The sequence below is a fragment of the Sipha flava genome, unplaced genomic scaffold (assembly GCF_003268045.1).
Source record: "Sipha flava isolate LNK unplaced genomic scaffold, YSA_version1 272_pilon_pilon, whole genome shotgun sequence".
Taxonomy (NCBI): Eukaryota; Metazoa; Arthropoda; class Insecta; order Hemiptera; family Aphididae; genus Sipha; species Sipha flava.
In genome coordinates, this window is record NW_020272937.1 from 435,419 (window position 1) to 507,507 (window position 72,089).

At 27.5% G+C, this 72,089-nt stretch overlaps 4 protein-coding genes and 2 long non-coding RNA genes across 7 annotated transcripts in view; 4 read left to right on the plus strand and 2 right to left on the minus strand.

Annotated features, from left to right (window-relative positions):
• The first annotated feature begins 9,604 nt into the window (after nt 1–9,604).
• Nucleotides 9,605–24,256, plus strand: LOC112685302 (pyruvate kinase-like). Its single transcript, XM_025557142.1, has 10 exons — nt 9,605–9,661; nt 9,764–9,893; nt 9,967–10,199; nt 11,019–11,202; nt 11,279–11,488; nt 14,968–15,152; nt 16,214–16,456; nt 18,408–18,630; nt 21,215–21,403; nt 24,111–24,256. Exons 1-10 carry the CDS (start codon nt 9,605–9,607, stop codon nt 24,254–24,256), a joined length of 1,800 nt encoding a protein of 599 aa, XP_025412927.1.
• A 4,981-nt stretch (nt 24,257–29,237) lies between these two features.
• On the minus strand, nt 29,238–35,394 carry LOC112685280 (protein zer-1 homolog). Of its 2 annotated transcripts, XM_025557122.1 has the most exons (11): nt 35,281–35,394; nt 34,254–35,209; nt 34,060–34,187; nt 32,991–33,142; nt 32,730–32,932; nt 32,494–32,671; nt 30,906–31,061; nt 30,677–30,838; nt 30,468–30,617; nt 30,150–30,402; nt 29,238–29,448 (listed from the first exon to the last, which is right to left on the minus strand). In XM_025557122.1, the coding sequence occupies exons 2-11, from the start codon at nt 35,015–35,017 to the stop codon at nt 29,261–29,263; spliced, it is 2,334 nt and encodes a 777-aa protein (XP_025412907.1). In that variant the 5' UTR covers nt 35,018–35,209; nt 35,281–35,394; the 3' UTR covers nt 29,238–29,260. The 2 variants fall into 2 exon arrangements, with proteins under 2 accessions (XP_025412907.1, XP_025412906.1); XM_025557121.1 differs by having other exon boundaries at nt 34,254–35,394.
• A 3,184-nt stretch (nt 35,395–38,578) lies between these two features.
• Nucleotides 38,579–42,134, minus strand: LOC112685303. The gene is made up of 6 exons (XM_025557143.1): nt 42,092–42,134; nt 41,018–41,140; nt 40,259–40,390; nt 40,044–40,178; nt 39,829–39,962; nt 38,579–39,085 (listed from the first exon to the last, which is right to left on the minus strand). Exons 1-5 carry the CDS (start codon nt 42,132–42,134, stop codon nt 39,916–39,918), a joined length of 480 nt encoding a protein of 159 aa, XP_025412928.1. The 3' UTR covers nt 38,579–39,085; nt 39,829–39,915.
• A 7,621-nt stretch (nt 42,135–49,755) lies between these two features.
• On the plus strand, nt 49,756–50,441 carry LOC112685292. Its single transcript, XR_003148779.1, has 3 exons — nt 49,756–49,935; nt 50,019–50,219; nt 50,305–50,441. It is a non-coding gene; the product is annotated as an uncharacterized LOC112685292 (long non-coding RNA).
• A 97-nt stretch (nt 50,442–50,538) lies between these two features.
• LOC112685291 lies at nt 50,539–55,262 on the plus strand. Its single transcript, XR_003148778.1, has 4 exons — nt 50,539–50,656; nt 51,838–51,886; nt 51,960–52,049; nt 55,058–55,262. It is a non-coding gene; the product is annotated as an uncharacterized LOC112685291 (long non-coding RNA).
• A 6,412-nt stretch (nt 55,263–61,674) lies between these two features.
• LOC112685284 (hexokinase type 2-like) overlaps nt 61,675–72,089 on the plus strand; it is a 10,996-nt gene continuing 581 nt past the window's right edge. Inside the window, 9 exon segments of the mRNA XM_025557126.1 lie at nt 61,675–61,895; nt 64,679–64,841; nt 64,916–65,058; nt 65,131–65,349; nt 66,433–66,532; nt 66,881–67,070; nt 67,156–67,216; nt 67,218–67,312; nt 67,431–67,704. Of these exon segments, the coding sequence (XP_025412911.1) occupies nt 61,815–61,895; nt 64,679–64,841; nt 64,916–65,058; nt 65,131–65,349; nt 66,433–66,532; nt 66,881–67,070; nt 67,156–67,216; nt 67,218–67,312; nt 67,431–67,704 (1,326 nt within the window). The 5' untranslated portion in view covers nt 61,675–61,814.

The following is a 72,089-nucleotide window of genomic DNA, read 5'->3' on the forward strand; positions in this document are numbered from 1 at the left end:
ATTAAGAAATCCAATGATATTAGAACTTACAAGTGTAAATTATAATACGTTATATTGAGATTTTTTGAAACGAATATTGATTTTAAATCGATTTTATCGGATAAATGTAAATGTAAAAAGAGAATTTGGTTTTTGGCATACAAATAATTTTTAATTGTACCACAATTGTCGTCTACTACGTATTTTTTATTTTATTATTAATGTGCTCTACAGGGCAACGGTATTCCAGGTAGGAAAATTCAAGTGCATTCCTTTTGATTGTACCTTATACGTGTATTATGATATAAACATGCCCGGTTCAAGGGGTAGACGACATAGGCCCACGTCTAGAGCGGAATTTAACAGTTTTATACTGTAGATAATTAAAATTAAAAAAAAAATTATAATTTCTTATACCTACTCACATCAAATTATGTGTAGTAAAAGATAAAACTGATATATTTTTTTTTTTTTTTTAATTTAAATGATTAGTGATTTACTTGTTTACAAATTTATTGATTTAATGAATTGTTAACTTTACATAAATAAATATTATGAACTCAGAATTTAATCTATTTTAGTATTACTTATTTAAAAAAATAATATTTGATTTAGAATTTACATGTAAGAGGCGTCAAAATTTGCCTAGGTGTAATGTTACATTTGAACCGGACCTAGATATGTTTTCATCTTAATCGATGGACTCAATTATTAACCAAAGAAACATCATATTTATCCTACTACATAAAACTACCAATGAATATTAACCCCTTAATTCAAAAAATGTTCACAAGTCTTATTCCTGACCAGCCTCCACGCAGACGAAAAAGAAACTGGAATCGCGACCTATTACTCTGATAAAATAAATATAGAACTATAGAATCACCTTATTCTACACCTAGATTTATAGATTAGTAATTAATCTAGAGAATCTTATATATGGTATTACTAATGGGTGACTTCCCCTATCAAGTGACTCATATTATGTTCATATTATATATTATTTTTATCACAATGACTTATTGTACAAATTATGTGTATAGATTGTATTTTTCATCTTAAACTAAGTCTGGAATATTTATTCAAAACGTAACAATAAAAGAGAAAAAAAACGTCATATATAATTTTAATCCGATACCAAACCGTAAATTAAACGGAATGAAGTTGATATGATTGTTCTTACATAATACGTACTCGAATCATAATTATTATTAGTTAATAAGCATATATGTTAAATCAGTTGAAAAATTAAATTATTATAAATTAAATTTCACTGTAATATATTTAATTAGAAAAGACTGTTGAAATTTTTCGTTTTATACTAAATTCTGTTTTTTTTGTGTGATGTATCTTCACTAGAGTAAATAAGGTTATTCTGTAAATAAATGTACATATAATTTATGATGTAAGTACTACATAATTTAAAATTCGATATCTCATTAAGTTTTATCAAAATTATATTGTCTACTAATAGAGTCACGGTCAACTAACACCTTATACATTTAACATTTAGCTTAATAAATATTTTCAGCGTAATATCAAAACTACTACTTTCATTACAATGAAATTACTTATTATTTTATTTAAACAGAATATCTCCCATTTATTAATAAACAAGTATAGATATATAAAGTAAAATTATTTAAATAGGTATTAATATTAAATAAATAATAATTAAATAAATGTTAAACATTTTAAATAAATTAAAATAAGTAAAAAGTTTCATATTTTATTTTGAAAAAACATATAAACTTTATTTTCTAGTAGTATTTTTCAGTATTAATAATTATTGTGTTCAGGTGAATTTTTTTTTTATAATTAATTAACCTATTCATTTATATAATCATATAATGATCACATAATGTGTTGTATTTCTGTATGTAATTATTTTCCATTTTCCCACAAAACAATAGCAATTTTATAATGTATTTTTAAATGCCATGGCTTTGAATCAATTGAATTCTCAATTATCTGTGCAATAGAAAGTCAAGGATGAAAGAGAAATAATTACAAAAATGCACAAATAATTTGATATTAGATTCCATATCTAATTTTTTTTTTTTTTTTAATCTACCACCTGTAAGCAAGCTTGTGATGATGGTAGAGAGTTACAAAATCTAGTAATTAATACATTAATTGATAAAATATAAATAAATAAACAAATACATGAATTATAATATACATAAACGATAAACACTAGTCTAAATGAGTTTCTAACCAGTTGTAAATTAATTTTTTGAGATTCATTTACAACTGGTTAGAATATCTAATGTTTGAACCATTCAACTGTTAGTGGTCTTATAAAAAGTACATTACATTTTGTATGAAAATACAAGTACAATATCATCCATTAAAAATTATTTAAAATGCAAATAGAAGAAAATTGTTTTAAATCAAACTCAAATACAAATACTCACAACATGCATTGAAGTGTAAAAGCGCATATATCTTTATACTTGAATAATTACATTTGTTGTGTAATCTGATTACAGTTGCACATTTATACCGGAATTTAATTTTACATACATAATACTCAGAAATTCTGAAACTTTTGTTTGACCATTAATTGGCAAAAAAATATCGTTGTCGAAGTCAAATAATAATGGTCATGAACCGCAGCTATATTATAATTTCACGGCCTATTTTTTGTCACCACCAATATAGCGATCGAACACAAACACACTCGTACTTATAGGTGTATTACATTTTTTGCTTTTGTGAACTATTAAATTAAATATTTCTAAAAAAAGTGCCACGCCCATACAATTTTGTCTTTTGTCGTACAAGTTGCTGTTAAAACAAAACGTAATTTTTTGTACAAATATATTAAATATATCATAATGTGAGTTATATAATCTAAGTGGTTCGCCATAAATAAGAAATTTCTTTTAACTATTTGGTATACAATTATAGCGTACGTTGTTTGATGTATGCTTTTGATATAACTATAGGCCCTTACAGCCAATCGTAATTTCTTAGATTAATACATCAGCTCCAACAGCCGGTTTTGTATGGTAACGTGTATTTGTTAGGTTCTAATCGCCGACGTAGTTTTCCAATTATTGTTTTCTATCTATTGTTATCCATCCAAGTGATGTGTTTTTTCTGTACGTTAATGTATTCATACAGGAAAATATTTCTACTTGAATAGCTGCAGCTGCTACGACCTGCTACGATTCGGTTGTTATGACTGTACACTGTCATCTTGTGAGTGAAAAAACCGATACGCGTAGATAAATGTTGGCGGGTGGAGCCAAGCAGCTGGTTATGCCACTCCCACTGAATTGCCCATGACTTCATATCTTTACCGTTTATTTAAGATTCCAAGCTCGGGCCTCTTCTAACCGACTCTCAGCGACAAAATATTTATGTCGATCAACAGTTTTGTAGGTACATATAAGATATAATTACTAACATTTAATTAAGCTGTATATATTTATATGTGTAGGTTTATTGTTATTTATTAAATTAGACTTGGGAACTCTAATATTTTATGATAAAGTTCGACATCACCGTAATACCGCTGTACATTTTAAAACAAGAAACCCCAAAAATGTATGATAATAGAGAAAAAAAAATTTCACTAAAATAACAGCAAATAAAATATATTAGTTGAATAATTTTTCACTCTCTTAAAATAAATCTTTTTCCACACGGAACTAAGATAGGTTTAAAAACAATTATATTACGATGTATACGTTGATATTGGAAAATACTATTTCAACTATATTGATAATGTTTTTATAACGTTTTGTTATTAAACATTTCTAAGTTTTATCGATTTTTTTTACACATTATTTTATGTAATTATAATAATAAGAATATTTATAATAATTATTCAATATCCAATAATACATTTAATAGCGACCAACTTGCCAACTAATACCAATTTATACATATGCGTACATGATATACACATGCCGACGACCTATTTTCTTCCAAAAATGAGTTACCGTTTTCTTTTACTGTAACACGGTCGTGTCGCACGAATATTGCGATTTCACCCATTACATTCCTTTGCCTTGATATCGCCATTCGTTCGATTATCAATCGGGACGCCCGATAGATTAATCGAACCAATTTTCAAAGTCGGCGATGAGCCCCGAAGCACTCACGGACGGTGCGACGACACTGCTTGTCTGCTTTTAACCGTCTTCGTGGCCTTTTAATTTTGTGTTTACAATTTCTGTCATTTGATGTTTTATTTTAAAATATTTTTGTTAAAGCTACATATTAACATTTGATTGTGTTACATAATTATAATTATTTCTTCTTTTATTATTCATATTTATTATTATTATTAATATCAATATTAAATTGACTTTTATTATTTTTTTTTTACTATTTAATATTTTATTAGTATTTATTAAAATTATAATTGTGTGTATACGTCTGTGCTACATGACACCTGCCTACTTAGCTCCACTTCTATTTTCCTCCAATTATTATATTATTGATTATTCATTTTTCTTCACTACCGGTCACCATAATATATATACTTCTTTACTATTCAGTTTCAAATAAAATACTATTTTTGAACTAATAATTTATAAACATACACGAGGAGTACCTAGTTGTATATAATTTTCATAAAAAAAAACAATTATTATTTATTATTATTATTATTATTATTATTATTATTATATTTGATTTTTATAAATTAAATTAACATTGTATATATATATTATATTTTTATAAACAAAAAATAATTTATAAAAGACAACACATTATTCTAATAATTATTATTAAAAAAGTTGATAAATTTAATATTTTAATACAATAAGTAAACGTTTTATTTATTATTCTTTTATAATTAAAAAATGATAACAAATTATTTTAATAACTACATTTTTTTATAGTTATATGCCACTTTTTTGATAAATGCATACCTGTAAAATAAAATATACATTCATTATTTTTTAGTAATATGTATGTATAGTTTAAATTTAATTTCAATAGTTACCTAGTTATATCTTTTTTTTTAAATGCATCAACTGTCTCATTGCTCTCGATTGCTTTACATCTTTTATTTTCTCTCGATAGTCTTTCGACAATTTTGGAGTATAAAAATATGTTTGGAGAAAAATGGACAGCGGACTAAAATTATATTTATTTGTAGAGCAAAAAGGAGTTTTAATTTTTTTTTTTGTTTGAAAGAAAATGATCCCGCCCCACTTGCACTGAACGTCTAAATAAGGGTTCTATTGACACGGATCATTAATAGTAAAAAATAAAAATTATTCAGGCATATAAAATATATTTGTAGAATTAAAATATTTTTAATTATTAAATTGAACTATTTGTAAGCGATTTGTATTTTTTAATTTTTTTTTATTTTACTTTAGTTGTCTCCTTCTGTTAAAATTAGAAAATATTATGCAAATTCATAAACTCAATGTTTAAAATATTAAATTTATAACTATTAACTTATTAAATGCGTTCGAATAATAGACTTAAACGATTACAATATTTAATTATATCAAAATACATAATATACATAATTTCATCAAAAGAGGTACATTTTCTAAGAAGACTGCCTCAACAACACTTTTATAATATACTCCAATCAAAGTGATTGAGTTGTCATTTGTAGAAGATTTTATTTTTTTTTTTCTTACGTATTTTACATGTTTATATACTAAACTTCTTTTGATAAAATATTTACAGAAAACATCTCAACAAATATTAGTAGTTAATATTGTATAATATCGTAAACGGCCTTAAAGTTGTTTCTGTGTATATAATATACTTATAATAGCACTTTATTAATTAATAAATAATATTTATGTAATATTTTGTATGAAAATTAAATTTTTATTTTCATTTTTTTTATATTCATTAAAATATACACATGTATCAAATATGTAATAATTACAAATGCCACGCCCGCGGTCATTCACATGCATTGATTTTTTGTTTTAGATAAAAGAATAAATATTTATACAACAGATTCGTCACAAAAATTATTCGTTTTAATTATTAACACTTATGGAAGAAAATAATGTTGACATTTATTTAATTAGCGGCTAAATATGGCTCCATATTATTGGAATATTCGAATAATATTGTTTGCAGTCCCGGATTAAGGGCCGATACCGCCCTGGATCAATAAATACTATTATAAAATATACCTAATATAATAATTAATCAACTTACACTAAAAAGTATAACTATATGTTTAATGTCATAAAATGGTTTTCCAAAGAATTTTTTTAAACTAATGAAAAATAGTTACAAAATACAGTTATAATATTAATAAATTGGTTCATAAATATACAGATAATAATTAAAGTGATTTTTAATAATAACGTCAGTTAAAAAAAAACTAATATTATTTATTTTTATTTAAATAATTTTTTTTTATGGATTCAATAGTTACAAGTTTTTATATTAGGTAGTTCTTCTCAATTAATTTCCTTAACCAAATCAGATTATAAGCATAAAATTGATAAATTAGAAATTTTTTCTTGTATTAATGACGATCTTAAATACTTTTTTACATGTTTTAAAACAGAAAACGATCTCTTGCTACTTGCATTTGAAGAAAGTTAAGTGCAAATAATTCCTAAAATGATTTCAATATTAGGAAACAATATCTCTAAAGACGATGTTTTCAATGTTCTCAGTAGTAATATAAAAGTATTTTATTTCTAACGGAAAATATGAAAAATATTGAACGATAGGTTTGAACTGTACCAACTCTTCCACAAAAAAAAATAAATATTAATTTTTTTTCATTTCAATTTTATTTTATGCGATGCTTTGAATTATAGTAGCATAGTTAAATAAAGTTCCTAAATTATATAAATTGCTAGTAACATAATTTTATATTTTAATCGACTTTGTTATGACGCAATACTACAATTGTCGTACGTCATTAATTAAAACTCATTTATTCGTTTAATGCGATTCAAAAATACAATCAAAGTAATTTATTCATACTAGGTAGGATTCGACAGACATTGAAGGCCCCACGGTGCATTTCAAAATGAATATTTTTTCAGGACATACGTGAATTAAGTGACTGAATAATTAGTTACATTCCGACGAATCTCGTTCTACTCTATAATCATTACATCGGCATTGGAATTTTGCATATGCATAACCTTGCGGGTTAATGTGACAATAATATGATGAATAACTGAATATTAAAATACAAAAAACAATATACAAAATATTTTTGAACAACACTTTTATATAATATTATAAATGTATATTTATTTTTAAAACATTCTAATATTTCAGTTTAATTTTCAAATCACAATTATTAATTATTAATCTTTATTTTTTTATAACACAAATTAATCAATTTTATGTGATTTTACAATTTATTATTGATCTGTTGTTTTTGTATCTTTTCTTTATAATATATGAAAAGTAAAATAAATGTTATCATTTATTTTAATTATATTTTATTTGAATGCATAGGAAAAATAGCAATATTTCCATTCATATTAAAGTCTATTTTTAAGTAGTCCAGCGTATTGACCTATCGAACAGCAAGCAATTATAAATCCTTATCGGATGTATTTATGTAGTTTTGTCTAGGATATTCTGTCGTACATTTATACGTGTTTCAGCATCATTCTGAATTCTCTGTATGGTTTGATTTCATTTATTACTCGATTTTGTATGTTTTTTTTTCTGTTTCATAAAATACTGATACATAAAATATCGCACTATTCTAAACTTAGATATTTTGTGTCCGATTTTGGCGATGACATTTCTTCGTTCGACGCGAGTATTTTTTTTATTTTTTTTTTTGTAAATTATGCGAGTGTAAAGTTAATAGTGACAAAACATTTAATGAATAATAATTACTTGAATATTATTTTTATTTCCAGATAATTTTTAACAGTTACTATATCTTCGTTCAATTTTAGTTTATTACAAATTGTAAATTCATGTTAATTCATAAATGGTTTATATTTATTTAATAAATAGAAGTTTTTTTTTTTTTTATTTGTGAACAGAATATATTTTTGTTTTTGTTGTTTTTCATATCTTTATAGTATACTTATTATTAGGGATGGGCCGATAACACTTTTTACCGATACCCAAATACGTATCGATACCCGATACGTGAATATATAAAAATAGATTTTCATAAAATTTGATTTTTTAAATAAATAAAGTACCTAATGTTGTGAAATATTTACGGCCTTAAGTTACAGTCGAATCGCAAACGGGAACAATATATATATATATATATATATATATATATCTTTTGAGTTATTTACTATGATTATTATTTGTTTTTTTTAATGATTTTTTAAATAGTCAAAATATTCAAACTCTACAATCTTTTAACCTAATCTTTCTTAAATGGGTCAATTATTTTCAACGTTTGGTTTTTTACGAGTAAGTAACCGAAAAATGTATCAAGTTTACGATTTTGAAATATTTTACTTTTTTTATTACTCTTCAATGATCATACTATTATTAAGTCGGTAATATCGCAAATCAACTAGTAGTAAATACAACAAGATTGTGTTTGTACCGTTTTTATTCCAATTGGCAATTTTCGTCTATATGACTGTATCAAAAGGAATAGTCGAACTAGATGACAAAATCACAATATTTAGAATCGCAGGTGTATATAATAATGTGTATAAGGTGTACCTCTGTATATAATAATATAATTGCATGAGATTATAAGAACTGGACAGATCTTGAAGCATAAAGAAATTAAGACAGTCTTTAAAGTTATCAAATGTTTGTTTTACAAAACTCGTTTTACCAAACAACTTTAACTCTGCCTATAACTCGTTAATTTTTATATTATAAGTGTTAGAAACTATGTATATATTATAGACGTTTTATAGAAATTTTAAATGTTTATATCATATTGCCACGGCCTTAGAATTTATGCCACAAAAGAAATATTAATATGCTATTATATTTAGCTGTATATGTGTAGCAAATGAACATAATATTAATTACGAGTTTGCTATGTACCTCAGAACAGCCTGCAATTAACCAATAGGTTAGGTTAGGGCAGTTGTCCCCATTCACTCCTGCCAAGATACGCTTATGTATATATATAGGTAACATTGAGTTATTGAGTCGTTGAATTGTGGCACACTGATTGAACTCTTTCAGTTCACCTAAAAAAGTTGACTCTTCGAATCAACTCACTCACGAACTACTCATCCCTAATAAATAGTATCATTAAACCATTTCAAAAAAACACATTGAAAATACATTTTATAACAAAATTTTAGATGTTTAGTATATTATTTTTTATAACTATGTTCTAAAAATTAATAATACATAGCAAATCTCTTAAAGTCGAGTCTATATGCCGAATGAATCTATATGGTAATTAAATATTATCATTATTTTCTACTAGCCTTATGTACTTTGACGGTACGTTAAATCTCTAATCACTGGTTTGCTTTTTGCAAAACTTTCAATGTTCATTTTTTTATCTATTGTCAATTAATTACGCAATATTATTTTTACAATTTAAATCCATACATTTCTTAGGCAACGTTTATTAAACAAGTATTTTGATTATTATTATTTTTTTTTCAATCGAAGTGGATTTCAACTGTCGAGAACTGAATATAAAAAATCATTAGTTTAATTAAACGGTTTTGTCGAAGTAAATAATTAAGACATAATGAACTCCTCGTTAAGGTCTACAAAAAATGAAGAGCCGTGTATCGTATATCCATGGGTAAGCATACAGGGCTTTTGTAGTGTATAGTTTATGTAAATTCGATTTCATATAAATTAGATATATATAAATAAAATAATGAGTTTGAAAAATCGTGCTTAGGATGTTTGTGACGAGGATGAAATGAATGCCAAAGCGAATTTTCAAAACAATTATCTCGATCACATGAGCAACTTGAAGCTTAAATCGAAAACGCCGTCAAACACGTTGACTACCATAGCTTGTGGCGTCCGTACGTACAAATATTAAACCAGACCTATCAGCTAAAAGCGTTTACCGATTACTATTATTATTATTATTTGCAGTACCCAACGTGACCAAAGAGTTGATAGAAGAGTACTGTGAAAATGGTGTGTCCATGGTTGTGTTCAGTTTTGAGGGTTTGTCACGGGAACAGTGTCTAAAATTCGTTAACGAAATTCGTCAAGGAGTTTTTAACTTCAGTTTAAAGAAGAACGACCGGATACCGTACTCCATGGCACTGGTACTTGATCTCGAAGGATCTCGCATCAAAACTGGGTCTATTTCTACTTCGGAAGTAAGTGTTCTTGTTAAGAAAACCCGAATAACAATGAATAACCGTGATAACGACATCTAGACTCGTATATAGACGAATATAACGTATACTTTGATATACCTCACTTGTTATTGGAATGTAAAAATTAAAACGAGTATAACTTCAACGTAATAAAATATAGTTAACCTGTGTAAGACTAACACAGACTGTGAATAAGCCGGAAATCTGTATAAATCATGATAACTATAATTAATAATAGATATGATATATAAATTCTATAACTCAAAATCAAGACCTCTTTTTCGAGTTCAAAATAATTTTTTAAGATTTTTAAGCTTTGAATGTTAAATTTTTAGAACTCCTCATTCTAATTACAATATTTTAAATTAACTTTTTTCTATTTTACCCGTTTAAAAAATATTTAAACTATTAAATTTGTTTTGCTAAAATATTTCCAATAAAAGCAAAAAAATAAAAATAAATAAAAAAAACTATTAAATTTATAATTTCTTAACAAATTACTAAACAGTATTATAGATTGTTCAGAACTGATTGATCGACTTAAATTAATAATTTAGATAAATTTTCTTATAATAACATAAAAAGTTTTCCTATTCACCAAATATATTGACCAAAATTTTGTTATCCTCTCCAGATAATATTTTAATGTCTATAAAAAATTCTGAAAAGAAGTTAGATTTATTTTCTTGTTCTCTTAATGGTCTTTCTTTATGTATTCATTAATATTTATTTATATTGTTAATATTTTTTTTTATTAAATATGATGTATATATTATACATACATGCACTTTGATTTATACTTTATTAAACAATTCGCAGCCCAACCAAAATATGATAGAGCTTCCAACCAACGGTCATGTTTACGTCACCAACGACATCACGTATAAGAACAAGTGTACGGAAAACCGCATTTACGTGACCAGCAACAGTATTCTCCGGCTAAAAGAACACGACCGGATCTACTTGGACTACGGGAAAATCGAATTGGTCGTCAAAACAGTTGGTAATAATAAATATACACCGTTTGTACACGGTATATATCTACTTCGATCCGACACTAAAACGATTTTCTCCTGTAGACGCGGATGAGGTGTACTGCAATGTATACCGAGGGGAGTTTCTCGGGTCTCGGAGATCAGTGCACATAGCAGGGATCCCAATCGGTACGACGTCGCTCTCCGAAAAGGACGAAGAGAACGTCCGTATTGGTATCGAGCTTAAGGTTGACATCATCCTGATTCCTGGTGTCAGAAACGCAGAGTTCTTCAAACGCGTCAAAAAATTTGTCTGTAAGTGCATCTGTATTATGCCCGTGATGAGTAAAACACAGTGGCGTCATTTACGGAGGAGGGGAGCAACTATGCATTTGCGATAGTCTAGAGTTCAGCTATTCCAAAGTCACATCATCAAAACATAAATACGTCTTTTATATACCAACTGACGTGTTGTAAATCAGAAACATGACACGTGTACTATAAGGGCACTGATGTACAAAATACAAATCATTATATTTTTGGACTGATATGACGTCCCCCCTCCCTCCACGTTCATGGGTACTTTGATAAAATAAGCCATCAAGTCAGAAATTTAATAGGAGTGTTGTATACGCCGACTGCCCTACTCTACAAAAACTGATATCATGCCCCTACTAAAACATAACTTTTTGTCCTCTATTAAGTATTTATAACCTGGTACTAATGGTTGAATAACAAATTATTGTAACGACCCTCAAATTCAAACAATTTTTTTCTATATTTTATAGACATCGTACCATTTAACTGATGTTTTTTTTTTAGTATCATGACTAGAGGTCGGATTTTTATGATTTTACATATTTGTTTCTAGTCTATGCAGTTAAATGAGAGTGAGAAATCTTTACGATTCATGAAACACAGAATTCACAAGAAAAAATTTATTTTGCATAAAAAAGCAAATTTTAGAAGTTAGAGAATATTTAGCATGTTAGAGAAATTTGAGAATATTTTTCTAACATCGGCATATAATGAACATATTTCACATATATCAGCACTTTGATAAATACAATGTTCAATAAATAATTTTTTTTTGGGTTAATAAAAATTAATTTCCATGTATTCCTTATCGATTGCGATAGCACATCGGTTATTTCGTTAGCTGTCACGACTATTCTCGTCGTCTACTAGTCGTCCGTCGCGTCGCGTCGAGTGTTGATATTTGAGTGCTATTATTATAACTGTCTATAACATACAAATATGCCGAAAGCTTCAAGCAGTTTAAAAAGTTTATTTGCTCAATGGATTTCGTCGTACAATAACCAAAAAACGATTTTCACAACAGATGGGGCAACAATTTTTTGTCAAGTTTGTGACAAAAATATTCCTTGCAGCAAAAAATCACAGGTTACACAACATGTACATACTAATGTCCACATAAATGGTTTAAAACGTAAATTAAATACTTCATCAAAATAATTATTTTTATCAGAAACTACTACCAATGAAAAAAACTTAAATGATTTTAACAACGATTTGTGTCTAGCCTTAGTAGCAGCTAATATACCTTGGTATAAAATGCAAGTTTCTCAATTTCATACATTTTTAGAGAAATACACTGGCAAACAAATACCAGATGAAAGTGCGTTACGTAAAAATTATCTCGAGCCGTGCTACTATAATACTTTAACAAAAATTAAAAATTAAATTGGTGAAAATAATATTTGGATTGCTGTAGATGAAACTACAGATACAAATGGTCGTTATGTTGCAAATATACTGGTGGGAATATTAAAATCAAATACTCTAACTTGCCCATTTCTCCTGACATGCAAAGTTTTGGAAAAAACTAATCATTCCACTGTTGCTCGGTTTATCAATGATGGACTAAAATTATTATGGCCGTTGGGTGAAAATGACGAAAAAGTGTTGTTAATGTTATCGGATGCAGCTCCATACATGACAAAAACCGGTGATACACCATAAGTTTTCTACCCAAATTTAATTCACGTTACGTGTGTAGCTCACATGATGAACAGGGTTGCAGAGAAGGTCAGAGAAATGTTTCCAAATGTGAACACATTAATCAGTTATCTAAAAAAATATTTTTAAAAGCGCCATATCATGTCCAGGTGTACAAAGAAATATTGCCCAATGTGCCATTACCTCCAGAACCCGTATTAACTAGGTGGGGAACTTGGCTGGAAGCCGCTGTATTTAATTGCAAACATTTTGAAGGTTTGAAAAATGTTATAGACAAATTAAGTGAAGAAAAGTCGTCAGTCAGTATTGAAAAATGCAAAAACATGTTACACTTACAGTCTGTAAAAAATTATTTAATTTTTATTAAAACTAATTTTCTTCAAATTGTTACAACTATCAAAAGTTTGGAAAAATCAAATACTGCCTTAGTTGATATGATAAATATTATCGAAAACACTTTTACACAACTTGAGCAGATACCAGGAGAAAAAAGGAGAAGTATTAAAGACAAAAATATTGCAACTTCAACAAAAAAAACAAAGGATACACATTTTTGAAAAATATTAGACAAGTTCTTAGTGGAAATAACACAGTACAACTTCCGGAAAATTATTCACCGACTATGGTAGCCGACTTGCAATATTCTCCAGTGACATCGGTTGATGTCGAACGATCCTTCGGCATATACAAGAACATTCTTACAAACCGGCGTACTAAAATGACACCGGAACACATGGAACAATATATAGTTATTAATTGTTATTGTAAAATTAGTTAAATTAAATATATTTAAAACCAAATTAATGAAAAATAAATTTAAATAATAAATAAATAATAACTTAAAATAATAAATAAAATATAATTTTTTTTTTAATATTAAAAGAATATTTTGCATATTTAAAGACATAAAACATCATATATCTGGTATTTTAAAAGAATGTTAAGAGAATATATTACCTATTTTATGTGACATAAAAACATCATATTTTAAGAATTTTAAGAGAATATAAATCCGACCTCTAATCATGACACTTAAAACTAATTTTTAAATATATTTGGTTTTCATTGGTTTTAATTTATATTTTATTTAATAATTACCTAAATCGACCGTTTGATGAAAATCAATTTTGTATCAATAAATCAACCGGTAACTGTTTTTTATAAAATTTACTCTTAATTTTTTTTTATTAGTGTTCGCTTATGACTATTACTAATTAAAAATGTTTAGATATTTGAATACAAGTATTTAAATGTTTCTTAAAAACCATTAAAAGTTACTAAGTTACTAAGTTTAACTAACTGTAGATAATTTTCAATAATTATTGATATTTCATATACACTATTATTTTTTGAACCATTATTATATTTGTCATTATTAAAATGATTCAGTCATTTTGAATACTTAAATAATTTTCAAAATAGTATTTTAAGAAATGTAATTGAATAATGCTCAAATACTCTTAAAAATCATTTCAAATTTTATAGTAAAAATAGGTAGCATTTGCTATGGAATTATATCGTTAAGTATCTTACGTGCACCATATATTAGTATTTTATAGTAGTATATGCTATATAGTATTTTATAATGTTTAAAAATATAGGTTATAATCAAAACAAAAAAACTAATTTTTAAATAAGTTATAAATTTAGTTCTCATTATTATTAAATGTATGCACTTTTTAATTTTAATTATAGCAGTCTTAACAACATTCGCAATATACTAAATAATACTAAATAGCGTAAAAAAAAAATAAGTAATACTATAATGTTAGTTAGTTAATTAAATAGTTTTTTAATTATTAAACTGCCCAAAGGTGATGAACGTGGCACCGACATCGATCTATACGCGAAAATCGACAACTCGGTGGGACTCGAATGCATCGACGAGATAATAAAAAGCGCGGATGGCGTATTCCTGCACCGACCTAATCTATCCATGGAATTAGGGTACCACCGAATATTCTTGGCTCAAAAGATTGTTTTGACCAAGTGCAACATAGTAAGTTTTCCGATCCAGGATTATACAGAAATAGGATATGCTGATGACATGTAAAACATTCGTCTTTATTGGTACGCAATTAATGTCAACACTTAGAGGGGTGGATAAGGTTTTCTGAACTTCGGTAGCTCTAAAAATACAAATCCGGATAAACATTCCTTCGTCACGTAGGTTTAATATAGTAATTCGTTTAACGCAACCGTGGATCGATTAATCGAATGATGTACGCGAATTCTTGACGAGCACATTGTTAACGCGTCGACGTGGAGTTTTATTTTTTCACAAATGTTTTTCAATCATAACACCAAAGCATAACACACATGGTTCGCCACCAGCATGGTAATCACGTTTATTACGATCCGTTATCATTATTATTGCGTTCAACGTATTAAAAGTAACGACAATAGTGATTCCCTTGCAAGTCCATAAAATTTATCAAAAATAAAAATAATAAAAGTAGAAATATGGAATGTACGGCATATTTGTAGTAGTTGTGGGGCGTGGTTTCATCGCCGTCGATTCAGACTTCTTACGGCCATAAAAAAGTGGTTCGTTAGCGGTCGATATCAATCACGAGCGACCAACGTTATGTGGTTGTATTGCGGCCCTTACGTTTGAAAATCCTTAAACGTACGTGGACCGCGATCGGTGCAAATGTCCCGTCCCTCATTGTTGTCGGCACGTCGACCGAACACCACCCGTATGCCGTAACCGACTGGCTTTGGAGCCGTCGGAATGGTCGCGGGAGAGCAAACGACGAGCACCCCTCGTCCGCCGCGGGCAATCTGATCCCGAGTACCAAGTGGCGTATCCAGAATTAATTTAACAGGAATGTTTTAAAACACTAGTACCTGTGTAGGGCAAATTATACTGTAAGTAAGTTTGCAATTTGGTGAAATACCATAAAATACGGTCGATGAGAAGTGTTTTAACACCCATAACCCCCTAAATACATCCCTGCAAGTACCGATACCGGGCCCCTGTCATTTCGTCATCGCACTACCCGCGACCGAGGGCCATGCGCGCAATAATATCACATCGCTCGTGTTCACTCCGTTTAGATGGGCAAGCCGAGCGTGACCTACGGCGGATTCCTGAACTCGATGGAACGGAACGCGATGCCCGCGAGCTCGGACGTCAACGACGTCGTCAACGCCGTACTGGACGGCACTGATTGCATTTACCTGAGCGTGACGAAGCGGTCCGAGCACCAGGTGCATTGCGTGGAGTTCGCGTCGTCCTTGTGTCGACAGGGCGAGGCGGCCATATGGAAGCAACAGCTATTCTCGGAGCTCAACAACAAGGTAAGCACGCGAACGCACGCAGTGGCAGCCAAGAGACCGGTGGTGGCGCCTCCACTCGGGGATTCGTTCGGGGCCAAAACCGGATTAGATGAATTCAACCCACATATTTCAATAGGCGCGATTATCTTTTTTAATCAATATTTAGTACAAACACAACGAAAATCACCGTTTTATATTACATAAGCTAATAACATTTTTTTAAAAGTTGTTAAAATTTAATAATTCCAGCCAGTTTAGATTTTTAATGTTGCTATACATGTGTGTTTGATTTCACCGAATGTATTATCATAATGTCAACCTGCAGAATATAATTAACGCATAAATACACACATAAATTATCCGACACAGCAAAATAAATACCCAATTGTCGCGGCCCACCGAGTTTTACTCGGTAATTCGACGGGCCAGGTTGGCCCTGTTTGGAACCAAGCCATCTCGGTGAAGAGTCGTTCGAAAGCGCGCGGGGTTAAGGACACGGATCGAAATCGATTGACTGACAAGAACGGCAGGCGTACTTGGTGTCGCATTGGTGCGTGTTAAACAGATGGCTTCATCCGCCGCGTTGCAAACCGAAAACGCTATTGAGTGCCGAAACGGAAGATTGTAAACTGCGGCAAAAAAAAATTAAGATTATACAATCTGCAACAAATCTGATAAGATACATTATACAAACTGCAGCAATTTATTATATATATACTATATATATATTTTTTTTTAATGTTATTACTTCCTGCTTGACGTTCAATTAGAGAATCCGATTCATGACTATGATCTAAAACTGATTTTTCTTGTAATAAAGTTTTTTCCTTGTGAAAACCAATTTTGCCTTGCATATTTTTTTTTAGTGCATTCCTATGTTTGATTACCATTTATTTTGGATTCATATTTAAATTTGAATTTAAAATTATTTGACACTGATAATTCCTTGCCATTTTGGCCAAACATTGTTGTAAATTCCATGACGTTGAATGAATACTTAACTTTATTTCTACTAACCTCTAACACTTGTAAGTAGGTAATAACTAGTATTTTCAAAAGTAAAGGAACCGATATTACTAATATATTTCGTTAAAACTTAAAAATATATTTGGATTTACTTTACTACTTTGTACACAATACGCAACATTTTATAATGAATTAAACGATATACGTACATAGGTACACATAGGTAGGTATATATAATGTAGGTACTATAATAAATAGTATATATAGAAGGTATGTATATAAAATAAAATACCTCAGTTTCTATAATGTATCTTATCGATTTTGCCGCAGTTTACCATTAATCGATATGACTTTTAGAAAAAAGTTAATTTTGCCGCAGTTTACATACAGTCGCCGAAACAGAATCGGGTGACGACAACGCGTTTCGCACCTTTAGGGGGAGGGGGACCCAAACGGTTTAACGTGTGATGTTTCCCAATGTTTCCCGATTGGATGAAAATAGGGGCGTCGGAGTAGAGTGGTATTTTAGGGCGTGAAACGCACCCCGAGTGATTCGTACGTAACGGGGTTGTTGGCGAGAATCCATGAGGTCCCCGACGTCTCCACCAATATTTTCACAATATTCTTATCATCTTTTTATTGTGTGTTGTATGATTTTAACTTTTTTTTGATTTTGCCGTAAGCCATTTCTACAATAATTATTAGTCAATATTTATTTTTATTACATTATTAGGTAGATTCCATTTTATTTGTATGCTATTTTTCTTTGACAATTATAGTGCCGTTTAATCAGTCACTTTTTTCAAATAGACTTTTTTGTTAATTATTTGGGTCATCTATGCTATGCTTGCATCCGTAATGACAGTTATACGTTTACGATTTTAAAAACGTTTTTCAAAATCGTTAAAAATATAATTTTATATAATTACATATAATTTACGTAACAATAATGCAACAGTAATAAAATTGATACATTTAAAGCATTCGCAATTAAAAATATGTTCAGTCCAAAACTCCGATCGATCCTGCTCACGCGATCAGCATCGGGTGCGTGGAAGTGTCGCTGAAGTGCAATGCAGCCGCAATCATAGTGATCACCACGTCGGGGCTGTCTGCCAAAATAATCGCACGGTACCGTCCCATGTGTCCCGTGATGGCCATTCTCAGGCACGGAAAGTGCGCTAGAAAGATATCGGTGTGGCGGAACCTCATTGCGTTGCACTACATAGGTAATTGTATTATTGTTAATTGAATCAATTCAAATTGCTGCGCAATTCTCCGCAATCGGCTGCCGCGTGACGTGTGTGGTGTCCAAAAAATACGTGACCACCGCGCGATGTGTTGCAAACGCTAAATCAACTACTTACTACTATTACTACTACTACTACTACTACTAAAGCCACGTTCACACAAATTTAGTACTAGGCCGAGTCACTGAAGCAAGTAACTAAATTTTTATACTCGTTATCCCCGAGTACCTACTAATTTTAGTAGATATTTTAGTCAATCTATTTGAAAACAGTTCTATTTTTTCGGTCGAGTTGAATTTTTTACTCACGCTCGTTCGTCTACTAAACCAGTGTTGTGACACCACTGTCACTGTTATATTTAGTAAAATCGCGGATTCGAAATCAGTGTCATTCTGTTATTATTTTGTGATATACCACTCGATATTTCCTGTGAGATATGATTGAAATATTAAAATACAACTTTTGTAATAATTTTGTAGTTTTATAGGTACACTAGTCTTAGTTAAAAATAAAACTAAAATAAAACAACTTTTAAAATAAATATAATAATGATAAGAATACATTGACTTTGTTGCTCCATTCCTACAAAACTTATCACTAGAATGAACAATGATCAATTTTACTATATTATGTTTAATATAGACACACACTATGCAATTTAGTACTAGGTTTAGCAACTTTAGTGACTCGGCCAAGTACTAATCCCGTGTGGATTCGGCTTAACTAACTAAATAACTACCCGAGTGTGTGAACTGCGTTTGACTAAACAGTAGCTTATAATTCGAAAACTCGTACGGAGACGCTTTAAATTGAAAATAGTTAAAGAAATGTGTAATACAAACTTATACTGTTTACACAGCATTTTTTGACATTTTTAAACGGGTGTTCACCAGTTGCCCCTTAAATTAATTTAATTTTTATAATTTTTATATATTTTTTTATTTTTTATTGCATTAAATATTTAAATTATTATTACTCGGACCGCATTCTCTAATATTACAAGGCACGAAGCATATTTTTTTTAGTATACCACATACCGAGATATCCGTTAACCATTCAAACAATACATTGATTTAAGTACCTATTAAAAACGTTCCAAAAATTAGTGAATTTAACAAAAATGTATAACTAAACAAAACAAAAAATTACAAGGATGCGGAACAGAAATGTAATTAAACCAATTATGTGAAAATTAAAAAAAAACTAATAAGTCTAATTTTTAATGCCCGGTTCGTAAAAAAAAAATACGTTTACCGTTCCAGTTCAAACAAATTTTTACTGTACCTTCCATATTTTGATAAAATTTAAACATTTTGCATAATTGTTCATTGTAAAATATTTAATAAACGTCAAACATGCATAAGTACATTTATTGCTTATCTATACGATAATCGCCGTCCACCGATAATGTAATTTAGCTTTATTTACACAATACGTATGTGAATTTTAAAAGTTAAAAATAAGTAGGTAGTTAAAAATAAAGCATTAGGTTGTTTGATTTGTAAAAATATAACAAATTTAGGATTATCTGTTGTTGACAAAACTCTTTGTTTTTCTAAACCTTGTTTCAGTGACGTAGAATGGGTGGTGCAAAGATATGTTCTTGCACCATCAGAAAATTATTGAAATTTGTTTACCTAATATTAAAATTACCTATAATATTATTTTCCAAGATCTAAGGAAATCAGCATACTAAAAACAAAATTTGTTTTTTTTTTTTATTAATATTATAATAATAAAGGTTGTACTGCTAAAATAATTCAAAATTTATTTTTTATTTAAAGAAATATATGGGAAAATATATAGTTTATTGGGAAGAATTTTACTAAGGAAATTGGAAAATTGGTGTGTTGGAAATTATAAGTTGAAAATATGCCTCTGCACCACTAGAAATTGGATCCAATTAACGCCACTGCCTTGTTCTATAATTTCAAATGGAAAGTCAAAAGAAACTTAAATGTCTAGTTTGAGAAAAAAAATATTTGAACACAAAAAATTTGACGCTCATCTTAAAACATTAGAATTACATAAGCAATCAAAAAAAAAAAAAAAACAAATAGAAAAAAGTTTTGAAATAAAATTATTGAAAGTATTGAAATCAAAGTTTACTACTATTGAAAAAGTTTATAAAATTGTAAAAACTCAAAGGCTTTTTATTGATTTACCGAATTAAATAGATAATAAATTAACAAGTTTTAAATGGTATGAATATACAAAACATTTTACACTCTGATAAAACATTTGTAGATATAGCACTCCACATAGCATCAAAGATGAAAAAAAAATGATTTGCCAAAATATAATTTTAACTAAAACAGTATAAAATAGTAGGTACAATTTATTTATTAAAAAAGGCTTAGTATTTCAGGAAGGGGAAATTATAATTTTGGTGGGTTAAAACCCCAAATCCTATGATATGTTTCCAAAAAAAAAAAAAAATAGTTCCGGTTCAGAAAATTTTCCATTTCGAGCACTGGATCAAACATAGATTTCAACAATAGTATAGAGCCTATATATTAAGTACATTATGATTACGTATGATTTGACGTGCATTTTGTTGCAGATCCTATAGAAACGGTTTGGTCGAAAGACGTTGAAAATCGTACGAAGCTCGCAATGAAATTCGCCAAAAAAAAAGGAATATTAAACCAGGGAGATTTGATTTTGCACATGAGATGTTCCAAACAAAACGCTGGTTTCGCAAACAACATGAGTCTGTTCTACGTCAGCGAAGGAGACCTTGCCGATACGTGTTAGTGAAAACCTTTCGTTATTATGAAAGAAGAATAATAGTACCTACATCGTGATCAATAAACGGATTTCGCTTTCCGGCGAAATGTTTTATTCGTCGAAATCTTGTTGAACTTTGTGCTCATTATTTTTCAATATTATGGTAATAATCAGTGACGGCCCAGGGGCTAGTCAGGAAGGGTTACTGACCATTGGTGCAACCTTAAACATATTAATATTGTCATTTTTTATAAACACAATAAAAACAATTTCGATAAATCATAGTATAAACACGAAAACATGTAATTAAAAACCATACTACTACTGATAGAGCTATTCTAGACACTGTAATATTACATGACTAATTATATTTATAGTCTCATATTATATTTTTTGCACTTAAATTTAATAAATGTAATCTGATTTTTGAAAGGCCCTACCTTTTAATTGTTGGCCATCCATTAACCCTTCCTAGTAAAATATATTAGTGCCGCCACTAGTCATAAAGTTATTGCAATCGAATAAGACGCAGAGTCGTTCAAACCATTCAATTATCATATTTTATAATTTAACTATATCAGCGATTCTTAAACTTTTTTATCTGCAGAACCCTTTTTGATGTCCACATTTATTGTGGAACCCCTTACTTTTTTTTAACTTTTTAGCTATTTTTAGGATTATTTGTAAATAAATTATTATCATATAATAATATTGTGTTAAAAGTGTTTAATTTAAAAAAATATGTCAAAATAAAAATTAAAATAATAATATTTGTATACGTATATAATATTTCTTTAATAACAATTACTTTAATTAGACTAGTCCATATGGCTTATATATTGTTATTTTTTTGTTAAAAAGATTTTTTTTTCTATAATGCAAACATCTTTTCACCATTACTAATGTTTAGTTGGAAATGTTAAATTAATTTTCTTAAAAAATTTTAAAAAATTACGTAAGCTTCGCGGTACCCCAAGGTTCCGCGAAACACAATTTAAGAAACGCTGAACTATGTAATATTCGTACGTTCGGAATACCTACATTATCTAGATAATAAATCTATTGCTTCATATTTTATCAGACGTCAAACTATTAATATACTAATGATACTAAAACAATGATATTGTTACTCAAAATTATGTTTGTGAAAATAAATTATAAACAAATTACGTATCAACTACAAGTGTAATTAACAACAGGAACACAAGAACATAGATTCGAAAAAATTAGTTTTTTCTAAAAAATATATGATATATTGCAAGCCCGGATTAAGATAATTTTGGACTCGGGGCCGAACAATTTCAGGGGCCTACATTGATAAGCAGGATACTGGTCGTGTAGCAGTTAAAAACAGAATAATAAGCGCTAAAATAGGCATAAAAAAATTTAAAAATATGCATTTAATTAATTTATTATTAATAATTAGTATAACATTAAAAATTAAAAAAAAAAAACTAATTGTTAACTTGTTATTTGAAATAAGTACCTTACCAGTTTTTTTTTAATTTAATTCATCAATTATATAATGATAGGAAAAATTAAAAATTATAATTTCCATTTACATCAATAAATATATTTATTGTATATTTATATAAGTATATTTATCTAAGTTATCTTGAATAATTAAATTCTCTTCGATTGCAAAATAAGCACAATAACATAAAAATCAGCACTTTCCTGCAAAATCTATAAAATATGCTCATTTAAATTTTAAATTTATTATCATGGCATCGAAAAATGAATTGAATTCGTACTCTGCTGTATTTTACAATAAAGAACAAAAGTATGCAAATACTATAAGTCCCAAATTCTGTTAATAATAATTAAATATGTTTTATAATAAAAAACAATTGTATAGCTATATCTTAAATACCGATTAATAATATTTCAACCGTAATAATTATGAGAATTTTGAGACCTTAATTGAATGTATGAAAGAAATTGAATCAATATTTAATCAAACTATAGCAATTAACCAAGCTGGGACTTTGTATCGGATGTTAAATGATGATAAATTTATATTTTGGTTAAGAGTCTTTCATTCTTTAATGCTTCATGTTAATATTCTGTATAATCAACTACAAAAATGAACTATGGATCCTGTAGAACTTTCAAAGGCAATTTTTCAATTTGAAGAAAATATATCAAAAGAAAGATAGAATATTGATAACATTTTTGAAGAAAAAGAAACCTCTCAAAGTCATCCAACAAAAAAACGAAAACAAGATGATACTACTAAAAAAAAAAAAAAAAAATCGCGACAAAAGAAGTACCTAATTATTATTAACAGAATTCGGAACTTATAGCATTTGCATACTTTTGTTATTTATTGTAAAATACAGCAGAGTATTTAATTAAATTCATTTTTCGATGCCATGATAAGAATAATAAAATATTTTTTATTTTTTGACATTTTTATTGTCAAAGTTAAAAACAGTTTGATTATAAGAATTACTTAAATGCTTCACACCTATTTTTATCAATTAATTTTCCTACGAACGAAAATAACTTCCCAATTGACTATTTTAATAAAACTGTTGATGCATATCCTATTTTGGACATAACTAAACTTAAAACTGAACTAGAACTGTTCTACAAAAGAACCGATTTCCGTGATATCTCTTCATCAATTAATTTATTAATATTTATAATTGAAAATAATTTAACACTGATAATTTCTGAAAGCTACAAACTTTTAAAAATTATTTCAACTATTCCAATGAATACAGCTGAAGCTGAAAGATCGTTTTCTACATTGAAACGTATTAAAAGATTTTTGAGAAATTCAATGACAGAAAATCGACTTATAGCATTAGCAATGCTATCAATTGAAAAACAGATATCAAAAACATTCCAAATTTCAACGAAGAAGTAATAAACAGGCTCGCAGAGAAAAAATATAGAAGAATCGATTTAATTTATAAACATGTACGTGAATTCTAATAAATTACTAATAATAATTAATATCATATTAACTGTATTCTATAGTTTGAACTTTATCACAATATTTTTTTGTAAATTAATTATATGCGTACATGTAAAAATAAAAACAAAATAAAAGGAATTAACTAAAATTTGTAAACAATTACCTATCTAATACAATCTGTAATATTTATATAGGTATATTACTGTTTTTTTTTTTTTTTTTTTTGTGCACTAGTTCATTAAAAACCCAGGGGCCGCTACTGACATAAATATACATTTCTTTTATTGTAATCATATATAATTTTAAATTAAAAAAATGTACAGTATTATTTAATCAATATATATAGTTAATTATCAATAATTGAATTATTAAATAAATATTATATCATGTATAAAAAATAAATACTGTATGTTTACAAAAAAAAAAAATAATTATAAAAATAATAATATATTACCTATATTTGAATTACATAATTGAGAAGCAATAATATGAACTAATAACTAGGGTGTGTTTAGTAAAGAGATTTTTCTTGCACCAAACATTTTTAATTTTTATATAATATAAATTAGAGTATACTGGAACAAAAAAAGTTTTCAATAATTTAATCTAAGATTTATGGAAAAAATAATTTAGTTTATACATCAGATTAATAAAGTTCAGCATTAAAAATCCCATACTAAAAAATTCACTGATTTTCATAGATTAACATACATTTAAAATTAAAGATTAAAAATTTTAATTAAAAATATTTGTACCCTATTTCAAACCAAATTTATTTATTTTTCTATTAATAAAATAAAATTATAACTACCTAATAAAATATTGGCATATTTAATATCAACTAATATAGATAAATCATAAATAATAAATAAACTCATAACTAATAATATTGATAATAGTAAGCAAAAAAACATATTATAAATTAAAAACATACTTTTTATTATAGTAAATAAAAAAAAATTACTATTTACATGCATTAAAATGTATCAAATTAATTTAGTTTTTATATGGAATTTAGAATCAATAATTGTATAAAAAATTAATTTCAATTTCATTTTAATAGCAGTAAAAGTTTCAGTTAGGATAAATGGGATGCATATATGCATACAGCAATTGCAACACATTAATATTGTAAACATATATTTTCTTTATGTTCTTTAAAATATTTTTACAATATATTTATATACATTATGAAAAAATATATACCTACTTAAAAATACATTTTTGAGACATATTTTAACAATATGTTTATCAGGTTTTGTAAAATATATTATAGGAAACATCATTATAAATATTTTGACAACATTTAATGTAATGATTGTTGATATATTTTTTGGTATATATTGTGGCAATATGTTTATTTTATGCACATACAAATATTTAAAAATTAAATTTGAGACATATTTCAAAAATATGTTAACAGTTCTATTATTGTATGTTTTCTAGTCTTGTAATATATACTACGCAATAGTGTTTATTAAAAAAACCAATTGTCTGGATGGACCACTTTGGGTTTCAAATAACGAAACAGCCTATGTAAAAACCTTAGCTTATTGAAAATATCATAATTGGAAAATAAAATGACTGAAAATGTAATGTTTAACTGTGAACAGTTATGTAAATACAAGACAACTATTTAAACGTTACAAGATTTTTTAATAATTCTATGAGTAGGGCTCGGGAATTAATACATTTTGCATTTTTTTTTTTTTTTTTGAAACTTTTTAGGCAATGCTCTTCTGGCCACAAATGTGTTTCAGTAGCATGTGAATCCGAATAACTAATTTTTATTTTGCATTTTTTGATGTTTATTACTTTTTAAGTCATTTTTTGACATTTTTACTTATTTCACACTAGTTCACTAGTTATCTTTTCTTGTCGACCATTATGCCGATAACATGAAATTTGTCCGATTTTATCTCGCCGATTACATTTGTAGTTGCCGTATTGTAGTGAATATTGTTATACCTAAATCTTATTATTTTTTCCTAATATTCGATTAGTTTCTGATTTTATCTCGTCGATTACAATCATCGCCTCGTTGTCATGTTACAGTGAATAATACCTATTATATCTAAATTTTATTATTTTTTTCGTAATATTTTCAAAATGACGAAAATTAAAAAGTCGATTAATGCTCGTCTGTGCCTACCAATCACTTCAGTGGATGTGAAGAGAAGTTTACCAACTGTGAATATTTATAAACAGATATTCATCGTTCATTTACTTTTGATAATAGTAAATAGTACGCTCTAATTTTACTATGCAATGAGTAATTTGTAAGCTTTGATAAATTTGTAAAACAAATGTTTGTCATTTTTGTGTCTTATTTTGAGTAATTTGTCAGTTTTGATAAATTTAAATAGATTTTTATAGTAAAATAGAGTAAAATATTTTAAAAAAAATGTATTTTTATTAATTTAAAACAAATATTTGTCATTTTTTAGGTAATTTTTTGTCATTTTTATATCATATTTGTATATTTTTATAGGTCATTTTTTAATACTTCTGAGGCATCAACTTCCGAGTCCTATCTATGAGTATACAGAACGATGTAATTTTGCATGAGAATATTAATTATTTATGTCTGATATTATAAAAACAGGTAAAACATTAAATGCTTTTTCCGAAATTGATCTTTTTAACGTGTTTAGCACACGCATTTCATCGAATATCAGATGCTATATTCGATCAAGATTAACATGAGTTAACAAAATATACATAATTTCCATGATAAATATTCAACTGCAAAAACTTTGAGTAGGTAGGTACCTTCTTCCCAGTTGGTTACAGATATTTAATTAACATTTTTTTTGTCTAGTACGAATATTTGAAAATGTTAGACCCAATAATATATTATATATGTATACATAATTTATACTTAAAAAACAAATATTATATCACTATATATTATTATTATTATTATTATTATATATTATAACATTGTAATGTTATTATACTCATTATTGATTATGCAGTACCTACTAAATAATTAATACATCATAATAAAATGTTTATATTATATTATTAGTTCGTCGTTCGGGTTTCGACGTACACCACTATGACCATCACTTTCCATGGCCAATTTTATTATGGCTATAAATACAATTATTACTTCCCCACGTTTACTTAATAATATATATTACCTACGTTTAGTGTTGTGTACTGAGTCGTTATTCGTTACTTGTGACTCTATTATCGTAGGTATAAACAATATTTGACGTGTTTTACGTTTTTATATTAAACAGAATATATAAGTATACTATAAGTACTATACACAAGTAATTAATATTTTAAAATTTTTCCAAAGTGTAACCTTTTTCTTGTTTACAGTACTAGCACATTAAACCAAGTATTCAGGTAGGTAAATATTTAGGTACTATAATAATTACAATGTATTATAATGTATTGCAATTTATGAGAATAGAAACATTGCTGTACCTATTATTCATAAATATTAAATTAATATTGTATATCAAACAGCAGTACATGTTTACCTATTGTAAATATTTTTGAGCCTATATTAATAAATAACACTATTCTAATTTATAGTAAGCATATTTATATATAATAAAAACTTTATTATAGTAACTTTTTTATACCTATTCATTATTTCAGATATGCTCCATTATTATTTTCAAAAATGATAATTCTATGGCCGCTGTGCCAAGCCATTGGTATAAAAATGGAAAATTTGCATGGCCCAAAATGTATATAGAAAATAAAAGCAAGTTAATTAAAAAGCGGTTAGCAGCTAATAACTTGGAGTTTGATTATTTTAGTGCTAGGAAATTACTCACAGAAAATCCTATAGGTAATATATTACTATAATCCATATCATTTTTAAATTTGTTTATGATTATTAGCTAATTAGGTACATATTTAAAGATACTGGGTTACCAAACTATATATAGTTATATATTAATATTTTATAATCATTAAGAGATGCTAGAGATAAAGCTGCAAAAGCACAAGGAATATCAGACCTTCACTATAAACTGCAGACTGATTAAAAAAAAAGTGCATTCCATAAAAAAAACAATTGATCTACCTAAATTTTCAGAAAAATGCGGTTTGTATTATTAAAATACATATTAATTTATTATAAAGAACGTATTTTCAATTTAAACTAATAATAATGTTTAATAATTTTAGATGAAAATACAGATGGTAGTGATGCAGCTGATAAAACATACACACCACATGCAAAACAGAATGATAACTACTAATCAATTATGACTCATAATTTAATAATATCATGTCTATATATTTATTTTATATTATAAATTATATTAATTTATTACTTCTATTTATTAATGGACATTATTGAATCCTAAACTGTATTGTAATGTAAACTTGATCCAAAATGACTAAGTAATACATGCTTAATAGTATAGTTAATTAATATATAGTAGTTTTGTTCATAAGTAGAGTTCCAGACCCCGTTTTTTAATTTAATGTCTCGTTGTTCCGACAACTCTCTTTGGGACACTAAAATGCCCCGTTTTAAAATCACCCATACAATAAAATATAATAACACTTTTTTGTATCGAGATAGTAAAACGGCATATTTTATCATTTACCTATCATTATTTTTCTATTTTTAATTTTTATAAACAGCAAATTATCATCACAATACGTTATTTTTCACTCAGAATCATATTGTATTGTAACCTAATGAGGTAGGGCGGCGCTGTAGCTATCACGGCGTATAACTTTCATAACTTGCATAAAACTTTCGATTGGGGTGCTATCTATCGAAATATAGTATTTTGGTATGAATTTAAAAGGCGTACAAACCATATAAAATATTTACTCAAAATAATATGTTTGTAATTCATTAAGTAATAATGCAATATTCAATAATTTTTTCAATTTACTTTTTATTAATAGGAAAGAAAAATATCACAATGATACTGAATTGTATAATTGTATATAAGAACCTCAAATATTTCACTTGGATGATTCTTCAACAGTATTTTTAATGTATTGGTACATCAAGCATTGTTTTATAACTGTTTGAGCTAAACTATAAATAACTCCAGATAGATAATTGGGATTAAGTATATGATAGTCTTTGAGTAATTCTTTTATAATTTTCAAGCCTCCTTCAGCAATTACAATTGAACAGTACTTTTGAGCTGAAATAAATACATATTTATATTATACAAAATCAATATTTTTATGAATATTCATGAGTTATTCTCATTTGTTACTATAAAATAAAAATATACAATTTAATAATTTTACAAGCATTTAGAACAGTGGTCCTCACTAGGATTTTAAAAAGGACCAAATAATAATTTGAAAATAACTTGTGGACATAAATATATTTTTAATGGTAATTAAAATATTTAAACATTTATAAATTATTCATAAATTAACTATAACGTAATAATTTATAATTATTATGTTACAAACAATTAATAGTTCATAAAAATTATTACATTTATTAGAATAGTACCTATTTCCTATATTTATAATAATATTAAAAATTCAATAAAAGTAGAAATTATAAAATAAACAAAAATAATTATGTATTATAAATAAAATGTATTGTTTATAATATTACACCAAACCAAATAATACATCTTTTATTTTATTTACTCTACTGAATTTATAACTTTAAAATATAAATTTAGTTATAGAGGGGACTGCACAAGATTTGTTAGAGGACCACATAGTGAGTATCGCTGGTTTAGTTTTTCCAAATACTACGAATTAAATAAAGAAAACTATAATTTGACTATTTTAATCTTATGCATTAATAATACATTTCTTACTTAATAAATTATATTTATAAATATTTTATGATACTTATTAAAACCATTAATATACTTACGGAATTTTTTGGTAAGATTTGCTAAAGTCCATACTGCAAAATAAATACAATGAGGTGTGTGCCGAATTTGTGCAAGTTCTAATATTGATTCAAAGGAACAATAGTTGACATCTAGATCAACATCAAGATTCCAATTTTGAATGGCTATTTTCATACGATATAATATTCTATATCTAAATGGTGTTCTAATAGTCCATGCTTTACGACCATCTGATGCCAAATATGCGATAATTCCAACAGCATTATAACTAATCTAATTAAAATATATAGTCTCATTTTAGATTCAATTGGTATGTACATTTACGTATATATATATACCTCCATATCATAGTCAAATGAAAATAAAAACCGTGAAATTGTTTTTACATAATAAGTTTTCATTAATCTAGGCCTAAGATTTTTTACTTGTGCAACATTATTTAACAATCTAAACATATGCCATTTCAGTATACTTTCATGTGGAAAAGACTAAATCAAACAATATTTTTAGTTAAAATAATAGTATACTAAAAAGTTATAACTTCTACCTTCAAACACTTTATTAAATATTTCAAACCATTTTCATTCATAAATCTTTCACAATTTTTCGGAGATTCAGCTGTTATATTCTGCATTGTTGACCAAGCTCCTACAAGTTCACAATTGCATTGTCTTCTATTAAGATATTGTTTTACGACTCCTATCATAATCTATGCATAAAAAATTTAAAAATATTTAACATTAATACATTAATACAGTTCAATTATTTTTAATTACTTTTATAGCACCAGCATCACCAATTTCATTTTTTTGCTCTTTATTTGCTTCAGATACAAGAGAATTTATCATATGAAATCCATGATCATGGGCATCATAATATGGAGTAAATATGAAATTAAGCAAAATTTTTGATAAACGATTAAACTCGAACATCTAAAATTGGAATATCATAGTTTTTATTATTATGGAAAGATTTATACTCGGACACAAATGACAAAAAATGTCAATAATATAAATGCTTTAAATATCAAAAAATTAAAATTAACTATCAATATAACATTAATCATTAGTGATATTTGTATACTAGTATTATAATTATAATTAAAAATATAAATATCAAGGTACTCAATACTTTCAGATTATAAGTCTATACATTTATGAAATAGTTACCTCGTAGTTTTAGATAATAAAGTTCTTATCAAACTGTGCGTCTTAAATATATTATGGATATCGTGAAATATTTATGTATAACAATTTAATTTTATTATATAGGGTGTTTCAAAAAGAAAACAGAATTTAAATCTGCTATAAATTAAATTTATTTCTTTTAAAAAAACATAACAAACCTCGATCTTGCAACTTGACACTGTGTGATTTATTCTTATAGGAATATACCAAGTCACGAGTTTACCAGAACAAAGTTCGAAATGTCTTGTAACTTAAGCAAGAAATTTGTCGTACCCTCAACAAACTTGATGGGGCAATGTATTATCCAGTGATGGTAAATTTAATGAAAATAATAATCGCTTGTAGGCTAGTAGGGAAAGTCATATGCCCGATATTATTTTTCACTGTTAAACCTTAACTTCTCCAGAAGAAAATGATATATTTGTTATGTTTTTTTTAAAAGAAATAAATTTAATTTATAAAAAATTTAAATCCTGCGTTCCTTTGGAAACATCCTATAGTTTAGGAAAATAATTCCCTATTTTTTTAACGATTTTGATACTAAAAAAAATGTCAACATCATCACAATAATTTTATAATAAAAAAGTCACATTACAAAAAAGTTTGAAAAAAACACCACTGCACTATTGTATTTATTTATTTTTTTTACATTAAGATTAACCGTGAAAACTTAAGTTTATGTTTGTAAATATACTCAACAAATATTTTAGTAAGAAAATATTTAGACTCAAATATTTATAACATTTATAAACATATAAAACATATAAATTATACTAAAATACTATTTATTTCTTTATTGAATTTAATATCCAAAAGCAAAAATAAAGTTCTTTTACTAAATTTAAAAAATTAATGAAATAATAACATATACACTATAAAAATGTTATTAAATGTATAAGCAATCTGTTTAGGTTATAAAGCGATTAAAATATCTAATGAAAGTCTAATGATAGAGTTATGATCAACCACTAAAAAAGTTTAATTCCTAATCAAAATTCAAAGTAACTTGCTTAAAATATGTATTAAAACATATGATAAAAATAATATTTATAAATATTTAGACATATATATTTAATAAAAGAGACTAACGTTGGTTTCAGTTACAGATTAGTGTGTAAAGTTATAAATTTGTATTTGAAAAATATACTGTAGATTTTTTTCTAAAAATGATAATTACCACATCTTGAGGTATCCTCATTTCAAATAAAGATAAACACACATTGCGTAATATGTATGGTGTATATTGGGGGTTTTCATTTATTGCAGTTAATAAAGCGGTTACAATTCGTCGTTTAACTGTTGTATCATTTAAGAATGGTAGATCCTTATTTCTCAATATGCAGTAAACAGTAGCACTAAAAAATTTAAAATTATTCTTTATAATCAATTAAATAACAATTAATTAATACAAACCATCCACATAATTGAATTATTTTATCATCAACAAATCTATCAAGAATTTCCAATACTATATCTGAAGCTTGATCAATTTTTGTGCATTGTTGTTTCATGAATATTCGGTGAAAATCAAATATAATATTTTTCATAAATCGTAATTTACCCATGGATGAACTAGCAGCGTTAAATAATTGTTCTTCATTAGCATTACCACTTATCTACAATAAAAATAAAAATAATTATATTAAAATTTATGATATGATAAATAAATAATACTCTTTTCGCAGGAATATTTTTCCGATGACAAGCACCATGCTTGGTACCATATAAACCCAGAAATTCTAAGGGATTGTCAACTCGATATTCTAAACCAGGAATATCAGACTTTTTGCCACTTAATGACTCGTACATAGAATTTAATGATCTACCTAAATTTAATAAAATACAAAAGAACAATTATAAAAATCTTACAATATTCAATTTATATTTGCAAATAACTAATCAGGATCAAAATCATTATACATTTATAAAAGTTTTGAAATTTATTTCTAAACATTTTTATTACTGTTTATTATAAGTTGGTTTTTCACTCATTTTTCTTTAGTGTCCTTTTTTTTTTTTCAAATAATAGAAAAATCAATATGAAATACTAATTATTTCTAAATATTTAATAATTTCTCCATCAAATTTATAAAAATTAATGTTAACCAAGAGAGTGTTGTAATAATGATTTTGTTGTCAGTTATGTAATTATACTTATCAAGATAATTTTAAAATATTGAGCTTACTAATTATTTGAGGCATAAAATAATAAACTTCATTTTAAATATATTTAGTTTGTTCAGAACTAAGATAAAATCATATATTGATTAAATTATATTAATGATTTTGTCAACTGCAATAATTTATAAAAGTTAAGGAATTAATAAATAATTGACCTTCTTACACATTTATTGAGTTTATATTTATATATAATAATTAAATATTATTATATTTATACTTAATAATTAAACTCAAATGTAAGTAAAGCATCAATCAAATCATATGATATAATATATATAATATATAGTTACTCAACTTGTAAAGTTGATACTAAAATAGTAACAGAAACATAATTTTTTATAAATGAAAACGCTAAATTTTTTTCAAAAGAAATATACTGAATCCAATATAAAATCTTTATATTTCTAACAAAGTGCAATTAGAATAAGAACAAAAAAAAAAAAAAATGCTGACCGCTGTATATAACATATCTTAATATTTAGATGGAAGATTTTTATACACATTTATTATAAACAAATTTATTGAAATCAACATTACTCCTACCATAACTCAAATAATTTACCTTTTCCAGCCAAATTTGTTCCAGATATATCTAAAGCTTTAAGATTTGGAAGGCTTATAACAATTTGTGCCAAAACAGTATCTTCATTTTCATAAAATCTTTCATGATTTTGGGAAATATCTAAATCACTAGAAAAAAAATTGTGTAAAAATATTGTAAGCATTAATTTTTTTATCAAGCCATATAAAACTTACACAAGAGATTTTAGTGAACATATACTTGAAATTGCATTATTCTCTTGTAAATTATCCACGTCAAAAAGTATCAATGATCGTATACTGGTAAGTTTGCTCAAATATTGCAGACTTCCAACACCTGAACAATAAGTAAGATCTAATATCCTTAGCTGTGAAAGATTGTCTAGCGTTGCACTTATATACTTATTGTCAATACTCTCTGGCGATTTATCAACTGATTCTAATACTAAATGTTTTAAATTTGGTGCCTTCTTACTGTTTGTTATTTCTGAAGTCTGTAAACAGCTTGAGAAATCGTAATATGGAGTTATTTTTTTATTTGGACGAATAGTTATAGAGGACAGGTTGGAATCACGTTCAAACATATTTGTGTAAGCCTTGTGTGAGATTTTTGGACAGTTTGTAAGTGTGATTTTTTTCAAGTCATGGCGTAACAGGTATTCCAATCCAACATCTGTCACTAATTTTGAATTATTTAAGTGCACTGAACTCAATCTTGTCCTGGTTGTGTCTTTAAACAGATGTGCAAAATTATCCGAAAACTCAAAACCATTGCTCTGATACATTTCAATAAGTTTATCACATATTTGTTCAGGTAAGATTAGTTTTTCGTGCAATGTATAAGCTTCCGGTGTCTCTAAGCAAATTATTTTTAAATTATGCACAACATACTTTAAACATAAACATAACAGTGATTCAGGAATGCATTTTTCTTTATGTCTGAACTCGATTGGCATACTGGTGGGCTCAGTAGGGTCCATAGTGGAAATAACCTTACACAGCTCGGACTAGTCAAATTTGATCTTTCGCGTTATGTGGATGATTAGAACAACTCGTAACTTACGATACTCAGCATTCAGACAGTAAAGATGGCTTCATTACGGAAAGCATTTAGTATACTAAACCATCACGTTTCAGTTGAACTAAACAATTTGTGCGATTCCCACGGACTACTGATATGATAAATTGTGAACTTTAATAAATGAAACATGAACGTCTACGAACAACAATCAATATGAATCACCTGTTCTGTAACCTGTTGTTATATTTTAGCGGCCGAACATATAAACCTCACATCAATGTGCGATACTGCAACCATGGTTTAAGATATACCTTAAGAAATATCATGAGCCGTGACTGCAACTAAAAAACATGTGGTTTGCAGCATAATATTGATAAAAGATTAGCAAAAAATCGTTTATACATAAGTGGTATTGCCAACTATTCGATGCCAACATCGAAAAAAAAAGCTTAAACGATATTTGAGTTATCAAGTTATACGTATGATATAAATCCATAGATATATACAATATATCTGTATATAAATCATAACGTCTTTACATCTTAAGGTGCGTTTACATTACGGCCGCGAACGCGAATGAACACGAACGCAGATTCGGCCCCACCGTGCAGACTATTCGTTCGTGTTCATTTTTCAGCATTCGTCAGCATTCGCTTGCCTTCGCTCGGAATTTGAGTTTCAAAATACTGTTTAGTATAAATGTGAACACAAGCGAATCGGTTGTGACGGGCCGAATCACGTTCACACTGAATGTCATTTATTTTGATCGAACCGCTCCGAAGGCGAACGAATGGTACAAATGGCCGTTCGTTCGCGTTCGGCGTACTGTTTACACTTAATCGTTAGTAAGCCGAATTCGCGTTCGTTCGCGTTCGCGGCCGTAATGTAACCGCACCTTTATATAGTATTTGATTTTGTACTACCGGAGATGTGGATAAATTCTTTGAATGTAATTACAGTCCATATCTATTAATGCTAATCAATCGTGTGTATTGTTGTTTCCCTTATGTTCGATTGATTTTTAGATTGGCAATTTTTTCCTTGACCTCAGAATTATGAGTTTACGTGCTCATGTATGTTTATGTGTGTATGCGCGTTCATGCGTTTATGTAGTTATGCGAATATGTACTTTCTGTTACATTTCCACAAGAGGATATCCTCCCGCTTGAGTTGTCCCCGTCTGACAAACATACAACATAGCAAATTTACTTCCAGTTCAAAAGTAGTGATATTAGCTTTAATATCAGGGTAAACTAACCTATAATTATACTCTATGGAAAGAACATATCTGTGTTTTGTTGGTCGGTTTATCCGATATTTCAATTTTTAAGCGATTTATGAGTTTTTTTTTTAGCTATAATATTTAACACACTCATAACTCTTTAAAAAATTAAAATGACAACAGAAATGCGCGTGTCGTCCTCCTAAAAGTTTGATAGTAAATTCTACAACAAACAAAAATGCATATAATTATTTATAAAACAAAATAATTTTAATTATACTTAATAAGTCTTGTTGAATCTTAAAACTTTTCCTATCTGAAATTATTTGTTAACTTTGATTAAATTGTAAATACTTGAGTGTAGACTCCCATTAAAATAAATATCACCAAACCTGCGCAACAGTATCTAATGTAATACTCATTATTTTCATAACTAAATAGTCTATTAAGTCAAAAAATAATTGCTCATACTTTTCTGAAAACTTAAATACTCTTATTTATACGTGTTGTATAATAATGTCATAATATATAGCCATTTGGTATGTACCTAGTCATGGAAGAGAGTGGTATCTTTAAAATACAATTGAGTAGATCCGTTTAACTACACGTAATATCAGTTTGCTTATTTGTTTTGTTACCGTACAACAATAGCGCCCTAACATTTCCCACTCTCTAGTGTAGTAGATATAATTGACCACCTAACACTCAAATAACAACAGGTTTACCAAACATTTACAAACTTATAAATGTTATTAGCCAAGTATGACTTGAGGCTATTATTTGGATGTGATTGCAAGCTCATTCAAGGTGAGCATTTGAACTTAACTATTTTTATTTAAGATTTACTAGAGAAATAAATATTAAATAATATACCTCTACCATACGTCTATACTATACAAAATACATCATTAATTCTACTTGTACAATACCTAATTCAATATTTTGTGATCTGAAAAATTAAAGAATATTATTATTTATACATATATTAGATGATAATTGAAAAGCGATTACTAAAATTTAATTCAATATATTATAATAAAAGTATAAGCATTCAATGTAAGGCATTAAAAATAATCACAATTTTTTTTAAGAGTTATTAATTATTTTATTATAATTTATTGCTATATTATTTTCACATAATATTATCATTGTTTTCTAATATATTTTCTATCATATCGGAACAAAATCCATTTTTAATAATTCTCACTTCTTTCAGTTGAAATGCTTCCCACAGATAATGGTAGTGTAATTTTCATTAATATATATAAGTTAGGAAATAAAAACTGAGGATTTTTTTATGATAAACATTCTGAAAAAAAAATAATAATATAATAAAATAATAGTATAGTTGGATTTAATATTGAATCCTAAATTTTCAAAGAATAATTTAATTGAATTCAATATTCAATATACTTATCTAAAATTAGAAAAAAATCCCATTATTTTCAATATTTTTTTTTAAAGATCGTTCTTCGTAGTTTTCATCTTTAGTATTTAAATTTAATTTACTATCAAAATTTATATTATCATGCTTGTGAAGTAAATCTGGCAACTCATCAACTTTCATAAATTGTTCAAAGCATCCTACAAAAGTTTTATATTCTTCTTGAGTTTATTAGTGTCCACAATATTTTTATATATACTTCTGAAAACGAAAAATTCATTTTGTATACTGTATACTTTCTACTACTACTATTACTATTATATTTCTTTAATTTGAATAATTCTTTTTTTTGTTAGAAGAGATAAATCTTTAAAAAGATCTGTTTAATTTGTATTTATATTTTCTCTGTGGTCATAAAAGCATTGTTTTATTTCTGAAATAACTGTATGTAATGTCATAAAATATATTATTTATAAGGAATACATCCATTTGACTAGACAGTGAATTATCTTCACATCCTTCATCAGACATATTCTTTTTTCTTATGCATTCCTTGGGTAAAAGTTTAAAACTCAAAATGATTTAGAATATTACTTAAATATTAATTTACATCAGACATTTTGTTCGATGCTTAAGATTAATGCTAAAAAAGCTTTAGAAGCTCTAACTTTTTTTTATTCTGTAAACAATTTCTAATTTTTTAAATAATATTATAGAATCTATTAACTAATTTTGACAACAATATGAAATAAATGAATGTTTAATATTTTTATTTTTCCCACATATTCAAGTTGTTAACAATAATTGGCTAGTACAGAAGAACTTTTAGATAATAAATAACATAAGTCTTTAAAATGTCCACATAGATTGGATTATCAATTTTAATTATACACTAAATACTAAATTGTGTGAGCTAAAAACAGTGTTATATCAATCAAATGATTAATGATTTCTTTATTTATAAGAACATCTTTTTTTTTATTAGTCAACCTGGAGTTAATGGTAGTGTATATTATCTAAATTTGTATTGTAATGATGAGAAGATATGTGAATATGATGTTTTGTGATTAATAATACTTTGATAACTTGTAGACCAGAATTGAATCCATTCATGGCCTAAGCTCTCTGAGGCATTTGCTATCCATTTCCAGAAAATTAAATGTAAAGTATACAAAACATATGATTTTTGGATATGATATCCAATCTCTTCTATTCACTGAACCATCAGGAAATATTTTTTTGTAAAAACTTGTAGTAAATGAGTGACCATTTTTTTTTTGTTTAATTTCTTTTTTGGAAGTCTTCTAAACGAGGTAGACAAAGTCCCCATTGAAAAATATTTGAAACTATTTCATAACATAGATTTTTCACTATAGTCAATTTTTCTGGATTATTATCAAATTAAATGTTTAATTCATTATCTGTCAATAAAGCAAACAAAATGTAATATTAATATTTATTATACATGTAAAGTATTTACTAAATTTACTAATTATAAAATAATAAAACAAATCATAAAATATAAAATTTAAATATAATTAACTAGTTATAACATAATATTAAATAAAATTAAATAAAAGTGCAATTATGACTTTATAAGTACATAATTGGATTCATATAAATTAAAAGTTATCAAAATATACCCTTTAAAAAGTTATAAATTTATAATATCATACTTCATCATTTTAGACATTTTCATTTAATATTAATAAATTATTAATAACGACGAATCAAAATTTTGTTGATATTTTTAGTCAATATTTTAACAAATTAGTAAATAAATAATTTACTAAAAAATTTGTTGTCATTTAATTTTTAGGGAGTTTCACAAAAATAATACGATGGAAAAGCACTGATCTAAAAAATAATATTTTTAGATCAAAATCAATGCATAAATAGTGAAAAGTTTAAAAAAAGAATTATTTTGATAATATTGAGTGATTTGAAAATTAAATAAAATAAATTCATAGAAATTCAAAACGCAGAAAAAAAATTTAAAAAAAATGTCCTTAATAAGTAGATTACTGTAAATATAATTTATAATAATTATTATATTGATAAAATATATATATTAACAATTATTATTATCTGGTATTAAACATTGTTAAATGTAAATCTAAATGTCATATGTATACATATAGTATACAACAATAGTTTTTTGTACCTGTTTGATATTTAACTATATCAGTGTCTTCGTATCGTTTATGTTGTATACCATTGTCTAAATTAGAACTGGGTTTGACCATATTGATCAAATATTAAGGTCAAACCATATTGGACATATTGTCTTAAGTTGACCTGAAATGATTTATAGTTGTAAAAATCATATATTAAATATTTTGATAATAACACAATTTTAATTTTAAGTTCTGCAATTACCAGAAAGTTCAGTTGTAGAAAGAAAACTAGATTTAATTAGACTGTAACTTGATACAGATTTAATGTAAACATAATTTTCTAAACTAAAATTTGATATAACCCATATGTCTTCAGTTGATTGGAAATGATTTATAGCTGTAATAATCATAAATTTAAATATTTTGATAATAATTAAGAAATAATAATACAATTTAAATTTTAAGTTCTATAAATACTAGATAGTTCAGTCATAAAAGGCAAGCTTGATGCAAATAGACTACAATTTGGTACAGATTCAGTGTATGTACTATTGTTTAAAGTAGAACTTAATTTAACTGGTATATTGTCAGTTGATTTCATGTTATTAGCTATAACATATTATATGTTATATCAATATTATAAAAGTTACAAAATATTCTGTACTTAATGAAATATAACTTGAAATAAAATTAATTAATTCAATTACTATTTCTTGATTTTTTTTTATAAAAACAATCATTTAAGTTTTTCATTTTCCTTTTATTTTCAATTTTTATTTTATAAGATTGAAGATGTATATTCCAATTTGAAGTATTTGAATTCATACATTCAAGTTTATAAAACTTGCAGTTGAGTTAATTTTAAATTACTAATTAAATTAAGAAAATAGTGGCACTAAACAAAAAAAATAAATTCATAAAATTTATAAAATAAGAATTAATAAATACTAACCATGTTATCAATTTAATTCTATATCTTTTAGATATCTAGTAAACATTTCTAATACTATATCTAGAAATTTAAAAATGTGTATACATTGTCTCCACACAACCAAACGGTAAATTTAAGTATTATGTCTAGCAAATAATTTCATTTGTCTATAGTGCAGCAGCATTTAATAGTTTTTCAGTAATATAATGACTCCTTATCTACAATAAAAATGAAAAAATTAATATTTAAATTTGTAACATGATAAATAAATAATACTCTTTTCACAGGAATATTTTTCCATTAACAAGCACCATGCTTGGCAAAATATAAATCCAGAAATTCTAAAGGACAGTCAACTCGATATTTTAAACCAGGAGTATCAGACTTTTGGACACTTAATGACTTGTATATAGAATGTGCTGCACTACCTAAAATCAATAAAATACACATAAAAAATCGTTATGATCAAACAGTTTTCAATTTATATTTTCAAAAACTAATCAAAGTCAAAATTATTATTCTTTTTTATATTTTCTAACATTTATTTCTAAGAACTTTTTTTTTAGCATTTAGCTCAATTTAAAGTAACATTTTGTAATAAATCATTAACAAATTCATAGTTGATAACTTGATTATTAAAATCAACATTACTCCTACCACAACTTACGTAATTTACCTTTTCCAGCCAAATTTGTTCCAGATATATCTTAAGCTTTAAGATGTAGTAGTCTTATAACAATTGATGCCAATATAGTATATTCATTTTCATATGATCTGTTATTATTTTGGAAAATATCTAGAACACTAAGAAACAAATTGTGTAAAAATGTTGTAAGCATATACTTAAAATTGCATTGTAAATTGGTAATTTTGCTTAAATATTTCATGTTTCTAACATCCAAATAATAAGAAATATCTAACACCCTTAACTTTGAAAGATTGTCTAGTGTACCTCTTATATACTTGTAGACACTACTGTTTGGCAATTCAGCGAATGATTATATCACTTTTCGTCTAGCTCATCGATTATGATCTTTGGGTGGCAGGTTAGATTAGTGTAATATATTGCATTCAGACAGAAGACGTATCTTTTGTCATGTTCGATCATTTTTGTGTTGACAGCAATCGGCTGCTGCTGCCTGTCTGAAATGATGACGGTTTCAATTTTGATTTTGATAAAGTTCGTATCTATCGTTATCAACGGGAATCCAGTGTAATTACAGATAACACTGGTAGTCACTAGATAAACCGTCGGAATACAAATTATTCTCCTTAAATTCGCATAATACGATATCTAGCATCAAGCCTGATAACTCATTCATACGCACTTATGTGTACAATATAACATATAATTGATGTCTCAACAATATTATTTGTACATGCTCTATATGTGCATAACAAAATAATATTTTCATCTGCCATGATGTTGTCTAGTTGAAACATAGATACAGGGCTGTAGCGAGGAGGAAGGGCTAGAGGAAACTACGCCCCGAGCGCAATTCCTGACAGGGCACAAAAATGAAAACATTTCAATTTAATTGTTACTTATAACTTATTACTTATAAGTAAAAGTAATATTATGTATTTATAAATATTATTATGTAATACCCAAGAATCTACTTATAATTATTATGTATATTTATATTTTAATAAGTTATTGATTTAAATAAAATTAACAAACGCTTACATAATTACAAGGAAAAATTATTATTTATATTGCGTGCAAAAAAATGTTCAGTTTTCTGTGAGTTTTTTTTTTTATAGATTAAAATACTTAAGGCCACATTTTGAAGTTTCGCCCCGAGCGCAATATTTGGTTGCTACTGCCCTGCATGAAACATACTAAATAATTAATATATAATCAATGAAATAAGTAAATATAAGAGTAGTTAATATCGTAAATATCGTAAGTACCTAAATAAACGCTCGTGTGTTGGTACCTATGAATTAAAATGCGTAGTAAATTTTGTTTACGCGGCAAAATAACGCCTGTGGGTTGCCGACCTTATAACCTTATATTATTGATAATCTTACACCAATTTAAGTAATACAAAATAAATTAGCAGTACGGATACAGCGTTTGGTTAATAAATTGAATAGTCGTATTAACCATATACAAATCAGCAACACAGAATATAAAACAACTAAAGATAAAACATAAAACAAATAATTAATAAAAAACAATTTTTTTTTTTCTGAAATTTGAATATTTTTTTTTTTCTGAAAATAAAAGTATTGACGAGTTATTTATTTGAATTCTAGAAATCAATTGCCTAATTTATTGTGAGGGGGCTTTGGGCATTCTGGGGGGGCTAAACCCCCCTAGTTGCGCTTATGATCATTATGTTGATGGCTAGATCCGGTTAGTTGCTAAATCGGTAACGTAACAAAAAAATCCGGAACGAATGGCCTCCCAGTCTATCGCAACCACCTTTCGATACGTCTATCTCACGTTGTAGAAAAGAAGATTTTCAACATCATGGTCAATCAACTTATCTATTAGATCAGTGGTCTTCAACCAGTGGGTCGGGACCCAGTTTTGGGTCGCGTAAGTTTTATGAATGGGTCGCGATAAGTTTTCTGTTTAAAACTTAAAAAATTCATATGCATATATATTATATAATGTATGTCATATGATATTGCATAAAAATGTTTTCGAATAAACCCGAAACCGTACTATTTTATACTATTATAAATTTGTAGTAGATTAGAATGAACACTTTTGTTATATACTCATACCTAAATAAAAAAAAAAAAAAAACCAAAAACCAATATACGACACATGCCACTAATCATTACCTAACTGTCGATTATGTAGTGGAGTGTACACAATATATCTCAATACACACCGACCTGAACATGCCATTCAACGTAGTAAAAGTACTTCGCGAAAAACAGATTCTGAATATTGTCATATTCTTAATATTGTAATAATAAATCTAACACCTAATTCATCTAATACGTAACATCTAATAGCTAATAATATTTCCTGTTGAAGCCTTCATTTACAAAAAAAAAAAGAATGAACAATCAAATGAAGTAATCGTATAGCGATAGCCTGACTTAATCCATACAACTCATTTACTTTTCATATATATATATCAACTTGTCAAATCTATTAAACTGTGTGAAATTGAGCTTAGGTGGAGGTATTTTGTGTGAAAAAAGTCTGGGACAAATATCGCACTCATTTCTTTTGTGTATTATAACATATACTTTTTTCGGTATCATTAAATGCATATTTTGGTATAATAAATTATAACAAAAATTAAATATTACCTAGATAAATATATATGTAGGTATATATATATATTAATTTATTTAGTTATAAAAGCACTTCTATAATGACATAAATTAAGCAATTTTAACTTTTTATTTGGTTTTCATGGCTAACGAAGTTGGCTTAAGTCACGAAAAATGTTTAGTAAGAAAAGTAGGTCACTGGTTGAAAAAGGTTGAAGACCACTGTACTAGATAAACATGTATAAAGAGGGCTACAAACGTGCAGTTAAAACTGTACGATTCGATTGTACAGTCTTATCTGTACAGATCAGGCACGTCGTCAAGGGGGGCCTTAGGGGGCCTGGCCCTCTAAGAAAAATCAGTGACCCCGAACTGGCCCCCTTGATTTTGATTTTAAAATATTTTAGTGTATAGTTGTCCTAAACCGGCTAAATACTGAATGTATATTCCATATGGACGATTGTAAACTCCGCTAGAATATCGGTAAAGATAATAAAATAATAAAAGGTGTAGTGTAAACTCCGCTTGTTTTTTTTTTTTACCTGTAATGGGTATATGTAAACTCCAGTTTTTTTTTTTGTTTACCTGCTCAGTGCTCACATTGCCACGTGCCATCTCACACAAAATACGTTGACATATATTGCAATGATGTATGTCAAAATTGATAAAATTATTGTCATGGTTCGATTCATTTCTAAGTGGATATATATCTACGAATCTAGGTCTAAATATCCAAGGACAAAATCTCCAAATTTATCCGTTTTTTTGAAAATTAGTACATTACACTATACATTCTAATACAACTAGCTCAAATATCAAATTATTTATTCATAAAAAAACCTAAATTTTTTGAAAATATTAACTTAAATATTAAATTATAAAAATTAACTCATAAAATTAATTCGACCTATATACACTGTATATTACTAAAAGTATAATAAATTACGTTAATCGTTATAATATCACAAAATCCAGGGTGATTTTTTTATCGTGAACCAGTTAATATCTCGGGAAGTATTAGGAGTTTTTAAATAATTTTTTTTTAAGGCCCCTGCAAACCCTATTAATTTTTCATCAAAACGACCTTAGCGACTGACAAAAATTAAAGTACTTCTAGTGGTTCGATTTAAAAAAATGTAAAGATGTTTGAATTGGTCAACAAGTCTACTTTGCATCGGTCGGAGCATATTTTTTATATTTTAGATATTTTTTTATATATTCAATATTAAAAATGTACAAATTTTTTAAAATGTAAAATATTTATTCTCGTCAAGCATTTGTTAAAATTGAAAAAGTGCTCCGACCGATGCAAAGTAAACTTGTTTACCAACTCAAACATCTTAACATTTTTTAAATCGAACCAATAGAAGTACCTTAATTTTTGTCAGTGCGACAGCTATTTCACGTTCATAAGTTGGTTTTGAATATTTTAATTTAATAGCTTCAAGTGACATGTGCATGTGCGTGCGTGCGGCGTGCCGCGTGCGTAATATATTTAGCCGACCGGCGGGCGGCGACCACTACACTAATCGTTTTCGCTATCGGTATTTCTACGAATGACGATAAATTATTGACAAAAATACTAAATAGGTTGGTAGATTACGGATTATACGATGAGCGTAAACATTATTTTGTTTTATTTTATGATCGTTGCCCTGAGTATACGAAAATGTTGTAATTTTCAGTTGCTTTTAGGAATAGCATATACTTCACCTTAATTTTTAATACTGTATTTCAAATTTCTCTGCAGTTGTTTTCAAAAGCGCCGTGAAAAACAAAAGAAAAATTAAGGAAAAACGGAGATTTTTACGCAAAATCTGTATTCGAGTAAATAATTTTATATGTTGGTCCAAAAAGCGTAAACATTTAATACAAGACTCCTGATATATTTTAACAATAGTAGTTGAAAATATTAAAAATACATAGACACAATTTTTTTTTATAAGCATTCAAAGTTCGAATTTTGACAAATTTTATCAAATTTATAATTTAAAAATTATTTTGTAGTTAAACATTTATAAAATGTTCAACTTTCATAGCTAAGGATTGAAATTTAAGAACAAGGTACCACGTAAGTAGGTTATTCTGTAACCAAAAAATACGACTTACCGGGAACCGTATTTTATAATATGTAATAACAATACCTATATAAATATAATATAAAATATCCACCTTACAAACCGTCTCTTTTTCGTATACAATGATATTATATCATCTTACCCACCTTTTTAACAATATTAGTTGTACTGTAGTGGATGTGTTGAATTTGAAAACGATAATTAAATTATATATTCAATCATTGAATACGAGTGATCCTGATCGAAGTCATTTGGTAAGCCATATTATAATATTTTTAAATTAGCTACCCATAAAAAAACTGATATTGTTTTTCTCCTGACAAGTAACAATAGGTTTTGTTTTATGTAAAATTATTTTCAAATAAAATGAAATAATTTAAGTACCTACCTTATCCATCTATGTTTTTTTGTTATTATTATTAATTATATAATATTATACTAGTTAGGTACCATTATTACTAATTGGGTAATATAAATTGTGTAAAGTACTTTTTTATGTATAATATTATAATATAATATACACATCTCAAATTTAATTTACATTATTTATTTTCATAATATTTACGTACTGTTATTATGTCCGACCCGCGAGGCCGCGACCGTCCATAAACCAGATAAGAAATAACAATGAATTGTAAATTGATGCGGGTCGCGGGTGATGGTAGGGGAGTATACGCACACTAATTATCATTTACTACACACACAAAGACGATCAGTGATCGAAGGAACGAAATAATTGCCTAAACACAACTCCTTAAAAATGACACATTTGCAGGGGCCTTAAAACTTTCTAGGTTTTACTATTTTACACTGTGTTACAATTTTGATAATTTTAACTTCCTCCCTTATTTGATAAAACACTATCAACTTTCGATTTTCAAATGGCAATACCTATTTTCGATAGCGAAAATGTATAAACATACTGAAAAAAATAATCTTAACATTTACAGAATTTAATTTCAATAATCCGTTTGCGACTTATTACCGTTTAAATATTCGTTCAATTTACTACTACTGGGCAATTTATCAAACCCAACAGTAAAAACCAGAAGTCAAAACGGAATGATATCTCAATTTAACAATACCCATAACGGTCATAATCTATAATAACTGTGATATTATTGCTACTAACAAGTAAATTAAATAATTTGATACTAATTTTTGGAAAAATGGATAAATTTGGATATTTTGACCGTTGGATATTTTGTCCTTGGATATTTTGATCGATTACCATATCCACATTGATTCATTTATTAATAATTTTATCTTCATATTATCTGAAATTAGTACCTATATCCAATAATTTTATCGGCAGTAGGTATACATAAAATATACTTCGACGAACATAATCATTCGTAGTCTGCGTATCTCCGTGTATATTTTATATTGAACGAAATATGTCACAACAAAGTAATAATATAAAATTAATTATTGTTCAGCGAGGCAATTTATTGGTTTTATTTAACAACTACAAATATAACCAAAATATAAAATATGTGTCTGGTGAAATAAAATGGAGATATGATATTAAATAATAATAATATTCACTTATTATTACTTATTACGTATTATTTTTAATAATATATCATATTAATTTTATACTACTACTCGATTTTTTTTCACTGGCAAAATTTACATATAATCAATTTTACCTGATTTTTTTTTTAGTGGCGGAGTTTACATACCCCCAATTTTACCTGTTTTATTTTTCTGGCGGAATTTACAGTAAAAAAAGGTACTTGTGGTGGAGTTTACATGCGCCCATTCTATATAATTAACGATCGTAAAAAGGTGTGTTTACATTAGAGTCCGAACACGAACGAACGCAAGCGAATGCTACCAAACGAATACGAACGCATATTTGCTAGACATTCGGCCGCAACCATTTACATTGTTCGCTCGTTCGTGTTAAATTAAATAAATAAATAAATTAATTAAATTAGTTTAATTAAATTCTGAGATTTTATTTTATAAATATTCGTCACTTAACAATTTGAGATAAGACAATAGTACGTGTATTAATAGATTGAAAATCAAGAATTCCAAATACGGATATCGAACGCACATTTAATAAACACAACTACAGAAAGAGACCAATAAATGTTAGCCCCCTTATAGAAATATGTCTGGTTACGTGCTTGGTACAGATAATTTTTATGCCGGCCATACACGATGCGGTTTACCAGAAAAGTTTACCTGCACAGTCTAACCTGAACAGGCAAACCGGAGCGAGTATACAAACTTTAATACGACATAATTTTTGGAACTGTGCAGTTGATCGGAAATAAATTGAAAATATATATTGATAAAGCTGCAATATATCATCTCTACATCATATCTACATCATTCTTACCAATACACCGTCAGTCTTGACTGCCAATCAAGAAGATTGTCTTTCAAAATATATAGTGTATGGACCGCTTAAGGTCACCGCCAGTCTCTCATGAGGCAATATAACATTTCTTATTATAGTATTTTGTTTTTGGATTAGTGGTGTGACCAAAGAAAGAAGGTGCAAATAGGTATCTTCATTCATCCTCAAGTAGGTAATTAATAAAATCTTTCGGAGTAATTCTCAATTCGTTTATTAAATTTGTTTGTGAATTATTCATTTTTTTTTTTTGTAACAACCATTGTTTACACCATAAGTTACGTTATTTACGTATTTTATTTTTTAAAATACACATTAATCCGAGAATCACGAGAGCGTCATCCGTCGTCGCCATGTTATTCCACTATGACTGCACGATTTATTTCGATTTTACAGTAAAATCACTTGGTTTTAACTGAAGGTGTGTATGCTGTAGTGTAAAACGATTTATATGTACAGATAAAACTGTACAGTCGAATCGTGTAACCGTGTGTACAGGTCCGTCCAGGGGAGTAGGGGGGGGAGTCAACGGGACTATTTTACCCCAGGCCCCATTGTTGGAATATTTTTTATAATGTCTTGATGCATAATAATTAATAATAAAGCCTCGATTATACTGAGCAATTTTACAGATAATTACATTGAACGATTAAATTATAAATAATATGAATAATATTCAACTCTATTATGTAAGTATTTAATGCAGTACATGCATTTAAATGATCATGTTTGGTTAAGGTTTAGAAAAATACGTTTGCAAGAATTTTTTTTATTATCAGTGAGTATTTTGTTTATCATATCTTATTATTATAGTTGAAGGTCCCTCAAATTAATTCGCCCCTGGCCCCCGAAAAACCTTGAGACAGCCCTATGTGTGTAGCTCGCTTAACCGGAGTTGTAGTAATGGCCTTCAGAGCTGTGTTCGAATATGATTAGTTAGAGTAGAGTAGAATAGTTTATCATTTATTATCAGCTGTAGATACTCTAAATCATATTACAACTAATATAACTAAATGATATATTTTTGTTATCTTAATAGATAAACATTATTGTCAATAGAGTTAAAATAACCTTTCTATTTATTTATAGGACCGTCGAAGTTAACCCGGAGTCTACAACTTGGCATTACCGAACGGTATCGCGGAGTTAACTCTGATAAGCCAGACGACGTTGGGTTACTCCGAGGTAGAGTTTTCGAACGCACTTATCGCAGTGGCCTTATCGCGTTATCAAAAATATTGTTATTAGAATTCTTTATCGCGTTTTTATCGCGAGTTGTTTACTCTCATGCGTTGTTTTTCACTGTTGTTCCGCGTTCGAGATGCAATCAAATGTTTAGTATAATTACAATGAGAGGCTGTTTTTGATTAGTAGTAAATTCGTAACAAATAATTCGAGTTTTGTTTAGCACGTCTTGTACCGTCGATTTGAGAAGGTATCCAGTTACTATTGTACCATTTCCAGGCCCGGCTCAAGGGGTAGGCGACATAGGCCCACGCCTAGGGCGGCATTTTTCCTGGAAAATTTTTATGTATAAAAAAAAAAAAATGATAAAATATTTACACGTAAGGGGTGGCAAAAACTAAATTTCACTTTTGTTTGTTTGAACACTAGAGCCGGGCCTGACCATTTCTGTTACTGGTCTCTATATTGTATCTTCTGGTCACCATTCGCTTCCACATAATTTATCATGGTGTGTTTGTGTTTACGAAAGAGTCAGTATGTGCAGCTGTTTCCCTGGTGGGATCTGGGACCTGCAATCACAGATAAATATACTGACTTAGAATGTATATCTGTGACTGCAATTTAGATTTGGTAAAAATTATAATTTTAAGAACGGATATTATAATGCAATCATTTATATGCTGTATTTATAATGCAATTATAAATTTTAATTTAGACTCCTTGACCTTGAAGGTCTGATCTATGTTACAATACATAGGACCAATATCAAACTCTGGTCTACAAGGACTGCCATTGTGATGAAACATCTTTGTGTAGGTGTACGTCCACTATCGCATTAAACTATGACAAGAAGAATGGCATGCACTTGTTAACTATTATTACTCGTCATGTGCATAGACAGTTGTAGTAAATTCTTTTGCTGTTTGCAGGTTATTGAGCTGTCATTGAGAGGAACCTGGATTGAATGGTGATACACAGTGTCAGGAAGGCTAAGGTGTTGAACAACAGTATACACTTGTTCAACAGCATAGACTTAATGTCTGTTAGCAGTTATATAATAACGTGTGGTTAGTATGTATTATAAAAGTGCTTTCAACACATTTATCTCAAGCAATGTATGATTTAAAATTTAAAATTCAATGAGTTACAATTAAAAATTTAAGTAAATATTATATGTGTAGATATTATGCAATATAATTTTTTTATCATATTTGACCTTTGGAAAAAAATATTTTTGATAACTCATTTTAGTTAAATTTAAGTTTTTTAAAAAATTTCGAGGGAGGAGCTGTAGCCCACTAGGCCTCCCCCCTTTAAATGCCATTGGTATCACCCCTAATACAAGAAAACAAATTATAATACCCCTCCAAAATATTTTTAGTATAATAGTGTATTGATTATTGAATATTTTTTTTCTTTTGTTGTTTAGCCTTAAATAAATTTCAATGGATATCCATCACATTTTAGATGAATACTAGATAAATTTTTTTAACTGTCATTAATAAAACAAAATTAAAATCATAATTTGGGAAATTAAGTAAAACACTAAAACTTTTTGGTGGAAGTAATGGATCTATATGGTCCGTTAAGCTGTTAAGAAGAAGAAGAAATAAAACTTTTACAATACCTTTTTTTTTATAATAACAAACAAATAAAAGAGATATGATTATAATAAATATTTTTACATAACGATTCTTAAAGTCACTATTTTAATTTTAGATGTTTTTATTACCGAAAATAGTATTAATTTTTAAATTTCTCATTATCAATAATTGTTCTGTATACATTGTAGGTACATATAAATCATGGATTATTTTTACGTAGAATAACTATAAATAACAATGAACACAAAATAGGTATATTCTAAGAACAAAATGCTAAGATGGTAAAACAAAATTATAATAATTATTTGTAACATATCTGTATATAAATTAAAGAATTTTTTTTTTTATATTAATATCAATGAAATATTTTTAAAAATATTACGAAATTTGCCATTCCCTAAATGTTGACGTCCTAGACAACTGCCAACTTTGCTTATTGGGAAATCTGCTACTCATACATTATGTTATTATTATACATACACATATCTTAAATATTACTTATCTTAAATCTCAATAAATATTTCTAATAATGACTAAAACCTTATGCCTATCTTATGAGATTTTAGATTCTTAAATTGATAAAAATATTATATTGATGTAGTAAAAAAACAGAAATTTGATTGCTTTTGATTCTGATGATTTAGTGTTGACAGTCATTGCAAATTCTGAAACAATTAAAATGTCTTACATCAGGTAAATAAATTGTTTATTTAGTTATTTGTTTTCCTTTATTTAATTATTTTTAACTATGTTGTTTTTATTATAGAAATATGGAGATCAAATTATCCATTACTGGAAATTATCATTAAAGGAAATCAATTGACTGGATAGACCTCATATTTACTCCAAATGACAAGTATTTGTTTATGCTTAAATAATATACTTATTAACAGATTAAATTATGCCACCTTAAAAGGTATATATATGTTACTGGCAATATGGATAATTCAAGATTTTGCAAAATGCCTAAACATTATGTAAATTGCCGACCCATTTTAGGCAATGTAAATAAAACATGATTTTCAATATTATTTTGCATATAACCTAGGTATATTATAGAATACCTAGGCATTACACAAAATGCCAATTTTTTTTTTAGGCAAAATACAAAACATTTTATTATATGTTATATTACATTAAAATTCTTATAATTATTATACATTATTACTCATATTACAGAAAAAATTTAATTTTTATCTTTTATTATATTATAACTATTATATAAATATTTTACTTAAACTACTATTTATTTATTATAGTATGTTGTAGAAAAGTGACATTTTGAATTGCACAAAATGTTATTCTTGAGGCAAATACACTTTTTATTTTGACACTTGGATTTACAAACACATTTCAAAAATCCTTGGCCAATTCTTGTGGATTGAATTTTTATCACCTCATACTGTTCGTCAGATTAAAAACTAGTATTAGTAGCCAAATTTTTAAAAAAAATTTGTAGTTATAAAAATTTGATTTCACATAAATCGTATGCAGTTGCAAAACCAAAACAAGACACGAAAATGACGAGAAAAATTACGATATTGTAATAAAATTATTAGTATGTTCAATATTGTATCTCAGAATTATTATTATAGTAGTAAAATAATATTAATCTTTATTGCCTTAAATCGTGAATGCACATTTATGATAAACGATAAGTAAAGTTGTTGGTAACAGGCGATGTCCAATTTTGTTTGTTTTTTTTCATATTGACTACTCTACGATTATCATACATAATACCTAGGCAAAGTTCGTATTATGTATATTGCCAAGTGATTTTTGCCATTTTGCAAAATACCAGATTATTCATTTTTCTGGTAACATATATATATATATTCATGGATGGAATCTAAAATAAGTATCTCAAGTTTGGATATTCAAAAGTTATAATACTGGTCTAGTTCACTGAATTTAATTCAACTCACAATACTTGATGACAGCCTCAAAATGTGCAAATATGAATCGTTAGTTGCCCAAACTGACATTAGATAGTTTTCCCTTAAATTAAATTTTAAAATTATCATAGTCTACATCAGAAATTTTAAAAATTTGATGTATTATAATGATATTCATTAAAACCTTAAACTTATTTATATTTTTTTTGATTTAGAATTATCTTTTTTACAAAAATTTTAAATTAAAAATAGTAAATTTTGTAAATCTGTGATTTATCAAAATATTTAATCAATATTTAAAAAATATAACAGGTACTTATATGAAAATTGGCTTTACTATTACTTAAATATTTATAATTAATAAATATTAAATGTATGATAATATAAATAATATGATATAATATAATGTAAATTTTTTTCAATTATCTAACAGTAAAATGAGGGGTGGAGCACTGATAATATCGCCTAATCAGGTGGTTATTTTTTTTGGAGGAAACTGTTATCCTATTTGTTTACTATATAGCAGGGGTAGCAAACTTATGGCACGTTGACCAAATTTCAATGGCATCAGCAAAAAATTGTACTCAAAAAAAAATTATACTATTTACAAAATGTTGGTTATAAAGAATTCAAAAAAAACAAATTATATATTTTTGTATATTATTTTTACTATTTATTTATATTTAATGTATTTTAAAAATGACAATATTCCTTATGCTTACATATTTTGCGTCAACTTATGTTTGTGAAAACCATAACAAATTAAATTAAATCGAAGGAAATACATTGTTTGACCAATGAAATGATTGCCGCTTGTGTTTTACTAAGATTGACTAAGATTTAATAAAAATAATGTAATAAATCTGTAATTTTATTTTCATTCTTAAAAAATATAATTTTCTTTGGGTACGTGAACGATTTTAAAATCCTTAATTGGGAAAATTTGGCACTTGAACCAAAAAAAGGTTCGCCACCCTTGCTATATAGTAATTATATTCTAACACAACTTTTCCAACGAGTGACAGTTATAGTTTTGTTTGAAATTAAATCTGAATTGAATATTGCTAAAATAACATTGATGATTCATTTTTATTCGTACATTTTAAAGCCTATCAAAATTTAGTTAAATCAAGCTATAAACAGTTAAATGTTACACCAGATAATTTTTTCAATTATTATTATAAACTTGATTATATTTTTACAGACAATTTTTTCTTTACTTTCTAGAAAGCATAATATAAGATTGAATATAAAAAAATTGATAGATTATTTATTATTTACACATCCATGCCAACATTTTAATTTACATTTTCTTAAAAAAAATTTTAAACTATTGAGAATTTTTCATATAATGACAAAGTTAAATAAACAATTATTATCAACTTTTAGAAATTATAGAAAATTGGAAATTCTTTCTGACATATAATAATTTCTTAATTTTAAGTGCTTTTTTTTTTTTTTTTTTTTTATGTAATAACTACTGCAGTATTAATTTTCTATTTACTACATAAGACTTATAGATAACAATGAGTTGTCACTTGTCAACAAGTCCGGGCCGACCGACCACAAGTAGGTCTCGAATTTTAAAATAATCAGAAATCTGGGTTTTTATGTTTTCTAATATCACTTATTAGGTAATATTTTTTTTAATTTATAATTTCACAATAATAATATTAATAAGTATATATTTTATACGGGCAGCGGCCCACTGAAAAATTTCTCAGTAACCCGGTCGTTTAGTCTGCCACTGATATAAGTACATTGTTACGAACATGCATAAATGTAGGTCCTTACGAATAACATTATGGGGGAAAGCCACATTCCAAATATAATTGCCTTGGAATAATTATTAAATTACCGATAGTGTTAGGAAGGGTTGCAACTATAGAAAATATGTAGTAGACTCACAAGTGCCAAACCACCTTTCACATAAATAATTGCATTTTATATTTTATCATATTACAAATAGCACATGACGAGTTGTCATCGATGAATTATAAGGAAGTTGGCAAGCGGTTATTCCATAAACAAAAATTAGTCAAACGAATATAATCCAGGATTGAGACCACAGTAAAAAATAATTAGTTTTCCTAAAAGTAGGAAATGAAACCACAATCTAAATGCTTATACCTTCTTGGAAAAACGAGTAGCAAGGATTTCATATGAGATGGAGGTACGGAACATACCCATTTCAGTTGTTGAATAAATTAATTATTTTTACTTAAAATATTTTTTATATTGAATTATTTGGACTTTGAATAATAATATTAATTACAGATATAAATATTATTCTTCAAATAAATTCTACAATGACTTGTATACATTTTCTTTAGTAATTTTAATCCTTTTAGGACAATTTTCTTCCTCTCCTGTTCGTTTGCCTTTCTTCTTAACCTTCGATTTAATCCATTTTGTTATGTTAATCTTGTCAATTGGTGGAAAATTAAACAAAAAGTTCTCAAGAGGTTGTCAAAAGTAGAAACACCTATAGGACTATACAACCTAAATCATTTCAAAATGATATACCTAGTTATTTACCCATGATAATTATCTTAGTCCGTAATTGTCGTCAAAGATAACCGTTTTCTGGGAAAAAATAACCATTACTTCGCAATTTGTTATAGAAAATAGAAATAAATGAAAACAAAAACCAAATACACTGTTCAAAAGTAAACATCCCCAGGGGAATTTCGTTTTTAGCGTTCCTCGCTTAATTCAATAAAGGGGGACGTTGAAATCTATGGGAAAATGAAAGAGGACTCCGTCCGCCGGCGTCCTTCCCCGATTCGAGCACTGAAAACGATTAAGAACATTGGTCGGTAGGGCAAAGAAATAATATTTTGTACCTCATATTCAAATGATTGTGAACGATTTTTCGAGCGACGAAAATATCGAAACAAAAAAAAACATAATATCGTTTATCTTAATTTTTAACAATAAAGATAATAAATACGATATCGGTAAATAAGGTAAATAGTTATTAATATTGTCTATGGTCGTAACTTGTGGATAAGCCAAATGGTATATAGTGTACAGTATTAGTATTTATAATGGACAACTCTTTTACAATATAAACTGTTTTACCAGTGTATTAACAAAAAATTATATATCTTTTCACGCATCAAATGGTGAAAATGTAGGTAAGTAATAATAATAATAATATAATTGTCCTATTTATTAGCATTATATTAAATTTTAATATAAGGTATACAATTTTATATTTTTAATCAATGCAGCAACATTGCATAAAAACTAAAAGGTAAAAATATTCTCAATTGTGCTTTTTTAAAAAAAAAAAATAAAATACAGCTAATAATAACAAATCTGCTAATCAGTCCTAACTTACTATAATTTATGTTTGTGTAACAAATAAAACACATGTTGGTGTAGTGTCTTCATAAAAATCTTAACAATCTTTGAAATTCTGAGCCCTATAAATAATATTTTAAAATGTATGTACAAAAAGTATACCAAATTCTATTATTAATTCATTAATTAATAATTATTTTTCTTAAAATAAAAATATTCATAGTTGTGAAAATTATTACAATTTTAATTCGCAATTTTTGAAATGTATTCACGTTTACATCCACAATTTATGAATATATATTCACATATTATACTATATTAAGTATATATTAGAGCTATTTTTCAGTACTTATTTTATATTTTTTCAACTATCAATTATTAAATAATATCAAATATACATCATAAATACAAGTCATGAAAGAGTTGTCATAATTTGAAATAAAATTATTATACATTAGTTTAAAATCTCTTTAAATTTTTTGGTTATAAACCAAGTATATTATCATATTTTTACTTAATGTCAAATTTTTTTTTAAAGTGAAAAAATGTTTTAATTGATTCGATGAATATAATTTATACAGTTATTTGTAAACATCAATTAAATTTACATATAAAAAAATTAAATGCCTGATAAAACAAAACCTTACTTTACTTATTATGATTTAACAATTGTAATAACAAACAAAATTTACAAGTTAATTATACTGTATGTATTCATCAATGATCAGGGTAAAATAAAAACATAGCTATGATATATGTAGTATGATTAGAGTAATCTTACACAGTGGCACCGAATCCTATATTAAGGTAGAACAGATGTCCTATCTCATAATATTTCAGTGATGGGTAAATTGGTCCAGTAGTTGGGTCAGCAAGTCATCAATTATTGTGGATTATAAACAAATATGGTTGGTAATCAACTTGTTTATGCACTCTTTGATAAGTTAATTCAAGTATCTTATTTATCTAAAAACATTATTTATGTAATGCAAATATTACTAGGCTCTAAATTCAACTGTAGGGGAGGTGTTCAAGTCTCATAATTTTATGAGCACAAATCCTATTAGAATTGTTTGGTTTCGGAACCACAGATCTTACTTACATATTGAAGCGTTTATTAGAAAAATTTAAAATTTACCTGGAAAAAAAAGTTTTACTAGCAGCAATGACATTTTTTAAAGCATTTAAGACAATACATGCAGTTTCATTAGAAAAAAAATTTGAGTTGGATAATATAATTGTTAAGGCTAAAATAAATTGACTATGGATTTATAAACTAATAAGTAAATATTTATTTATTAAATTATTATTAAGCAATGTTGAGCTACCTATTTTATATTACTAAATTTTATGTTTATATATATATATATATTAAATTTTATGTTTGATAAATAAAATCTATTGTTAAAATATTTGTAAACATTTAACAATATGGAGACAGTATACTAGTTGTAGATAAGCTATAATAAATTTTTATTAAAATAAAATAAGGTGAATTAAAATAAATCTTCAATTAAATATTATAAGATTAAAATATATTTACCTCAGAAAAACAGTTTTGTTTAAATATGCTAACATTTTATAGCTTATTACAATTTTAATATGAAATAATAGAACTATTTATTTTTATTTTTTTTTTTTTTTAGTTAATAACATACTTATCATATTTATTTACAAAACACTTTTGCTCAAAGGGTAAACCATTTTGCAATTTTTGCATAATTTACACTTCATTACTAATTATCAATGTCTTGGTTATACAACCTGCTACTCTTTTGGATCTACGATTCAAAAGTCATACATTTTGTTATTATTCGAAATACATTAATGCATTTAATTAACGGTCAAAAAGTTATCTAAAGTATGACCTGAAAACTAGATGAACTTCCTCAACAATAATTCCCTGTCTCGTGATAATTATTGTTATTATCAATAACAAAATTATTTTGTTATTGATGCTAATCTACATTTAACAATTGAGCAGAATAGTGATGGTAAGAAATAGCAGTATCGGTGTAAATAGCACTGCTATTTTACATAAGCAATAGCAGGCTGCTAATCAAAACAAATTATAGCAGTAACTGCTATTTTATTTTTTTTGATATAAACTACATTGATGACAATAACAATATGATATTTGTTACACGAAGTCACGAACTAACTGCCTGACCCTGCTAAAATTGCTGTTGCTATTTGATATTGGGTATTGTCATCAGTTTTTATATTAAGAGTGATAACATGATAACATAAGCTAGCTGTTGATAGGAAAGGAACGGCATGCTGCCATGCTTACATAATTTTATATAACATTTATAATACAAGCCACAAGGTAGGTACTTTATTTTGAAATTCTGTAATGTGTTTAATATTAATAAAAATTAATAAATATAATTATAATTTTAACAATGAGAATACAATTCTAATAACTTATGTGTTTTGGTTAAGGAAAAGCAACATTTCTGTTTTTTTTTGCTGCTTAGATTACAACGCCGATCACTTAGGAGTATTCCAGCTTTAGAAAATACTCTTTTACACGGCATGGATGTTCCAAGAGCACGTCAAATTTTTCTTGCCAATTGATTCAAATAAGGATAGTTACATTTATTATCATACCACCACTTAAGAGGATCACATCTATATTAATAATTGAGTCCTTTAAATATCGCTGTACTTCTTCCATAATGGCTCTAGAAGTAACTGTGCTTGTATATTGAAACTGTGCTACTTTAAAATCAATTGTTTTCCAGATAGACAAAACATCATTTCCAATGTTTCCATCAACTGGTTCAGGTATGGAATCATAATTATTTTGAACGGCAACATTTCAAAGTTGACTTTGAGAAATAACTGGAGCAGTTAACTCAATTATATAATTTTTTGTTGACTGCTGCATTGAAGATAATAGTGTAATTGCTTAAAATTGAGGATCTAGAAATGTACACCGAACCAACGTTTTACTATTTTCTATTGTACCCCATCTGTCCCTATGTTTCATGTTATTTAGTAACTCTTGTAGAACATTTATTACTTTTATTCTAAAATTGTTTTTAATCATCTGCTCACAAATATTTTTATGCCCTTGAGCAATTACTATAATTATAGAAGTGGTCATATACTTGCTGCCACTAATAACCTTTGTAGCTTCCTCAAAAGGATGTAGCACTTGAATTAGCTCTTTAACAATTGTCCATTCATCTGTAGTAAGCCCATTAGGAGGGTTATCTAATAATCCTAGAATACCTCTAATCACATCCTCTAATTCAACAAGATGATTTAACATATATGTTGAATTCCACCGTGTACTAAAGTCTTGCAACAACTTCTTTGGTACTTTAGATCTGTTGAATCAGGATTATTAATATTTGTCTGTGGTGTTATAGATAGCGATATAGAAGTTGAAGGTATCCTTTGAGGAATCGGAGCTGAGGATGGATCATCAATCAATTGGTTATTTTCAACTGTCTATAGAAATTTATTTAAATAGTATTTTATATGTAGTGTTTTTATTTTAATTTGCTTGGTTTGTTATTATTATTAATGTACAATTACACCTAATAAACAATTAAATGTAAGTAGTCATTAAAATTATTAATTTTTTGTATATAATTTTCTTAGGAATTTGTAGCTTATATAATAAGATATATTTCATTATAATATTTAATACATTTAATTTTATTAGAATAATTGATTATAATATTATTAAGTACAACATTTTTTGTTATTTTTACTATGTAATTATATTTTATATTGCGCAAGTAGTCCCTTGATTCCAAAACAAATATACAATATTAATTATTAATTAAATATTCAACTTCTGTATCAGTTTAATCGGTATAACATTTTCAATTTTTTTTTTTTTTTTTTAAGGAAAATATATTAATTAATAATTTTATAAGGTTATTATGCCTCCCCGTTAATTTAAAAATTTAAAATATTTACTTGATTTGCAATCATTTGGATCCACTGTGCCTTAAGAAGATGCATTTTTAAATTGGTTACACTAGTTTTAAATGTGCATTTTTGTTTACAAATGTCACATTTAGTAAAAGTAGAATCATCAATCACAGAAAAAATGTAACCAAACACTACTTATTTTTCTGTTCAAACTCATTTTTATTATTATAATATTTAATATATTATAGAACATCACTAATACTTCACTGCAGAGTAGAGTTTAGTAAGAACATCTGAATAAGGTATAAGTTTTGTATTTGATTTTCATTTCTATTAAGATTTAATGTAGTATTCTACCTAGTATTCTAGTGTTTATAAATAGGTATTTACTATTTATCTTAAATATTATATGATATTAGCGTATTACTATCTTATTTTATTTCATTTAACTCATTTATTTAATTTAGAAAATAAGTTATATAGTCTTGCAAAATTATAGAAAATTATCTATTACCCATTATGCTGCTATTATTATTTAATCTATTCTGTGATAAACCTGCTATTAGCAACATACATTAAAATAACAACATTTAGGTGATTTTAAGAAAATAGCATTAGCAGTTTACCATCACTAGAGCAGAGTTTGATGCAATTGTATATTGTTTGTGTGAACTAGTTCACTTTTAAATCGTTCATCGTTCATTTTATCAAAGCAACAAATAATCTCGTTCGCTGAACGATATTCATTACATTTCGTTCATTGATAAGAATGATTGATAAAAATAAACGAAGTTCATTGAAGTAAAAACGAACGAACGACTTCTTAATAATGAACGATGAACTAGTTCAATTTAATAAACGGCCTTATAAACGAACGTACAATTCGTCATTGATCGATCGATTTGTGATTAAATTGAACGATGAACGACTGAACGGTTCACCTAGGTGACGAAAATTCCCATCACTATTATATTGTGTTTTGTGTATTAACTTAAAATTAAAATGGTAGCAGGTATATTGTAGTACATATGATAAGAGTAAGTAAAATATATAAGAAATAAATCATCAGCATTATAAAGATTAATAAATATTTATAGATTTTAATATTATTATAAAATGCAAAATCCTTTTCCTCAGCGAGCCGTATTGAAAAAAATAAGTAATATAATATATGTAGTAATATAGTATAAAATATATAATATAATCGTATGAATTATTTTGTTTATTTTAATGATAATTGATAATAGGCTTTAGATATTACACTTCATTTAGAAAAGTGATGCTTTAGTACGATCCGATGATCAATGCAACCACTCGGTACAATAAAAAAAAAAAAATGGTATTTAAAATCTGACCGGGCTATACTATATCTTGGGTCAAATGGTTCATTTTATTAGCTATTCTAATGAACCGGTTGGCCGGTGTGCAGTACGTCATAGTTCATGCGCACATACCTACACGGCACACGTGCATCGCATCACATCGCATCTATCAAAAATAATCGTCAAAAACACTAGTCAGACATGTGTATCCAACTTATCCTGCGCTATTTGTACCGGATGTATACAGAAAAAAATTCGTCTTCTTCTGCCGAAAAAATAACAGTAAGTTTTCATTATTGGTCTTTTAAAATGGGTTAAATGTTTATCGTTTTCTTGATCTCTTTCTCTCTCACTCTGTCTCTGTCTTCCTCTTTCTCCCTTTTTTCTCTCTTTCCTTATAGGTAGTTTTTGCTGTGAATAACACAAATGTCGCCGAATACATATGTTACATATACTATGCTACGCTTCTTTATAATAAATTGTTGTGATGACTTTTCCCTCTGCTTCCAATCACTTGGGTAAATCAAGTTTTCGAAATCTACCACCGCCGTTTCTCCTCCCGATCTTATTAGATTTTATCAGTTTTTTTTAACATTACGTAAAAGTCAAGTATTACCTTCTCGTAACATATAAAAATCTTTTATGACCCATTCATTCTGCTTTTTTCGCGTGTCTAATCCCCTCATATTCATCGATTTTTTCGAAAAAATCCGTTCTCACAGTCCCATTGGATTTACCTTTTTTTTTCCAACAACGTAAACTAAAAACACCAATTACGCTCTCGTAACATAATTATAATATAACCTTTTTTTTACGTAACTTCTTCTTTCCATTATGTTCTTCATATTTGTTTGGCGATGTATTCTTTTTATATCACTGACCTTTGATCATACAAATATTTTTGCTTTTTACTTACCAAAGGTCACCTTGCCACGTTCTGTAAGCATTGCTTTTTCCGGTCATTACGTTATAATGTTAATCTGTTATGTGTGTCCTTGCTTTGGAGACCGATTTGACCTTTACCGCGCGCGTTCGGCAATATAATGTATTAAGGAAGATATCATACCGTAGAGACGGCGTAAAAAATAAAAAATACACTTGTAAAATGTATTATCAAGAAATGAGTAATGAGTACGCGCGTGCTTCTATATAACACTAGAGAAATTAAATAGAAACACATTCTTTATAAAAAATGCCCGTAGCAATTAAAAACAGTTAACCATAACGTTTATTCGTTTACTATGTTTACTTAAAATAATAAAAAAAAGAATTTTACAGAATTTACAAATTTTACATTTGTGTTCGGGCTCCTGACGAACATTTTTTAAAAATATTTACAATTTTCGCAGCGCTGAGTTTGCTATACATTATAATAATTTACAATATCTACCCATATTTCACGCTACTAATCGTCATCACCGGCTATCAAATCAATTTATTTTAACTATAGTAAAACCTCGATAACTCGAAGGAATGCCTTGGCCCCGGCCTTTCAATATATGATATGTGTGATAAGTTTTCTCGATAATTCGAATTTCGCTAACTCGAATTTCTCTATAAGTCGAAATATTTTTAGTCGAATTTTGGCTTATAACTCGAATTTATATAATAATATATATATATATACATAACACGTACATACCTTGATAACACAAAGGTCAAATAATCAAGTGTATTATTATAAATAACGGTAATCGTAATCGAAAACTGATTAATATTATCAATCTAATCTTTTCCTAATGCTTAAAAGGTATAGTTATAAATTCAACGATATAATACGATTTAATGTCTATATCTCCGATAAATTACGTTTACTTACTACATTTATTGTACATTTATTATTGGTAAAATTATACGTCGATTGAACTACGAAATGTATACGTCAATATTTAATATAATGCTGTCACAAGAGTCGGATATTGATGAAGATGAGGAATTGCCTAAAACTACTCTTGCCCAGGTATTAGATAATTTACAGGTTGTCCGTAAGTACATTCAAGAACAACCAGAAATTGGAGATGAGTTTTTTTCCGCGCTAAACGTTATTGAAAACTTTACAGATAGATCAAAAAACAAAAAACAATTAGAAATATCTTTAAAAAATAGTTTTACTTTAATCATTATATTTTCTTTATAACATACAATTTATACATATACAATGTATGTATATATACATATTATACATATTTATTACTTTATACCTTTTTAAAAATTTTAATACAATATACATACTTACATACATTATAAATTTATTAGTAAATATATAAATAAATAAGATTATAAAATTAACTCTTTGTGTTTTATATAAAAAAATATTTTCAGTAACTCGAATTTTTTTTTACCGATTCGAGTTATCGAGGTTTTCCATAAGTCGAATTTTCAATAACTCGAGTTTTTTTTTTTGTCCCCAACCGATTCGGGTTATCGAGGTTTCACTATATTTGAATCAATGAAATCTAATGTGAGTTAATTATTCAATATAATTATATCAATATAGTTTTTTGAAAAATTAAGAAAAATAGAAAATATTACAAAGAATTTCAACCGGAATCGAGATTCAAATTTGGTATCACCTAATATTTTTTCATGAACTATTTTTTTTACCTTTGTAGATGATTTTGACCAGAATAGTTACTCATATCATCACAATCATATGAAATTTCTGATTGGAAATGTTGTCTATTTGATACTTAAAGAGAGTATTTCATTTTATAAATTTCTTAACATTTTTCTTAATTGCGAACATTTGACGAAATATTGCAAAATAAATAAATAATTATGGAAAAATTGACCGCATACTTATTTCTGATATAATCGAATTTTAGTTTTCACTCTAAAAAAAAGTAATAATCTAAGTAACTTGAAATGTTCACTGATTCCTTTTATCAGTTTGATAAATTAGCCAATTTTTTTTAAATACCCTCAACTATATTTAACATATTTATACATTCTAGTAGTTCAGTTTTCGATTCTTCAAAATTTATAAGTTTATGGGTGACTCAGATAGGTGCAAAATGAAATAGCATTGTCATTTAAACTTTTGAACTATCATTTTGCATAAATAGATCGAAGATGATTGCAAATCGCTACTTCTATCTAATGAACAACTGACCACTTTGATGAAAGATATGGATGTCGCCATCAAGAATGGTCTACGCAAAGAAACTTATCCAAACTCTATAGTCAAATGCTATGTCACTTATGTACAAGATATGCCCAATGGTACAGGTAAATACATTTTGTTGGTAATTTGATTAAACAAATACGTTAACAACAATTATTTATTTTATTTTATTTTTCAGAAAGAGGAAAGTTTTTAGCTTTGGACTTGGGTGGTACCAATTTTCGCGTATTGTTGATTGAAATGGGGGAAAATAATTACTTTCATATGAAATCTGATATTTTTAAAGTTCCTGCTCATATCCAGACCGGCAAGGGCTCTGAAGTGATTAAATATAATCATCTTATTAATTACTTACATCTGTTGATACTCAAAAAAGGATTTTTTTTTTTTTAGTTATTTGACCATATTGCCAAATGTCTGGCAGAATTCGTAAATAAGTACAATTTGGACCCGAACAAGCCATTACCATTAGGCTTTACATTTAGTTTCCCTCTCAGACAAGCAGGACTTACCAAAGGTTATTTATGCAGTTGGACTAAAGGATTTAACTGCTCTGGAGTAGTCAATGAAGATGTTGTAAGGCTTCTTAAAGAAGCCATAAAAAGGAGGAAGGTCAATAATGGTCATATTATTTCAAATATCTCATGTTATTATAATGTTAATCTGTCAACTCTATAATAAGAGATACTTTTCCTTAAATATATATTACAAAATCATCAGTACATTTAAAAACATATTATAATTTAAGTAATTTAGGTCTGAATATTTAACAGTAGTTTTAAATTATACAGTGAAGCCTCCACTAACAAACACCTCCTAATAGCGGACGTTTTTTGGGGAACGAAGACATTTTCACTTCTTTTCAATGGGAAAACCTCCGAATAACGGACACTATTTAAATATATTTGAAAATAATACGTATTCAAATTCGTATGTACTCTCGTAATAATGTAATTACGATAATTAACTCATTATGGGACTTTAAGATTACGACTCTTTGAATGCTTTGTTTGGTATAAAGAGCATAAGTCATTTTATTTCGTCAATAGAAGTAAAGAGCAGTTCTAATTACTAATAACATTATACATACATACATACATATATACATACTACATTATTATATAAATAAATTTCAAAAGTATCCCCTCTGAATAATGGAAACCTCCGAATAACATACAAAATGTTAGTGACCGGAAGTGTTCACTATTCAGAGGTTTCACTGTATATGTTCCTCAAAATTATTTAATAGTTAAAACTAGGTACTTAGTTTCTAAATATATGCTGTTTATTTAGGGTTACTTTGATGTATAAGACACAAAATAATATTAATTAATATTAATGTTCTATAAGTGTTTTAATAGTATAATATTATATCTTGGTACTTACTTTTAAACAGGTGTTTGTGTAGTATAAATAAAATGTACATGAATGTTCTATAATTATTTTAAAAACATGAAGTATGTATTGTCCTTATACAAAAGTTGTTTATTGTCGGCCAATTGAAATTTTTGCTATTTTTTATTGGTAATCGGTATAATATATTATCATAAGATTTTTCTTGAGTTTATGATGATGGTCTCATACTATATTAGTTTATAGTTAATTAATTAACACTTTAAATTTATATTGAGGATATATCTGTCTATAATAACATACTAATAAAAGTAATAGAAGGTTTATTTTGATGAAAATTAGGATGTTGAAATTGATGTATGTGGAATATTGAACGACACAACGGGCACTATTATGTCATGTGCTTGGAAGAACCCAAACACTAGGATTGGACTTATAGTTGGTATGTTCAGTATATAGAACTTAGTAGATAGATTTAGTAGTAAGATTATGTTGAAGTACATTAAATGAGATTTTTTGTTTATTGGTTGATTACACAATAAAATTGGCAAATTTTTACCATTTCTCTTATTGTTTTTAACTATTCATTTTTAATATAATATTTTATGCAATTAAATTAATCATAAAGAATTGAATGTGCATATTTATCTAGTTAATTCATTTAAATAAACTTTATACAAACTATTTTGGAAAATTAAATTCATAAATGTTAACGTTTATTATTTATTTTTAATGGACAGGGTATTTTGTTGTCATATTTTTGTTTTAAACATTAGTTTTCTGATTCAAGGAACAGGATGCAATGCATGCTACATTGAAAAAATCGAAAACGTTGAACTTTTCGACGGCGATCAATCGAAACCATATGTAATCATTAACACAGAGTGGGGTGCATTTGGAGATGACGGAAAATTAGACGCTGTCCGCACGAAATACGATCGGGAAATCGACGAAGATTCGTTAAACCCAGGTCAACAGAGGTATGTGTGCGCAATTGAGCATATGCAAATATTTACGTCAATTATTTGTCTCGTATTTATTTATTAGGGGATTTATATATTTTAGATTTGAGAAAATGATTAGTGGTATGTATATGGGTGAGATCGTAAGGTTAGTTGTAGTAGATTTTACAAATCAGAAAAAAACTATTCAATGGACAGCTGTCCGAACAAATGAAGACCAAGAATGCTTTCTGCACTTCTTACATATCGGATATTGAAAGGTAACGTGAATGGATAATAACGATGTGTTATGTTTTCTTAGAATTTGTACCTATTAGTATAAACGTTTCAATGTTCAGTTACGCAATATAATGTAAGATATTACATGTTTCCGTGCAGTGATAAAGCTAACTACAAGGAGACGTTGAAGGTCCTAGACTTAATGGGCATCAAAAACCCGTCCTTGGTCGATTGTGCTAACATAAGATATATTTGTGAATGCGTATCCAAGCGTTCAGCATATTTGGTTTCCGCTGGTCTAGCCGTATTACTTAATAAAATGGACGAAAAATCAGTTACTATTGGCGTCGATGGTTCTGTTTACCGTTACCATCCATTCTTCCACCAACTTATGGTCGAAAAAATCAAATCACTCACCAAATCCGACATTAAAGTGAGTGTACAAGACTATTATTACGCAGTAATACTTAACGATTTGTTTAATGTATATTATAATGAACTAGTGACCCACTGAGTCTTAACTTAAATGTAAATCACGAGTTAACGACCTAACCAAAATTAGTAAGTCGTAAAAATAAGAATATAATGGTAGTACATGATCAAATATAATAAAATACCTTACCATATGATATGTATTTTTTAATTAAATTCCTAAGTATAAATGTCTCTCAATACACAGTCAATGTATGTTGGCACCGACTGTAATCGATGAGACTGGCGATAAGCTAATCTGCACGGTGACGCCGATCCGTTTCTTATGTTTTTTTCCCTATTTTATTGTATTTGTGAATCTTATTGTCAATCAGGGGCGGATCCAAAGTCGGGGAACTGTGGATCAAGCCATTTCAAAAAACCATTTATTTGGGATGAAACTGAATTAGAAATTAACACCTTGTAAAAAAAAAAAAAACACAATATGCTCATAAAACTGTATAAGTATATTTATATTACATTTTAGAACTAGTGATAATGACCTATTTACGATTAATAAATATAATCTAATTTGATCTGCGCATCAAACGTACGGAATAAAATATGATTTACTTAACTTTTTACTAAAACAATATAATTTAAAATATAAATTATGAATTGAAAAATTTTAAATTTTGAATATATATGGCATTCATTTTTCAAGTAACTACAATGGGTCAACTGTCCAAGAGTTCAAATCAAGGTCTAAAAAGAGAAAAAAATTTCTAAGAGGCCAATTTTGTCAACAAATATTAACTTTGGGTCAACTGACCCCCTGAACCCCCCCCTAGATCCGCCCCTGCTGTCAATCTAAATTAATTATAATATTGTAAGGTTATCGACCAAATTACAATTTTGTAATCTTTTTTCTTTTCTTTTTTTTTGTATATTGGCCTTTTTTTCCTGGAATCTATCTGTTGTCGATTGTTGTTCGCTTAGTCATTAATACTTATTTTACATTTATTCCTTTACTGTACTCGCAATGCAGCGATACTTATTATTATATTTATCTGCCCTTGCGGGCAACTGCTTACTATTATTTATTCTCTTTCTCGCCTTCGATGCAATTTTAAAGTTCCCTTATGTGTGTTTTATTTAATTTAAACAATACAAACCAACAAATATCAGCAACCACCAAGTTACCAGAACTTATTTACTACATTGTGTGTCCTGTGAGTTATTAATGTTGTATGTATTTCGTTCCATTCATCATCGTAAGTGTCATTATCCATCCGTGATTGTTATTGTTTCCTTGGACGTGTAAGACTGCCAGCACTCAGGCGTGGTATGTGTGAGACCACCCAGGTCACCTAGAACTTCACGTTCTTTACCATTTATCGTCACGTAGTTTAAGTTTAGTTTATAAGTATTCATCCGATTTGTATGAGCTCTGTGGTTATTACAGATGACTGTATATGTCATATGTCATAAAAGATTACAGTATACCGATCTGACCACAGAGACCTCCCCCTACTGATCAAACTCTGTTTCTTTCCGTGTCGTATTCACCGCCGTTGTCAGAGCGGTCACCGCCCAGCTTGATCAGAGGCGGATTTTCCATTAGGCACTGTAGGCAGCTGCCTAGGGTGGCAAAATTTGGGAACGGCTAATTTTGTAGTGTTTTATTAGAAAACATCAAATGTAAGCAAAAAAAAAATGGAAAATTATCTACTTTATATTTACGAAAAATAATTGTATACAAGTAATAATGGGTGCATTTTGTTAATATGTTATCGTTAGAATTTCGGAGAAAAATAAATACCCTTACTGCTACACTATATTACTAATTCGACTGTGTATTAATAATTCTATGCTGTTATTATGAAAACCTGTTTTTATTAAAATTTGGGGGATGCCCATTGATATTTTTTCAAAGTAGACTAATTAATAAAAGCGAAAAAAATAATCTAAAAATTCAAATGGAAGTAGGTACATACGTTTATATATTTAATATTTAGATTAGGTATTTCGGAAGGGGTTATATAACTTCTTCGCCTATTATAAGGGCGGCAAATTGTTAGTGCCTATAACCGTAAAAAAAGAAAAATCCGCCTCTGAGCTTGATTGGTTATTTGTATAGATAAAAGGTGTTCCAAGTAGTAGCCAAACTAGGTGAAGTTTGGGCACAATTGTTATTATAATTTTCATTCTTATTTTTATATCACTATTGTTAGTGGTCCCTCGTTCTTCGTTGAGGGGGCTGAAGCATGATCAATTTTCGTTCGGAAATACAGCTTTCGACTTCAATCACTACTCTCAGTGAGATGTTCAATTTTGAAAAAAGATTTGGATTATTCATCTAATTATCTATGCTTTAATAATCTTATTTTTTATTTAATTTTTTTTTTTTTTTTTACTCAGAAAATGACTCGAAAAAAAAAGGCAAAAATAGATCATATTTACAATTCAAATTTAAATATATTGAGATTGAATTTAAAAAAAATGAGACTGCAAAAGCATAGTAAATATAGCAGATAATCAAAATCTGTTTTCAAAATTAACATCGGAGCATCCTATTGAGCATAGTGATTGAAATCGCCAGCAATATTTTTCGTAAAAAAAAAGTAGTTGTAATTTTATACGAAAAACAATGTTTGACATGTGCATGCGCGTAGGTACCTGCTCACTCTAATAGCCCATGACTTAGGGGAATAGTAAGTTCCTGCACAAAAGTAGCAGGTAAACAATTACATACGTTAGTTCCTACACGGAAATATGTAAGTTCCTACACGGTTAAAACTAGGTACGTATGTTATTTCCTCATGGCGGAAAAAATTAAATATATATATAAAAATCTTCAAAAAAACAATGTATAAGTACCACAGCATTAACAGGCGTATCGTTGTGTTGGGTTATTTCTTATTGAAATGTTGAAACATTCAAATACTAATACTATATTAGAGTATTGTACAGTATAGTATATATATAGAGTATAGTATATTAATGTATCTGAAAACATACGAAATTACGGAAAAATACAACAAGCTACAGGTTCATAATAGTATCCCGACTCGGCGCGTCGTAGAAAAGATAAAATATCATAAATAACATCTTATTATTACGACTTTTCATTACGGATAAAAATGATACAGAACTTGATTTTGGTTTGATAATCTTATAATTTGTTATAACCATACACCGTAAAATGTACAACTAGCTTAAAAGTATTGTGAGTAAAGTTCGAATCATCCGTGTGTCCGTATACACGTGTGTCCGTATATCTGTCACCATGAACGAGAATATATCATTCGTGTTGAGTGAAAAAGGCAAACAACTGCTGGTTTTACATTTTTTACACATCATACATCTAAAAAACAATGAAAGTACGTGGCGTTGTGTATATTATTTTTTTTTTTTTACCTAGTTTTTACCGTGTAAGAACTTACATATGTACATTTTGCTACCGTGTAGGAATTAACATACGTACCTAGTTTTTACTGTGTAGGAACTTACATTCGTCCACAATTTAATTTGTATTTTTCCGGGAATCGACTATAAAACTGTTTATTATAGAGGTCGGACATGTAATATAATATAGTAATATAATATAATATGTAGTCCGAATTATTCGGTTATGCCCATCACTAGTTTAGATCTTTGGATTGTTTTAAATATTTAATTGAAAACAAATGGTTTATAGATAATGTAGACTAATTTACCATTATTCATTATTTTGATTATCATTGTAATTTGTAGTTCTAAGAAATAGTATTGCGGTTGATAAGCGGGCGGGGTACCACCACGCGATAGCGAATTACACACATTAATACCGGGTTCACACTATTGCTTTTTCCCGCATGCTTATTTTTACTCGTGCAAGAACTAAATTGAACAAATTTTAACGCTGATAATACGCATGCAAGTTCTTGCATGCTTAAACTTGCATGCAGTCCAACATGTCGGACAGAATTTGTATGCAATTAGGTAATTGTATGCCAGTTTATTCTCGAACACGAATAGTTAACTGCGTGATCAATGTGATTGTGTTTTATGAACTTTTAACATTTTTTTTAATAATAATAATAATAATATTAATACAATAATTAATATAAATTATTTTATTATATTTTATAAGCTTCTTGCTTCTTTTTTAAGATTTTTTTTACGAAGCATATCGCAAACAATAATTACACCTTTTTTTTGTTGGATTCATTTAATATTCTCGTTAAAAATTTAAAAAAAAACAGTATTTATACTCGCGATCAGATCACTTTTTAACAGTGGCGTACGCAGGGAGGGGGGTTAAGGGGTTGTATTAAATACCTAGTATCATTGATTATAGAATAGTCTATTTTATTATCAATGCTATTATTTAAGTCAAAATATATTAAGGATTTACATAATTTT

Bases quoted from the DNA above. Each gene is read 5' to 3' on its own strand.
- LOC112685280 (XM_025557122.1), bottom strand. From the start codon at position 35,017: ATGGACCCTACTGAGCCCACCAGTATGCCAATCGAGTTCAGACATAAA. The intron at 33,143-34,059 runs GTAAATTATTTG...TATTAAATTTAG, and splicing joins AACAAATTTGGCTGGAAAAG to GTAGATCATTAAATTCTATG. The intron at 31,062-32,493 runs GTAATTATCATT...TTCCAATTTTAG, and splicing joins TGAGGATACCTCAAGATGTG to ATGTTCGAGTTTAATCGTTT.
- LOC112685303 (XM_025557143.1), bottom strand. From the start codon at position 42,134: ATGGCAGATGAAAATATTATTTTGTTATGCACATATAGAGCAT. The intron at 41,141-42,091 runs GTACAAATAATA...TATTGATTTTAG, and splicing joins GTTATGCACATATAGAGCAT to GTAGTGCAGCACATTCTATA. The intron at 39,963-40,043 runs GTAATTGCAGAA...AAATCATTTCAG, and splicing joins TTCTACAACTGAACTTTCTG to GTCAACTTAAGACAATATGT.
- LOC112685302 (XM_025557142.1), top strand. From the start codon at position 9,605: ATGAACTCCTCGTTAAGGTCTACAAAAAATGAAGAGCCGTGTATCGTA. The intron at 9,894-9,966 runs GTACGTACAAAT...TATTATTTGCAG, and splicing joins TACCATAGCTTGTGGCGTCC to TACCCAACGTGACCAAAGAG. The intron at 21,404-24,110 runs GTTAGTGAAAAC...CAATGAATACAG, and splicing joins AGGAGACCTTGCCGATACGT to CTGAAGCTGAAAGATCGTTT.